Raw genomic sequence first — 69,524 nt, forward strand, 5'->3', positions numbered from 1 at the left:
ACCCAAAGCATCTTTCAGGAAATGCTTTCACAGTTGAGCTGCATGTTTTTTCCAGTTCATCCTTGGATACAAGATTTTGAGAAGTATCGAATATCCATACAAGCAGCTTCTCTCTTTGTCCTTGTGCCAGATGAGCAATACCCATCCCTGTGACACTCCACATGTCCACAGAGGGGCTGAGTCCATGAATGGCTTCTGACCAACACTGAAGGTCTCCAAGGAAAGTGTCTCAGGAGTGAGACTCTATGATGGTGAACTGACTTGAGCTTGTGTGCTGGCTTTTATGGAAAGATCTTGCAAGGCCTGGGATGGGATAAGTCCCCTGAAATAATATACTACTCTTCAAGAGCATGCCATCAGGTGTCTTCCTCCCTATAAACAACCTTTGCCCTCTCAAGAGCAGTTTCTAGTCTTTGTGATGCTTCAAAATGAGGAGACAACAGCATACCCAAACAATTTGAGCTGTTTTTGTGATTTCCAGGCTTAAAACTACTCATTCAATTATTATTATTATTATTATTATTATTATTATTATTATCGGTAGTTAATGGAACAAAGATACTCGTGGGCTTATGGTCAGGTCTCTAACCAAATTTGAAGCACTAAGCCAAAGAAATGTCATCTTCCACCTTCCTTGCAGGTCACCACTGATATGTTGGGAGAAATGAGTCGGCTGGTTTCTCTGGCCTCGTCCACGCCGACACTAGATGTCAGCCCAAACACGCGAGTGCTTCTGCTTTGAACTGCGAACAGGTTCATGCAAATTCATGGAGGAGCTGCCTGGGCGAGCCTTCGGCTATGCTGGCAGGCTTCACCCCTGAAGGAACGGGAGTTGTCGCATTGCAACGGCAAGAGGAAAAAGGAAGGGTAGGCTCTCGCATCTGCACAAAGTCCCTTTTATAATAAACATGTTTTTACGCAAGTCAAAAGAAGCCACGTTTTATGGGGTGAGAATTCCCACCTGAAGTTCCTGTCCTTGTCCCAGAATATGCTGGAAGGGGGTTAACATCTCACAAGGACCATTAGCAGTTGCGTCCCCGCTGCTCGCATGTGGTTGCAGCTCTTTGGGCAGGCTGAGGCTGTCCCTGTGGATCCTGCCAGGGAAGACTGACAGCCGCAGGGGTTTTATTGTTATGAAAAGAGAAATCAGCCATGACCATTACCTCCAAGAAGCTACAAGCTACAGGCTGTCCTGAGCTCAGACAACAAGGCAGAGCAGGAGCTTTCGGTTTTACGGTGAAGTGAAACCGGTGGCAGGGAAACAGGACTGACCCGGCTACATTTTACAAATAGTTAAAAGCTCTTCTAGCATGCTTTCTCCTTGCAGTGTTGTTGCCCCAATGCATTTAGCTCGCAAACACTAGTAACCAAGGCTTGTGTTGACCAAAACCTCTGCAAAGACAACAGAAACTGCTTGGGAGAAAATAGTGTTTCCTCTTATTTCCACTCTGGCTCGGGTCAAAGGCAATTTCCCCTTACCTTGTTTAGAAAACAGCCTTCCTTCCCCATTTCCTCCTCATTCTCTCAAACTCTCACTGTGGCAAGCCAGCCTGTCAAGGGCTCCAGGCTGCAGAGGCGAGATGTTTATCAATGATCTGGACGAGGGGATCAAGTGCACACTCAGTGAGTTTGCAGGTGACACCAAGTTGGGTGGGAGTGTTGATCTTCTCGAGGGTAGAAAGGCTCTACAGAGGGATCTGGACAGGCTGGATCAATGGGCCAGGGCCAACTGTATGAGGGTCAACAAGGCCAAGTGCTGGGTTCTCCGCTTGGGTCGCAACAACCCCGTGCAACGCTACAGGCTTGGGGAGGAGTGGCTGGAGAGCTGCCCGGCGGAAAGGGACCTGGGGGTGCTGGTTGACAGCCAGCTGAATATGAGGAATAATATTGGCCAAGAAGGCCAACAGCATCCTGGCCTGTATCTGAAATAGTGTGGCCAGCAGGAGTAGGGAAGTGATTGTGCCCCTGTACTTGGCACTGGTGAGGCTGCACCTTCAATCCTGTGTCCAGTTTTGGGCCCCTCACTACAAGAAAGACCTTGAGGTGCTGGAGCGTGTCCAGAGAAGGGCAATGAAGCTGGTGAAGTGTCCAGAGCAGAAGTCTTATGAAGACTGGCTGAGGGAACTGGGGTTGTTTAGTCTGGAGAAGAGGAGGCTGAGGGGAGACCTCATTGCTCTCTACAACCACCTGAAAGGAGGTTGTGGTGAGGTGGGTCTTGGTCTCTTCTTCCAAGTAACTAGCGATAGGACAGAGGAAATGGCCTCGAGTTGCACCAGGGGAGTCTTAGATTGGATATTAGGAAAAATTTCTTTACTGAGAGAGTGGTCAAGCATTGGAACAGGCTGCCCACAGAAGTGGTTGAGTCCCCATCCTGGAGATATTTAAAAGACGTGTAGATGTGGTGCTGAGGGACATGGCTTAGTGGTGGACTTGGCAGTGCTAGGTTAACAGTTGGACTTTATGATCTTAAAGGTCTTTTCCAACCTAAATGATTCTATGACCCTATGATTCTATGCCCTCATGGAAACCCGGAATTAAAGGTTAAAGGTTAGCAGTGAGTGCCTGCTCCGACACCTCTATCCCTGCATTCCCACTTTCTGATTTTTAAAAAATGAATGTATCAGTTTCCATGTCCAGACCCTGCCTTGTGCCTTGCTGTGCAACGAGACGCAGGCAGAGATCACCCAACCAAAAGCCAGCCAGGCTGCAGCTCCATCGGGCGCGGCGTATTTCCAGCACGCTTGCCTGAGACACCCCGGCCTGGCAAGGGCTCGCCGTGGTGGGCATGCGGTTGCTGGCTGGCACAGAAAGGACTCAGGCACCCCTGCACCCAGCCCTCCTGCTTCCTTGGTGAATTTGCCCTTCGTGGAGACTAACCTAGAGAGACCTGGAAGGTCTGGCATAAAAATACCTCTGTCTTTCAGTGAAGGGATTTTCAGTAAAGCAAATGCGAACAGTTCTGGCTCAAAATAACAATTATTTAAGCCGCTCCACCCTGGCATCCCGCAATATGTAGCCTGTTCTGTCAGCTTAGCTGCTTAGTGACATGTGTTTCATTGTCCGAGCCACTTCCTTAAAGAACAACGAGATGAGCAGTGGATGCAGTTTGTTGTTGTTTACCACGGGGGAGGAAGAAAACGGCAGCACAAACAAGCGCACGCGCTGCTCCGAGCAGCGACTCTTCCGCTGCTGGGACCGGGGTCAGCCGTGCCGAGGCTGGATTGCAAGGGGCCGGCGCTGAAAAGTGCCTGTGACACCAGGCGGGAGGGATTCTTGGATTTCAACGGCTTGGCATCATGCCTTTCCCTGGTTTGTTGTTGGTTTGGGGTTTGTTTTTTTTCTTTCTTTCTTTTACAAATCACTGCTTCCGGCCCAGATCCTGGCAGCGCATCATTACACAGTTGCCATGGCCGCTAACGGGATGCAGCAAACAGCGCTGCTGCAGCGCTGGCAGGAGCTGCTGCGGCTTCCCGGGTGCGCGGGTACGCGGGCGCACGGGTAGGTGGGTGCAGGGGTGCGCAGGTGCTTGGGTACACTGGTGCATCAGTGCATGGGTGTGAGAGTGCACGGGCACGCGGGCGCGCGGGCAGGCGTCCCACCGGGGGTCCAGCATCCCTCTGCTCACTTGCAGGCATGAGCATCCCACAAACTGCCAGCTGCCGTGAGCAAGCCCTGCGTCGCAGAAAAGCTCCGATGTGAATGTGGTAAAATATTTTGCACGGGCTCAGCGTGGGCATCTTGCAACTTTATGTCTGCTTTGGAAATGGGTTAGGAAGGGAGGGAGTGGGGCTGCAGGGATGGTGGGCATGCTGCCATCTCTCTGGGCACACGCACGTCACGGCGGTGACGAGCGCCCGGCAACTCAAGGAGGAGTGGGCTTCCCTGCAGAGGCAGCCCACCCTTCCTGCTGGTCATCTCTCCTGCTGTGCGCAGGGCTTGTGAAGGCGTGGGAGAGATGAGTCGAAGTTGCTGGGGCTCACGGGGGCTGTTGGCACGCTGCAGGTAACACGGCCGAAACGGGAAGCGACGCCCAGCGGCTGCCAGCCAGGCAGCCCTGGGGAGCAACTGGGGCTGTGCACAGTACGTACTGGAGCCAGCTGTGCCGAAAAGAGGGGTCGTAGCGTGGGACATCCTCCCGAGCAAGGTGCTTGCTCCTGTCACCTCACCTCCATATGCATTTATTGAGGCCGCCAGCAGAGAAGCTGCCGCTGGGGTTGCTCACAGCCACAGGAAGTTCTTGCTGGAAGTCTCTATTGCCACCCGCTGTTGCCCTTTTGTCCCTGCCCTGCTGGAGATAACTGGGGCAGGAGCAATGGTGGCAGGCCTGCACCGGCCACCTGAGCTCAGGGTTTGGCGTGCGCTTTCAGCCTGGAAGCAGCGAGGATTTAAATCCACCGCGCAGGGGGCTGCTGGCGGAGGGGAGGCTGCACTGCCTGCCTGGCTGCTGCCTCTGAGGTAGCGGAGGTGCAAGAAAAAGCACTGGTAACTAAAAGCGCAGCGAGACCAGCTAGTATTAATTTTCCAGAGCCCTTGGTTACTCATGGTACATTCATTTTGTTTACATTCTGCTCTGTAAAACTAAATAGTTCCCCTCTCTTGGTGGCTTTGTACTCTCTAGATAGCTCGAGCATATTGCCCATCCCTAATTTTACATTTGCTTGCTTTTTTCTCAAGCCGGTTCTTCCAGTGTCTCTTAAATCATGTCTACTGTTGTTTGAATCCCTTCCAGTTTCTTGCCAATTTTGCTCAACGCCAAAATGAACATAATATTCATGGTTCATAGTGATATCCACTATGACATAGAAACAGGAACCTTGTGCATCTGAAGTTTCGGGCCTCCCCAGTCAAGTAACATCAAGATTAATGCATTGGTCTTTGTGTCTCTAGTCACTGCACCTTTGCTCTTATGTTTTAACTTACAACAAGTACGTAAGATTTTCCATGTACAACAAGTACATAAGATTTCCAAGCTCACCTTCCCTTCCCTTCCCTTCTCTTCCTTTCCCTTCCCTTCCCTTCTCTTCCCTACTCTTCCCAGAATCCAGGGCTTGCACTTGCTTTGAGTTAAGGACCCACAGGTCATTGCCTTTTATGCCATTTCTGATCTCTGCAGCATGATCACTTATTTGGATAGTGGTGTTGTGCCCTGCGGTCTCATAATTGTAATAATTCTTCATGGCATCAGCCAAGAAGCGCCCTGAAATCGACTGTGGCTCAAAAAATCCAGGTGGGCTTCTCAGTAGGTCTGGACTCAGCTGGGGTCCTGGTTTGTTGCATCTGATCTTCATTTTATTTTCAGAGTCCCAAGAGAAGCTGTGCCCCTTCCAAAATCCTGAGCAAGCCACTCTTTTGATGGGTCTTCAATCATGTTTTGCTCTTCCCAGATGTTAATAATACAATGTTCACAAAAATCAAGCCAGCTGATCTTACCATACCATTAATTCCTGGAAATTGGGAAAATGACATGTTTTCCTTTGATCCAAGTGAGATAATTCTCCCCGGGCCTTCTGCCTAATCCGCCCGTTGCACGGTGAGGGACCCTCTTCACACCCAGGGGAACACAACCTGTTATCAGGCTCCTGATCCCTGAAGCGCCTTTTCTGGGAGGATGAAACACAAGCCTCCCGACGTCACTGCTTTTACCTCAGTCAGCTAGGTAATCTCCTCAGCTGTGGACGAAGCTCCTCAACCACAGCGACTCTCACAACGCGGAGTCAGCTTTCGTCACACCTTGTGGCAGGCAAGGCTGACCCATCAGCTTGGAGCAATCCCTTCAACACACACCAAGCAGAAGCTCCAGATTTTGCTTTTCTGACAGTCATGGGTTTCATACCTGTTGTAGGCACAGGCAGAATTCTCTGTAAACGCTATTTAACATTACATCGTATTTATCTGACAGCAAATGAAAGCCCGAATTATAGTCATCCCTTCCCTCAGAAGGCAATGTTCTTAAGCCTTTCCCTCACTTAGCTAAGACTTTTCCCCCTTTGCTGCGTGACATGTGACATTTTTCTGAGGTAGGTCACTTTACAGCTCTGTTGGCTAACCTCAGCGAAAACCTTTTCCCCGAAAAGTTTCATCATGATTCACTGGTATTATCCAGAGCACAGATTCCCCTGTTTAAGTAGCGCACACAATGCTGTCAGCAGCGTGTCTGGACACCAAAATTTGCCGAGTGATGACAAGCCCGAGAAGGGCTGGGGGGGTGCGTTGGCAGGGCAGAGGGTTTTCCTGTCTTGTTGAGGTTACAGATACTTTAGCATATCTGTTCTGGATGCACGGCTGTAGATCTCCTCATGAAACTGCTTTTCTCCCCAGTGAAGCCATATCAAAAAGAAGTATCAATCAGAATAATGGTGAAAAGGTTAAAGCAATATTGCAGAGCAGGGCATTGGAAGAAGCCTCAAGTGAACATCTGCACTTGCGTTCAGGTCCTGCAGTCTTCTGCTTTTGTTTCCTCCTGTCTTCAGCTCTATAAGTGGAAGTGAGGTTGATGAGGTTCAGTGCGAACATCAGATGCTTTGCTCCAGATATAGCTTTGCACGTAGGTGGGGAAGGGGCCAGGGCTGAACTTGCTCTCTCTGAGTCTCTATAAACAACCTGAACATCTTGCAGCTGTCAGGGCACGGACCATAGCATCTCATAAACCATCTGCAAACCTTTATGTGCGGGTGAATACGGAAGGTACAGGCTGTGTCTGCGAGTTGAGCTCACTAAACCATCTGATAGCCAAGGGCCGATTCAAACTGCTGAAAATTTTCTTGTTTTTCCAACTGTATACCCGTTTCGGTGTATGTCATTAGGTAGTCTCGCGCTCGTATGGCGAGAACAAGTACTGGAAGATTAGTTTCCCTTGAGGACGGGCAGTGTAAGGGTGTTCGTAACACTCCCAGCCACCTGTTAAAAGTGCAGCCTACCAGGTTACCGTAAGAAGTCCTTGGACTACGGGCTGGCAACTCGGGTTTTCTGCAAAAGCCGAGCATCGCAGCCCGAAATCTTAGAAATGGTAAAACCAAGTTGTTGTGGAGGGGGGAATGGAAGTGCCCCCATGGATGCCCAGTGGAAGAACCCCCTCTGGCAGCTATTTACCGATGGCTTACAGTGAAGCGGCGGGGGACGGAGGGGTGGGACCAGGGTGCCCTGCCACCCCCGTCCACCCGCCGTCCGCCCGGGGCTGCGGGGCAGCTCCATCGCCTCCGAGCTTTCACGGCGTGCTGCTAACGCCCAGGCTTTCAGGGCCTGCCAGAGCAGGATTTCGCTTTCTGAGGCACTCAAGGACTTTTCAGCAAGCTTTTCAGGGTGGTTTCTACTTTCTAAGACGTGAGCTGAAGCGAAGCCCAGCAGCCCACCAGCGAGCGACGCTGCTCGCCTGCCCCAGGGACACCGGGCACTACGTGTACACAGGGGAAAAATCCCTGCAGGTCAGGAGGAGATGTAAAAACCCTCCCAAATGACTAGAGAGAGGGAGTGAGAAGTTTGTCTTTACACGAACAACTAGGATGAGATCTCTTTTAAACTCCAGCTGAAATGAAAGGAGGGTGAGGGGGTTTTTTATTGCTACTAGAAGCATTTTTCAGTCTGACCTGACATGAAACTCCAACCTCCAAGTAGGTTTATTTATAGGCTTGGGTCTAAAGAAATCCCTGCGAGGAGGGAGAGGTTATTCCTCAGTCAGCAGGCAGAACTGGAGCCGGGGAAGGGGTTATGGATAGTGCTCCCAGCTCCATAGGTACAAAGTAGGTGGGATTGCTGTCGGTAACTAACTCATGATAAGCTGGGTCTGGACATCAGAAAATCCAAAACAGGAGAGATTTGGGGTCAATCTTCCCATGAGTTCCACAAGGGCATAATTTATAGCTGTTTTTTAGTACGATGCTTTATCAATTTATTAAAAAGATGAAGTGGAGGGGTCAGACAAGGTCTTATCCAGGCTTACAATGGGCGTGGAGTTCACTAGAAAGACAGAGGAGGGTGTGGGGGACAGGTTACCATAGACTTAGCTCTACCCTGGTCGTGGCTACATTCCTGCAGAGAGAGACCAGGTTATGGAGAAACGATAGTGGATAGCTAGAAACTTGAAGCAAGAAAAGAGGTCTATGGGTGTCTGTGGAGCAGCCAGCGACAGCCTGGCCGGTGCCCGTCCTCTCGGCCCTGGTCTTTGCCTAGGGAGCAGGTGTTGGGAGCGAAAGGTCCAACTTAGTGCCCTCGGTGGCTTCTGGAGCACGCTTCCACCAGAAGTCATCCTCTTTTCCAAGGTGGCATCAGCTACGCAAGGCAGAAGAGCCAGTCGCTTCTAGTTTAAGACTTTGACACGTCTTCATGGGCTGATGCCATGAAGCAAAGAGCTCTAACAGCACACAGAGCTGTGTTTCAGCCAACAGGCTTTCCTGAGCAGTCTAGCAATGGTGGCTCGACTGCTGACTTTCATCTGTGTTGCATCAGTATCTTCCCAATATTTTTTTTTTTTTATGTTTAGAGCTTGCTTGGGGTTTCATTTTTTTTTTTGTTTTAGTTTCTCTTTAAGCAGATGGGGTGAAAGAAGGTATGTCTGCATGGGAAAGGAAGCTCTTCCTCACCAGAAAGGGAAGAAAGATCGTGAGTTACTCTTGTCCAGCCTCAGCTTCTCACTTCTGTAGCTGGATGAAGCACTTTAATTTCTGCCATGTGCTTTGCCGTGCCATGGCACTGTGCTGAGACACGGCTATCTGCCGCTATCTTATCAGTCTAGCCGTGCTCAGAAAGCTACGCTCTGCAAAGGCTATCGGCGTTTCCCACTGCAAACTGAAGCACAGCTCCGAATCCAAAGCATCACAAATTATTTCCATAGGAAGAAGAAATCTATGAGGGAGGCTGGAGTGTCACAGTACAACCTTGTTGGTTGGTGTTTTTTTTTTTTAATGCTTCTTGTAAAACCTGTCACCCACAGGCAAGCAGTCATACTGATCTACAACGGCAGCCTTCGGAGTTAGATTTCCCCCTTCTGTCCAACGTGTTTCCCCAGCACCGCCGCTTTCCTTACAGAAAGGGTTTGGCAATGCCTCACCAGGTGCTGCCATGTTCTGAAATACAGCGGGACACAGGGTCCCCGTCCTTGCCAAAGTGAAAGAAATAGTTGTGATGGTGGTCAGAGAACTCATTCAAAAGGCAACCATGCCCTGCAAGGTTGCATCTCGCCCTGCAAGATAGTTACATATAGCGTTACATACCGTCCGGGGAGGTAAAGCCTGGACCCCCAGGCGGTCCTCCGGGCCCCTCTGTGCAGTTGCCCTCGGAGGCGGCTGTGGCCACGACTGCAGCGTGCTGTGACAGCCCTTCACCACTATTACTGGCCACAGAAACCGATGTGGTATGGCCGACGGACCGGTTCTCCAGTCTACTCCATCTCCAGTTGGGTAGAAACATCTGAATGTGAGCAACTGCGTTTCCAGCTAGGGTCCTGGAAGTAATTTCACCTTCAACAAGGTCAGTTAGTCCTCCTAATGAGGAAATTTCCAGAGCTGTATTACACGGCAAATCCTGTATTTTTTTCCCCCCGTACATACTCAGTATAATGCAAATATACGTAACGAGTTGGTTTACTATGATTTGCATGTCTGCCAATCCTTTATTCAGCACATAGTAACTCAGGGATTTTAGACCAAGTCGTGCGGGAACCTTTTACAGTGTATGACAAAACACAGTGCCTGGTAGGGAATTATACTTATAACGGTCTCAGGAAAAAGAACAGCGTGACATGGCCTCGTCTGAATCAGCAGCCTCCAAGTTCTGTATTGCTCGTTCATTAACACCAGTGCCACCAGCACCGGCCCACTTGCCATAGTGGTGCTTGTTCTGATAAGCCAATATCCGTCCAAGCACAAAGGTAAGTATTTAATGCTCAACACATGAGAGTTCCCATCAGTCTGAGGATGTGCTGAAGTGATTTGGTGGACTGGAAGGCATATAAAACGCTTTAGTTTATTATATGCACTTTTTTAACAGGCAGCTTGGCAATTATATATTATGGCATGATACCTCTTTCAGTAGCGGGTAGCTAATTTTAAAGCTTTGCTCTGTTTTTCAGTTTCTTTTTGTACATCAGACCACATAAATGAAGAGAAGATTTAAGTGGTTTTAGTTCTTGTACAAAGATGCTGTAGCTGACCTTGCTTAATATAGAACTAATCATAAATTAGAGGATTTGGACATACTCTAGTGTCTATATCAGCTGCGAAGGAAGAGCTCCAGGATAATATCTACTCCTGAAGAAAATACAACAGCACCATTTTCCACATACACTTTCATTTAAACTGTGAAAGAACAAGGCCCCAGGGCCATCACCTGAACACAGAGCATACAAAGGGGAGGCATCCTGTGAGGTGCTGCCCCAAAAGAGGGGAGCAGGACCGCCACCATGCTCGCAGAGGCACCATCATCCCTGCCACACTTGGCTGCCCCTGTGTTCATGTGTTTAAATTACCTGCAAGTCTGATTTTTCCAGAGTTTTAGCATGCTTGGTTTTGATGATAGATAATTGCTACAGTCTTATAATATGTTTTACTCAGAGTTTATTAATCTGTTCCCAGCAGTAATTCCATCTTAGCCTAGTTTTGTCCAAGGAATATGAAATGTTCTCTTATTCCCAGAGCAACAGAGGCAAATATCATCCTGAGGATGGGAAGCTTATCAAATACCCAGTACAATACTTTTCACTGATATTTCAACAATGCGTTGTCCTGCGTCTCTTTGAGAGGAGATGCTGCATTCTGACTTCTGCATCGCCAGTTTTACAGAAGCTGTGGGGGAGCATGTCATAGTTTTCATTTATTTTCCTAAAGAAATTGCAATTCAGTGCATCCTTTCATGGATCAGTTCTATACAGAATCACAGAATCATTAAGGTTGGAAAAGACCTTTATGATGATCAAGTCCAACCATCAACCCACCACCATCACACCCACTAAACCATGTCCCGAAGTGCCACGTCCACACGGTTTTTGAACACCTCCAGTGATGGTGACTCTACCACCTCCTTGGGCAGCATGTTCCAACGCCACAGCACAACGTTTGGGTTTATCCCAGTTTTATCCTTTCGCAACCTGCAAGCAGGGTTTCCTCTTTTGATCAAAATTGGTTTTGACCATACCCGGGCGATGTAGTGATGAAAGCAGAGGAAACCTCAGGGCCCTCTTCCCACTGGAGCAGGGTTGGCGAGTGCCTGGCCATACCCGAGAGACCACCTGCTAGCAGGTTCTCTTCCTAGAGCTTTAGTAAGGATTCCGGGCTGGCTTTGCATGACAGCTGGTGCCAAAAACTACTTGACTTGCCACTCAGTCTCTACCACCCACCCACGCCTGAAATCCCTGCCGGGTGCGAGTTCTCGCTGCGCTGCTATCAGCCTTCATCAGCGAAAATCATATGAACTGTTCATATGAAAATCAGGCCCACGTTGCTATTGTCTCAGGTGTTTTTGAGGGAAATTTCAGTTGCAAAGCGTGATTTCACAACCGTAAGTTTGGCATTTATTCTTTTTCCTCTTTCTTTCTCTTTCGATATCGTTTCTTTTTCTGACTTCTAATGCGGACAGAGAAAAATAGTTGAAGTGCTAGTTCTTTTTAGGCTAAGAGGAGTACGTGACTTGTCATACTAACCACAGTGGATGTACGAAGCTGCGCCTTCTTTCCTGTAATGTTTTGCTAATAACTGAGAAACTGAGGCTGAAGCAGTTTTCTTTGGCGAAGCTTCACTCCAGAGGCAGCCTGAGATTTCGCTGCGCATGGGAAGATGCCGAGGGAACGTTTCGTATGAGGATGTTTAACACGGATTAGTGACTGGAAATAAGGAGTTGAAACTGCTGCGCTCAGTCCAGCCATTTCTCCGCGGACCGCAGCACGGGAACTTTCTCGCTGCAAGGTTAGCAAGTTCACCACCCGTTACCAAAAACGGTCCTTTCTGTTTAAGCTTCGCTTCTTCTCTCAGTTCTGGGATGACGCCATTCTATAAAAGAAGTTCCCGTTTCGCTTCTTTCCTCCCTTCCGTTTGGCGGGCCCGGGGAAAGCGCCGCCGGGCGGGGGGGCCGAGGACGCCGTCCCCCTCCCTCGCTCGTGCCCGGGCAGCCCCCGCCTTGAGCGGCACCAGACGTCCGCAGGGGAGGGGAAGCGGCTGCCACCAGCAGCTTGACGCCACACGGCGGCAGTTTTAAAGGGAAAACCCTTCACACACCGGAACATTCCAGGTTGACGGCTTTCTGCTGGATGCAGGGGTGAGACGCAGGTTTTGCAGACCAAAAGAGATGCTTATTTCAGCATCTCCGGCCCGTCAACAGAGCAAGATGAGCCGGCACGAACAGGCAAGATGCTCAAGAGCTGGCGGGACTCTTCATTGCACGGGGCTTAAGGGAAGCGATAAACCCTCACGGGATGCAGTAACCCACTCCTGAAGCACAAAGAAAACGCATGCTTCTCCCTCAGATAGGTAAACCAGGCTTAAAGCAGCTGCTTGCACGTTCAGCGCGGATCGGCGACTGCTGTGCGCCGGACTCCTGTCTTAGCGCTGTCCCAGGAAAGCGGGGGTGGCCTCTGGTGTCTGCATCATACAGCATGTTCTGATGCCTTTGGAAATCACCTCGCTGCTGCTAGGGAAAAATAAATCAGTCCAGGTCTCAGCATAAGCTCACGCACTCTGGGTTCACGGCAAAGCAGAAATAAGGGAATAGGTCGGAGCGCGGAGACTCGATCCCCAGCAGGGCACGGAACTCGGTTCTCCCCCGGCTCGGCTTTAGGCGGGGGGCAGGCGCTCTCAGGTGGAGTACCAAGGGGCAGCCGGCCCCGGCTCCCCGACTCCCCGGCTCTGCCCCTCCTCACCAGGCAGCCTGTCCCCAGCGTGCTCCCTCTGGCTGCCGGACATCAAGGCCGCCCGGAGCATCCGTCCGGGCGTGGTTGCCGCGGCCGCAGGCGGGAACGGCACCCCGGCTCAGCACGCGCGCAACCCGCTGTCGGAGGAGGAACGCGAGGGCGGCTCGCGGGAACTCTCCCCGGGTTTGTAAGTCCTGCGTAGCGAAACGGCATTTCATCCTCAGCCCCTCCGAAATGGTCAAAGTTATCAGTGAAGCCATGAGATAAAATAAACCTCTGGTTAAAGCCGATTACCTGTGTTTATTTCTTTGAAAAGCTGGTGAATTGGCGGGGGGGAAAGACCTTGGGTTCAGCTTGGTTTCTGGAGAAGCAGCCATGCCAGCTGTTTCTCCAGCTAGTAAATAACTGCTCAAAAACGTCTCAGCCCGGCGGCCACTTGCATCCAAGCTGGAAGGAAAGGGTAGAAGTCTGCAGACAGAGAGAAGGAAGGAGAAACAGCCGGGATCACTTTTCTCTCCTCCCCCTTCCCTTCCCTTTCATCTCTAGGCTTTGTAGCTAAGTTCGCGAGGCTCCTGGAGGCACAGAGTACCGGGTACGGCCCCAGACCCACAGCGGCGCTTGTTCTCAGCTCCGCTTCGTCATGGTAGAAACTGGCCTTTTCTCTCTGCTTTTTACCAGGTAGAAAAAGTAAAGGCTCGCTTCGGGTCGCTCTTCACCCGCTAAGGGATAACAGCGGGGACGGCCCGCGTGTGCACGCCGGCGTGCGTGGGCGCAGGCGTGAGCGTGGCCGCCCCGCGGCTCGCCCCGGGGAGGTACGGCCGCTGCAGCGCCCCGCGGGCCGGGCTGCGGGGGGATGCTCGGCGCCAGCGGCTGCGCCGAGAGCGGGGCTTTCTGAACCGGGCGAAGTGGGGCCACGCTAAGGCAACGCGCCCTTGGACCAGTTAGGTGTCCCCAGGGAGTGTCACTGAAGACTCTCACTCCCTAATGCGTTTGTCCGGGCAACTGAGATTTAACATGTACCCCAACCGTGCGCGCGGTTTGGGGAAATCTTGAGCAGATACGGCACGTTTTCACTTTCCTAGCCTGTATATCTGATGAAATCAGGATGCTTTTTTCATGGCTACGTTATCAGGCAATTGCTCTGAAGCAACTAAGAGCGGTACTTCTTCACACAGGATGTAGCTGGATGGAGAATTTCATCGTCAGGGGACATTGGAGTGGCTAAAAACATGAACAGGGTCAAAAAGGAATTAGACAAATTTGCGCAAGGCGTGTCCATCAGGACTATTAAATATGGTCCTTCAGATGCAACCTCCAGCTCATAAACTCTCCAAGTTACTGGGAAGATTTACCAAGGAAAAATCACTCTACACTTGCCCTGGCTTCAATAACCTTCTCCAAAATACCTGTTCCAAGTCATTTCTGGAGACAGGATACTGGTCCAGTCGGGCCAGTGATCTGACGCACATCCCCAGCCTCCTGTTGTAAAAACGACTGTGCGGCTGTAATAATTAATCAGCTGGAAACAGCCCAAACCCAAAGAACAATGCCAGGGCACTCAGCACACAGTTACCCAGTCAGGGGAAGCAGTGAGAAAATGAGTTTTGCTCCAAGCAGCGCAGGAACACCTACCAGAGATACGCAAAAGCGGAGTGAGAGTGCAGTCCCTGTGGAAGGTACGGTCGGACTTCCCCAAAACTGCTGCCCAGCGTACCGACGAAAATGGAGCTGAGCCCTATGCTCTCGGGCAGTGCTGCCCATCTGATAGTAAATGCACCCATATTTGCAGGACACACTCGGTTTAGCAGGATTTTAAATAGAAATGGGGCCAGAGAGGAGTCATCTTTAATTCTTAAAAAGTTTATAAATTGTTTATACTCTTTTATTTGTAAGCATGAAGGCAGGCAGCCTGGGAACAACGGGGTCAGGCTCTTCTCCCCTGAATCCTGGAAAGCAGCGATGATGTGCGCTGTGGGGTTCCCGGTGGAGAAAGTATCAAGTGTGAGTTTCCAGGGCAGTGCTGCGGCAAAAACACCTACTGGTATTTTTTGATGCGTAAGGAGACTTGCAGAGTGTCAGGTGAAGGACAGGAGTGACCGAACAAATGACTCTCAGCTTTGTGAAGGGTGCTGCTTCTAGAATAAGGGGCATGTAAATGACCTTCAGACCAAGATGAAGGCCAGATGATACTCCTAAGAGTAAGGTCTTCACCAGCTTGGTTCCTGCCAATAATCCAGAAGAACTGGCCTCGGCCAATGCAGATAAATTTCATCATGTGGATGAAATTCTGGGCATAAATTGGGCACGGATTTTTACCCAAGAGCATGGTTTACCCTTCCAAGAATGAGAGTCTCTGTTCTTTTCAAACCAAGACATAGAATTCAGGAAGGCAACCCAGGCTTGGGCCAAACACAGCTGGTTTGCCACAGGGAGAGGTGTCTGGGCAAAAGGCAACTGGCTTGTTAGCTACAGCGATTCCCGCCAGCCTGAGCCCCAGGGTGCGGCCATACAGACCCCGCACTCCTGATGCAGAGGTACCCCGGGCAGCAGCGTCCGAGGGGGTGTGGGTAGCGGTCCTGGAGGATAGTGTTGATAACCAGCTCTGTCCTAATGAGGAGACTTCGGCGTTGCTTAGCACAGGCGTTAGGGATATACCATGAGAGCTGTTGTGGCTCTAAGGGATGAGCCCCGTTCTTCTTCAGATCAACCAAAGCCACCCAAAAAAGCACAGGCGGTGCTGGGCGGGACATCCTTCCCCAGACCTCATGGCAGCATTTCTCTAGAAACCCTCCACCCCACTTCCCTCCATCCTTGATCTCAAGCAGTGTCCAGGTCCACTGTTGGGCTTCGGAGCCCAACCCCATCCCCGACGGCCTTCCCCCTTCCACTGGAGGCAGCCGCCTCGGGGCGGGCGGCTTGCTTTTCCTCATGCCACTCTTTAAAACCGAAATCTGCCTTTGTAACAACTTCCTTGAAGTCAGCACCCGAAGAAACATCCATAGGATGACAAAAATAAACCAGGCAGCTGCAGCCCCGCCGAGCCCAGGCTTTCCTTTGTGAGGCAGCCGGGCGGCCCGGCATCGCCGTCATTGAGCAGGGGTGGGGGGAAGAAAAAAAAGACTCTTGTTCCGAGGGTGGCAGCCACTGCCGCTGAGGGACAGCGGGCATCGGGCGGTGGGCACCGGCTCCCGGCGGGGCGCTGGGGCTGTTCGCGCTGCCGCCGCCGCCGCCGAGGGAAGGGAAGCCACCGCGCATCCTGTTGGCTTTACCTGAGGTGACCCAGCGGGGACATTGTTTCGGCTTGGCTGGCTCACACCATTTACGTGCACAGAGAGCGAGAGGGGTAACGATCCTAACGAAGCGGTCACGGATACGGACATCCGGCGCCTGAACGCCCTCCGTCCCCCGGAGCAGCAAGAAGCTGCTTACACAAGGACACCGTGTTTGGTTAATTAAAGCATCTAAATAAAAATACCACCCCCCTGACCCCTGGGATGGATACTCCTTTAGCTAATTCCCTTTTTTTTTTTCCTTTCATCAAGGCTACGTTACCTCAAATTAGCATTTGCTGCAGAGTCAGAGCGGTTCAGGGGGATGGGGTAACTTGTTCCCGCCGCTAAGCCCGCTGCGAACTTGATTTGGTATCATCTGTCTGCTTTCAAAGACCTTATTGCGACAGAAACTTAAGAGATTTAGGTAAAACCATTTAGAATCTGGTCAACCAGATTTCCACGAACAAACGTGGACTTGCCTTACATGTAACCCCTCGCTACCTATCGCGCTGCTCTGGTTTCACTTCTCTTCCATCCCATCCGCGCCCTGAAACTGTGCAAAACCGTAAAATGAACGAGCTGTGGTGATGGCGGCTTCAGCAGAGGTGGGCACACGGGCCGCGCAAAGGCAGGCCTGCGGTTACAGTGCCCTCAACCCCACATGTGTGGGTGCCCGGGCGGCCTCCCCAGGGGAGCGGAGGGGGCCGGGCATGGCAGAGCAGTCACTGACCTCTAGGTAACTGATCCTAAAGGGATCTTCTGGGTTTTCTGCAGGATGTTCACACTGAAATTTCATATATTTTAGAAGAGCCCTCTGAAACACTCATGAGGAGGTCTTGTATCAGCTTTGCTCACGCTTGTCATTTACATTTTCCCCGTAATTTTTCCTCCACCAACCAACCAAAAATGCTCATAAAGGCTCTCTGTAGGAGGAAGAAACTTGCGTTTCCGAATGACAGTCACCAGTGACATAGCAATGTTCACCCAAAATGCGCTGTGTCATGGCGTTGTAAGCTGTATTGGGTTTGCGTGGCACAGTTTTGGTAGCGGGGGGCTGCAGGGACGGCTTCTGTGAGAAGCTGCTAGAAGCTTCCCCTGTGTCCGACAGAGCCAGTGCCAGCCGGCTACAAGACGGACCCACCGCTGGCCAAGGCTGAGCCCATCAGCGACGGTCGCAGCGCCTCTGGGGTGACAGGGTTAAGAAGGGGGAAAAAACCAAACTGTGTAACTGCAGCCAGAGAGAGGAGTGGGAATGTGAGAGGAACAGCTCTGCAGACCCCCAGGTCAGAGCAGCAGGCGGGGCAGGAGGGGCTCCAGGCACCGGAGCAGAGATTCCCCGGCAGCCCCTGGGGAAGCCCATGGTGAGGCCGGCTGTGCCCCTGCAGCCATGGAGCTCCACGCTGGAGCAGATCTCCACCTGCACCCGGGGAGGGCCCCACGCCGGAGCAGGAGGATGCCCGAAGGAGGCTGTGACCCCGTGGGAAGCCACACTGGAGCCGGCTCCTGGCAGGACCTGTGGCCCCATGGAGAGAGGAGCCCCGGCTGGAGCAGGTTTGCTGGCAGGGCTTGTGACCCCGTGGGGGACCCAGGCTGGAGCAGTCTATTCCTGAAGGACGGCACCCCATGGAAGGGACCCAGGCTGGAGTGATTTGTGAAGCCTGTGGGAAGGACTCACGTTGGCGAAGTTCGTGGAGGACTGTCTGCCGTGGGAGGGACCCCACGCTGGAGCAGGGCAGAGTGTGAGGAGTCCTCCCCCTGAGGAGGAAGGAGCGGCAGAGACTACATGTGATGAACTGACCGCAACCCCCATTCCCCGTCCCTGTGCTGCTGGCAGGGAGGAGGTAGAGAATCAGGAGTGAAGTTGAATCCAGGAAGAAGGGAAGGTTGGGGGGAAAGGTGGTTTTAAGATTTGGTTTTATTTCTCACTACCCTACTCTGATTTGATTGGTAATAAACTAAACTGATTTCCCCAAGCTGAGTCCGTTTTGCCCGTGTCAGTCACAGGCGAGTGATCTCTCCCTGCCCTTATCCAGACCCACGAGGCTTTCCTTGTATCTTCTCTCCCCTGCCCAGCTGAGGAGGGGAGTGACAGAGCAGCTTTGGTGGGCACCCGGCCTCCAGCCAGGGTCAGCCCAGCACACCAGAGAAACAGGAATCACCTCATTTTCTCCAGCAAAGTATGGCAAATGCAAAAGGAAGCTGCGAAATGTGAGCACCCTTACAAACGCAGGGATGAGTCACGCCACACGTGCTGGGGCAGCGGAAACCCTCGGGCAAACAGCTTCTAGGGAAAGGCGCCTTGAAGAACGCGGGTCCTCCGCCCTCGTGCCGGCAGTGAAGTGGCTGCGCGGAGCGGGGTACCGCAGCACCCCGCGGGAAGGCGCAGCCTCCCGTGAAGGCATCCGGGCTGCGCGGGTGCGTGGGTGCACGCGTGCCCCCACCGGCACAGGGGTGCCCAAGCCGTGCCCCCCGCGTCGTGGCGGGAGGAGCGAGGCAGTGCTTTGGGTCAGGGGAAAGCCCCACACTGCTGACTCGGGGCTGCTCTGTGCCGTGCTTTATATAATCCGTGTGAATGGGTTTATCCTCTTCCATCACCTGGCTGTCCGCTGGAGGCAAAAGGCTTGGGCAGCGCTGGTGTCTGCCCCAGGGATGGGGCAGCATCAGTGTGTTCCCTACAGACGCCCAGAGCACTGCTGGAGGCTACTTATGAGAAGGTGAAAGCACTGAGCCACACAGCTCCTCTTTCATTTACTAATTGGAGAAAATTGGGTGCTGGGGCAGAGGGGGTCGGTGGCACCGTGCAAACTGATGGGGGAGCGTGCAGGGGAAGGTGACCAGGGATAAAGGAGGACCAGACTGAAAGGGGTACAAAGCAGGCTCCAGCTGTTGGAATCACACCGTGAACGCGTGGAGTGGTTAAAACCCAGCCAAAGCAAGCAAGAAGCGAGGGGAAGTGAAATGGAAAACAAACACGGCTGCGGGAGGAGCCGGGGCCAGCGCTGCAGCGGCCCTGCGGACGCCCGGGCGGCCGAAGGTGCACGCCGCTATCTCCCGCAAGCTTGGACGGTCGCTCCCGCCTGCGTTTGTCCCCAAGGTTGGGCAAAGCAGCCGAGAAGGGAGCTCACGTGGCCTGCCCCAGGAGGCCAGCATCACCCCACCGCCATGGGCATTAAGCAGGTTCTAACATCCGTTAGCTCTTGGGGGCTTGCGCCAGAAACAGGTGCCCAAACAAATACATGTCCACATTTTCTCGCCTTGAAGAGAACTGCATTCAGAAAGGTATCCCGGCTGCTGCACCGGACAGACCTGCGCTTCGTTGCATGCAACAGGAATAGAAAGTAGCCTTTAAAATGTTACAGTGGGTTGGGAGGCTTTTTTTTTTTTAACTTCTTTGAAAAAAGAAAAGAAAAAAAAAAATTGCCCGAGAATAAAAATACTACCAAAACCTGAAACTTGACAACATCAACTGTGAGAGAGAACATCTTTAAATGGGCACATGCAAAAGCAAGTGCTACAGCCTACGTCCTCAGCACCCGCCTGGTTTCCTGCTGCTCCCCCCGTTTCGGGGCAGAAGCTGCAAGAGGTTAATAATGCAGCACCCCAGCAAATCCCCAGCCTGCTGCCTGGGTTTGGACGCCTTAGAAGTCCACCTTCTAAGAAGCAGTCTGCAAAAACAAATGCAAAAGTACTAAGTTTAAAGGGCAGGATGAGGTGCATGAACCAGCTGAGAAACTGCACACCAAAGGAGCGGAGGGAAGGAAGCCAGCGCCAGCGGCCGTGCTCCGGAGAGGAGCTACCCCACTAGGGCCTGGAAGCGGCAGTTCTTACCAAATTGAAATAAAACAAGTAACTCGGATTCTTCGCCGCCATCCCTACACCAGCATTAGCCTGTGTAAAATAAAGGATCTGTTTCCACTGGCGTTTCACGTCCTGATGCTAGTCCAAAATGCGCTCCGCGCAAAATTCATCAAGGAGGCTGAGCAGCGGTGGGAGCCGCAGCTGTGGGCAGCCCGACAGCACACCTCTCAGCTGCCGCCGAGTTATTTAGTCTACAGGCGTGTGATTGAGAGCAGAACTGGCCCAAAGGAGCTACCCGTCATCAGCTTCTCATCAAAAAATAACACGCTGAACTCGGGCCGGGCTGCCTCCACCTTTGCCGATTTATTTAAAGCTGCCGCGCGCAGAGAAAAGCTCATTCAAGGAGCTGTGATGTCCGCTAGCTGAACTGCACACAGACCAAGCCTTGCTGCGGCCACCTTCACCTCCGCCAAAAGGCCGGGGTGCTGGACAAAGCACCGTCTGTGGCAGCAGTCGCTGTTGGCCCCCAGGGTTTCCTTCCTCCCCACCACCATTTTCCTTATTGTTGACAGAAAAACCCTGCACCTGCTGCTCTTACCGCAGACGAGGAAACCCTCCTCCAAGCCCTCGCCGAAAAGGTCCTCAAGATGTTTCTTCTGCCGCGGCATCGGCAGGGACGCAGCGCGGCCTCTCTGGCAGGAGGAACACCCGCACGCGTGCCACCACGTCCCGGCCACCGGCCCCTCCTCACGAAATCCCGCCAGGAACAATAATTAACAGACAGAACGGCAAGAACACCCAGCGCGAGACAGCGGGGGCAAAGCCGCCTGCGTCACCGGGCGGGATGCTGCCGTAAGGGGCGCAGGGGCAGGGAGCGCTTCCCCCCGGCGTCCGAGGACGCAAGCGGGGGTCCCAGCCCTTCTGCGGCCACCACCGCACAGCCCCGCGCCATGGCCACCTACCAGCTCCCCTCCCTTGCCAGGTGGAGCCAGCGGCCCAGTGGGAGAAGCCGGAGCAAAGGGTGCGTGGTAGCACCCGTTCTCCCTCTCCGGGGGAAGCCGCAGCCGCAAGCATGGTGGGAGAGAAAGAAAAAGAGAAAGAGACGCATCTTGGGCGAGAGGGAAAGGATTTAAAGGTGAAGCTGGGTTCTGCTGGCCTGGGAAGAAGCCCTGCCGCAAATTCGGTGACTCCGAGGAGCCCAGAGTGATTGCGCTTCGTCGTCCTGTGACAAACAGGCGTGCAGGCTATGTACAGCCACTGCCTTGCAGGTACTTCCAGCAGAGGTGCATCGGGACGTGAACCAAGCTTCGCTGCCCGCCCCGATGCCGACACAGGCAGGCAAGGGAGGGAGAGGGACGGCCAGGAGGTTACATGCAACCGGGAACCGAGGCCATCGCTGCCCGCTGTGGGAAAAATATTAAGGGCTTGGTCCTGGGGAATTCTGAGCTGACTCATCTATCGTCATTTTGAACGGGATTTGAATTTCTTTGTGCACGAGGATCTTGCCGGGCTCCAGGAGGACGTCAGGAGTGGCAGCCCCAGATGCCAGCGGAAACCTGGGTTGTAACATTATGTGACTCATAAGCACACCTGAACAAATTTATGCTTGGGGCCATTCTTTCATTTTTTTAATGTACTCCCTCATTTTTTCCATTATTTCAGCTGAGTTACAGAAAGGCTGATCCTGCCTTCACAGGAGTCCTGCAGACGCTCTCTTGGCCCCTTCCAAACCCAAGAAAAAAACAGTTTCTGCTCATTTAGTAAGAAAAAAACAGTTTATGCTCATTTAGTAACTCTCCTGCAAAACTGGGTAAGAAATGGACATGTCTGGGCTTAGCTTTCCTGGGCACGGGAACAGGTCCCTCTCCAAACAGATCTAACCCAGCTTCCCTGAACTGCTTAGTCTGTAAATTTATCTCCTACACACAGGTATATTATTCCCCCTATGGAAACGCCATCTGCCTTGACACACCGCCTGCTCAATAAACTCGTGTTTGGCATGGGAGTGGGAGAGCATGTAAAACCACCCTCACGGCACGTGTCAGACTTGCACCTTTCAAACCCCCAAGATACCTGTACTTGACCTCTTTTTCTTCTTGCCAAATACAGAAATATTTAGTGATTTCTCTGAGCAAGGGTAGGCTGACTCCAGCTGTTTTTGAAAAACCCAAGAAACACACACCCAGGCGATGGATGTCCGCAATAGCCTGGGGCAAAGGCATTCACAGTAAAAGGAGGGTGATTGCGCTCATGGTAGACTGGCAAATACAGCAGGAGTGTGTGCTCTATAACGTCCTTTTCATTAAATACCGCCACTCCTCGCTACGGACTTCAAAGCAACTCTCTCCACAGCTGCAGCGTCTCGTGCAGCCTGATCCCCGGCAGATACCACAGGAGCTCCATGGACTAAACCCCCGATTTCCCAAAGATCCAAGACGTGTGTCGCCATGCTGAACCCCATCAGCCTGGGCCCCCACCCCAACCTTCAGACTGAAACCACCAAGCAGGGGCCCAGAGAGGCAGCAGTCTCCATCCACGAGGATACTCAAAATTTGACGGAACAAGGCTCTGAGCAACCCATCCTATCTTTGAAGTTTTGGAGCAGGGGTTGGGCCAGAGGTCCCTTCCAACTCGAATTCTTCTGCAACTCTGCAGTTACTGTCAATCAGCTCTGAAAGAAGGGACGTGTCCTACAGATTAGAAGTTTCTACAAGTTTGAGAAAATGAGTGCCTGGAGAGAAGAGACAGCTCTCACTAGGTCCTCACAGAGGAAGAGGCTGCTGTGTAGGTTAACCCTCTGCTAGAAAGTTCCTAAGGAGACCAGGTGGTGGGCGGGAGAGCGGGAGGCTGAATGAGTGCCCTAATTGACAGGAGAACTTCCACAACATACCCTACGCCAGGAAACACCTCTGAAGATAACCCAGATCCCAAGCAAATCAGTCTCCCCCAGTTCTGCTACTCCCCAGACAACTTTTCTCCTACCTGAGCCCTTTTGAGGCGACCAGACTTTGCCAGAGACCTCGGTATCACGGCTCCTTGTTAGCTAAGCTCCCCTGACGAGAATTGCCCAACCTGGCAGAGTTCCTGGGGCGGCACAGGCAGTGCCCCGACTGCAAGCCATGTGGCTGCTGCATGGGGAGAGCCTGGCCCTTATCTCCCTCCCGGCCTCCGCTCAGAGAGATTCTGCAGGCTCATCCGCTGACCATTTCGCAAAATTGCGTAACAAGATTAAATTGATATTATTTGTAGTGTTAATGGACAAGCATCTGATTTCCAGTGTTTCAGGACCAAACTGGCGGTTGCACTATGAAAGGTGGGGTGGTTTTTTATGACTGCATAGTTTTGCAAGCGGGGATAACACAAGGAATTGAACATCACGTTTCAGAATACATGTCTCATGTCCCAGCCCAAAGAAATCCTCCTTTGCATTTACATCACCCTGCAGTTGGCCAACTGCTTTTGGTCCGAGCACGTTGCAGAGGCATCAGCGCCTTTGCGCGGTGGATATTCTCTTTGATGGAGCAGTGTTATGGATACGTACAGTAACTGCCGTGCTTGGATACCTCTTGGAAGAGCTTCAAACATATAAGCCCTGGGAAGAGGGGAATTTACCAAGTATGCACGCCGTTCCCAGAGGTATGCATATGCGTCTCCTATTGCGCAGCTACCGGAGCAGCGTGGGGGTTTGTGGTTTTGCAGCTCAGCTGCCCTCCTTGCAGCACCAAGGGGAGAGCAAGCTGACCTACCCAGCCATCAGCACGCTGGCACTGGCCATCAGCGTGCTGGCAACTCTCACATGGAACGACCAGCAGCGAGATGTGACCACGTAACTTGCTTTAGCTACTTAATGGTTAATGCTCACGTTAAACTGGAGGTGCCTGCCTTTCCCTGTTGACTACTCCTAAGTTTCAGATGGCTGATGCTAGCAGTAGCCAATCCTTCTCAGCTATGAATGAGGAGAGTCCACTGCCTCTTACAGTACACAGCACACGGGACATGGCCGCTTGCCTGGAGACTTGTGGAGACGTGTCAACAACTGACACTGCCAGTCTGAACAAGTGAGGAGAGTGCAGGCCATGGTGAAGATAAACGGCAGCCCTGCTTTTGGAAAAGCAAAAGTGCTGAGTCAGCTCCGTTTACTTTGGAAGATGCTTTCCAGCCCCCACACAACCCTACCTCTGGCCTTCTCTCAACCTTAACTCTTAATGCTAAACCCCAGCTGAGCCATAGGCAAAAGTCTCGCTCCATCCACAGACTAGATACTCCTTGGAGGAGGAGATGAGCACCAGCGCTTAGTTTACATTGTGCGATGCTTTCCAGCCCCACGCGACCAGGCTTTCTCTTTCCCTCAGCCCTGACCCTCACCCTCGGCTCAGCCTCAGCTCTGGCACTGCAGCCCTTCCTTTCCAAAAACCTTCCCAAGAGGAGGGTTCGAGCATCAGCCCTCCGATGAGTTCGGCAGCCCCTTCCTAGCCCCAGCACAACTGCAGCTCTGGGCTTTCTCCTCTACCTAACCCAACTCTTCCTTCCCTACAATAAAAATACTTACTACTTCTCCCAGCCCCAAGTGTCCCCGAACAGCCCCTTTCCAGTCACTCTCCACTTGCAGCTCCCAGCCCGAACCACACCACTACCCTGAGGGCCAGCTGCAGGCCAGGGAACTTGCCGCACGAGAAAGGCTGGATGCTGGAGACTCACTGGAACACCCCTGCACACACAAGCGTGTGTAGACACAACCTCCTCAAAGAAGACCAAACCTTGAGCCTCTGGACCCAGAGGGCCACTGGAAAAGTAGGCACAACCAAACGAAAGCGACAGACCAGGAAGTTTATGTACATTGATTTTAAACATTACGAGTTTTCAGCCTCACTTCAAATACTGCTCTGGGCTTCCTCCTCCTCCCAAACCTTGCTCTAACCTTGTCTTCCCAGGCCATGGGGCAGTGGGTTGGCAAGACAAAATTGCAAGTTTCACACAGACTTGTGATGAAATTTGAAATTGTGGCATCAGCTTAAGTACACAGCAAAATCCTACTGTTTTCTTTCCCTTTTCAACAGCCAGCTAGCACATCTCCGAGTGATACAGCCATTTTTGTGTATGTTACTGCTCAATATACACGGCACTCGGCTCAGCCATCTGTCAGGTCGGTATCAGAATGGTATTCATACCTGAAGGACACTCTGTATATTTTACATACTTGAATCAATCCATTTAACTTCCAACAGCTTGAAAAACTGCAAAAGGGCAAGTGCTCTCAACTTCTGCCCATGCCAGTGACAGCCCGAAGCGTACAGCACTTCACAGAGTCAACGGCATGGCTTGTCGTCCACCATCACCATGCAACCCTGCAAGCCACTGCACACCCTTAATTAGATATTCAGCAGCTTCCCTCAAAGAACTAGGGGAATCAGAACTTGCCATCATGTGGTAGATGTTGAAAGCCTTGGGGAATGTTTATTTGACACCTGATTCATTTCACTAATAAGGAGTTATTGCTTGAAACTGCAGAAAAGAGATTTTTCCAGACAAGGAAACTGTGGGCAAGCTAAACAGAGATCTACCAGAAATGGGGCAAGCAAGCTGAGCCTGCATTGGGTGGGGGATGGATTTTCACAAGATCCCTTCCATGAGGTGACTTGCTCAAAGTCCAACCACGGAACAACAGCAGAAGAGGTGCCCCAACTCCCAACCTCTGCACGTGAGGCCAAACTCAAGTATGCCACCTTTAAGCTCTAGCTCCTCTTCCCGCCTCAAGCTGTCTCAAGCACAGTACTTCCCATCCTGTTAGATGGGTACTCCAGAAATTGTAAAGGCGGCTCATGCCAATTGCTCACTCCGAGAGGTCACATTCACCTATCAAACCCATGCCATCTGGGGCTTCTGAAAGATTAAAAAAGAGAGACAAACAGGAGGATTATTAAAAATTTAACGATATACCATATTTATTATCAATCCACAGGATAATCTGATTGCTACATGAGCTCATAAAAGCTATTTCACCTTTACAAAATTAAAAAAAAAAATGTGCCACAAGGATGTAATAACTGCTGATAACCAAGGACTGAATTTTAAAATTATAAATTTGCTGTAGAAAAGATTAAAAAAAATTATATTCACTTTAGAATTTTACTTTGAATAAAATATTCCCCTGTATAAAAAATAAAAAAGCTTGCTCTGGTTAGAATTAGAGTATTTTTCTTCTTTTTTAAATCTGGGAATTTGCATAATATCTCTGTAATAGGTTTTTTTTTTCTTCCTATTGTACCACGCGGCATTCAAGCATAGCAGATTAGAAACAAACATGAGAAAAGCAGTCTTAAAACATACGAAATCCACATGGGAAGTTTTAACTTCCTTTCCTTTCCTCTATTCTTTAAAGACACTTTAGCAAGAATAGCCTTTGAAAAGAATACAGGTGGGGAGGGACCTTCAATGTGCCATTAAGTAGAGCAAGGTAATAAAAGGCCTTTCGTAAGTGCTTTCTTAATAAGGTGCAGAAGCAGACTGCAACGTTGCTAGTACTGCACTATGTACAATATTCACAATAGATTTTTCTTTATTTAAAAATATTCCAGCTAGTTCACATTTTCTCTTCCATTCTGAGGCTTTCAGTTCCATCACAGCCTTGACAGCAAGAAGCGCAGCAGCACCACTTCCCTTGTGGTTGGTTGGTCCTCTTATGAAACACTGGAACCTGCGAGTGGGCCAAAGTTCTTGGGTTGTTTTCCTATGTAGCAACCTTGGAAATCCTCCTGGGTTCAGGTGTACATACTGACAGCTGGAGTCCTGAGTTAAAAACACTCCGGCACTGGAGTCGGACACAGCAATGTTTTATATTGCCAAGGCTTCACCTTAGATTTGTCTCATGTGCGTCAAGGGATGAACCTCTCCTACAGAAACGTAAAATACAAAACCAAACAAAACAAAGCTATAAAAACACACCATCAAAGGCTTAGCAGCTCTTGACTCTTGACTGAGTGATGTCTGACGTCTTCTTGATGACGCTGGCCCGTGTCTCGCGGTCTGGCCGGCTGCTGCTCGTGGAGGCTGTGGACACTACTTGTGGCAGAGGGATGTCTGGGAAAGGGGGCCAGGAGCTGTTGTAAGGCAGTGGGCAACTTTCTTCTTTGATGGTGACTTGGAGGTCAGGCTTATTGGCTACAAAAGTTGCCATGCTGGGAAGCATATGAGAAGTGTTCCTCATTCCCAGATTGCTGAGATACTGTTTGCCTTCAATGTTTTTCTTCTGCCAATGAAGTCGTCCCTAAAAAAGAAGGAAAGACTGTATGAGTGAATGCAACTTTGGAAAGTGCTCCGAGTAACAAGATGAAGGCAGAAAAATCCACAAATTGCACAGGAGTTACTCTGTCTCTAAAAGCCTGAGCCTCTAGCTGCTGGCTTTGAATGTCTTTACTCTCAGCCACTTCTCCCTTTCTGAAGTCATGTGTCTAATCCATGGTGGTTCTCCAGCACTCAAGAGGCTCTGCCCACTCTTCTGATGGAAAATAAAGGCCTTATTCCCAGTATGCTGGAGCCAAAAATGGGCAGAAAGGAACAAATACTTAGAGCTTCAAATAGAAGTGTCTCCTCCATTACCATCGTCCTCCTACACAAAGGCAGGCACAGAGACCCAACACATCTCAAACAGCACCCCCAAACTGTCAACACAGGAGAGGGTGCCAGGAAAACCACTGTCACTTGATGGTGTGTCCCCCATCACAGCGAGGAGGTTCGCCAAGGAAAGATGACCATCCAGTCCTTTCCCCATCACTCATGCTGCAATGGCGTGTTCTGTCAAAGGAGATTTGGGGAGTCGTTATTGGCAGTCTACATAGGGGCTCCACCCTAACCACGGCATGAGAGACTAAGTCAAGAGGGTTAGTCATGCCGTTATACAGCTGAACAACCTGCAGTTCTCCAAGAAGAAGGATTCAGACGGCTTTCTGGGGGACACAGCAGGAGAGAGATTTGCAAGAAGCCGCCTGCAAAAATGCAGTTGGAGCACAGGGCATCTAAGTGCCCTCAGTGAGCTTCCCCTGGCCTCATGGCGATCAGTAGGTCTGGTCACTTCATGGCAGCCCCAAAAGAAAAGACAAGTGCTGGTTTTGCATAGGCGCAGCTCAGGAAATGTTCATGGAGTGGGTATTTTCTCCACGGATTCCATTCACCCAGCAATACCCAACTGACCGCTCGGGAAAGCTTTTTGCTTCACATACCTCAAACGTTCAAGCTGCATTTCTATCATACATGTAAGCTTTTCCTCCAATTGTGTGAGTTCAGGTGCCATTTAAGGAAAACAAAGCGAGCATGCTTTCAACAAAGATAAAATACTGCCTACCCAGAAATGTCAATGCATCATTTTAACAAAATAGCTGGCACTGTTGATGGCTCTCCAGAACATCTTATTGTGCAATTTAATCTCACTGTAGTTTGGACAGATGAGGAGGGAAGAACTTGTAGAGATATCCATTCTGCCAGACAATCACCCAAATGTCTGTCTCCCTTGAACCTTCCTGGTTTATTTTTCTCCCCCAGCTATTATTAAAATGAATACTCCACTGATAGAGAGAGTTGCAAATGGAGAAGGGGCAAGAATACCTCAGGACATTGTTCTTGAGGCCTTGTTCCAAAGTGCTAAAAATCCAGGAAAACACTTACCTCTGCATTTTCTTCATCGCTTGGAACGCTGTCAGTCGTTTCACTTTCTGTCAAACAAAACAGAAACAAAAATGAAACTCATGCTAATCTATCTACAGTAGCAAAATCCAGCTCAAGAGGCCTGATCTACTTCCAATAAGTGGAAGCAAACAAAAGTCAAGCCAAACAACCAGAAAACTACAGAGAAGCATGGACCCCCTGCCACAGCAATAGCAATCCAAGGGCTAGACAGCACAGCTGCATTGAACTGGGGTAAATTCACATGGTTATCACAGTTAACATGGCTATATCCTGGAAAAGACAGCAACAGAGAGGGAAGAAGTAGATTTGTGCTTTCTGAGCAGAGGGAAGAGCTTCCCACAAGCGGGGGATGCCCCTTCTCCCTCACCTTCTCTTGGCAGCTCCAAGCCTGGCAAAGCGCAAAGTTCTGTCCAAATCCTTATTTTTATCTCCCTGAAAACCAGCAACAACTCCACCCCAGAGGAGATTACTGTGTTTTTGTTTCATGAACTGTTATCTCAGCGGGCTGCCTCAAGGGCTTGTTGTCACTTCTGACGCTTTATTACTCTTGTTATACTCTGTTCTCGTTTCACTTTTGCCACCCGTGCCCACATTATTTCTCAACCCTTCACCCACCACTTGAACATGTAGAAATACTACTATCCCCAGTCCCATCACCCCCTCCCGCTGCACACGGCCTCCCTCACGCTCATCACTTCAACCAGCGCGCAAACACAGAGGTGCAGCTCCAGCAGGATGTCCGTCCTCTTGCAACTGCAACCCCCTCTTGCAGAAGAAACTGAAATCCAGGAATTTTGCTTATATTTTCAAGCAAGAGTGTTGGAATGCAGGTCTCCCAGCACCTGAAAGTCAGGCTTCTGGTCCATGGGCTGGTTGATAGTGCTGTGCTCAGATACATCCGAGATGGGGCACAAGCCCCTCTTTCAGGACTGGTCTGTGCCTTCCTGTTTCCTGGGCGGATAACACTAGGCATCCATCTGGCTACCAACAGGAAGAGGTCTTTCTCCAACCCCCCCACCAGGGCTGAGCAGGTAGGGCTCATGCACTCCCTGGGCCAATGGGAGCCCAGAAATGGCAAGGTTGAAGGAACAACGCGATGAATAACTGCAGCAGGCAAGGGAGCCCTCAAAGTCCCAGTTTCCACTCTCCGCTCTCTTACCCCTTTTAGCCCATGCAGACTGCTCTGCACGTCCCCTGCGCCCCTGTGACCATAAACCACAATCCTGCCTTCCCAGAGAGCAACCTCGTGCTCTGCACTGGACATAACACGAGTGCTAAGGCTGCATGGACCGTGCCTCACCCCAGTGCACCCAAAGTCCTTCTGAAGCAAGGAAGCGGGCAGCTACTCCAGACGACTACTTCCAAAGCCAGCACCTCCCCTACTCCAGAGTCTCCGCGGCAGCTTGCAGTAAGCAGAGGAGCAGTACGAAAGGTTAAATCTTACTGCAAAGCCCTGTGAAATTAACACTCTGCAGGGCTTCTCATTCACTGGCCCAGGTAAAGAGAGATGTGCCAACGTGATTAAGCTGGCTAATTAAGCCATACTGCAGAGAGGAGAGGCAGAAATTAATCCGTGCAAAGGAGAAATGGCCCTGGAGATAGAATCAATAGGAGGAATCCACACAGAGACAAGAAACAGGTATTCCTTGACATGAAGAAACATGTGGCAACAAAAAAAGAGTGATGCAGCTGAAAAGGAATCCATCCTTGGTGTTTATACATAACAAAATGCTGAGCAAGAGATAGCACTATAGTTAGCAAAGCCAGGGAAGCTAGCCGCTCGGGCATGGAAAGTTAGAGAGGTTATTTCAATCCAGAGGTTATTTGAATCGGTGTCAAACACAAGAGGAGGTTGACAACAGCCTCAGTACTAAAAAAAGTGAATTTCATAGACGTCAGTGGAAATATGAGAAAACTCACAAAGGCCACTCATATCATTTGCCTGAGTAACCTCAGAAAGGAACTAGAGGTGTTTTTGAAATAAAACAGATTTATGCAGGACAGCTGATACCTCAGGCTACTTTGTTGTTGTTTCAGAAGAGCTAAACTAACTGTTCCTGCACAGCTGTTATGTTATACTCTTTCCTGCCATTCAGCGGTAGCACCTGACAGAGCAGGCAGCTCTACCCAGCACACCCATGAGCACTGGGCCTGGGCTCCCATGGTTCTGCTGTACACGTTTGTGTGGAGCAAGACAAAGCCAGAAATAGTCACAGGACTGTCCTCCAAGTTTCAGGGTTCTAACAAACCACAGACCCATGTCCTCACTCCTGCCTCAAGGGCAAATGCATACTTTAAAAAAACAGAGGTTCATACAACAATTAGGGCTGAAAGGGACCTCAGGAGGTCTATAGCCCAACCTCTTGCTCAAGGCAGGGCCAGTTACAGGACTGGATCAGGTTGCTTGGGGCCTTATCCAAGTCAGGTCTTGAAAACCTCCCAGGACAGAGGCAGCAAAACTTTTCTGGGCATCCTGCTCCACTGTCTGACTGTCCTTGTGGTGAGAAAGGTGACATTTTTTCTTATATCCAGCTGCACCAAGATCTCGTTTCAATTTATGCCTGCTGTTTCTCATCCTCCCACCACACACTGCTGTGAAAAAGCCTGGCCTTCTCAGTAACATCCCTGCAGGTAGGGGCAGGCTGCTACGAGGTCCCCAAAACCATCTCTTCTCCAGGCTGAACAAGCCCCAGTCCCTCAGGATCTCCTCACAGTGACTGCTCCAGCCCTTAACCATGCTAGTAGTAGCCCTTCCCTACACTTGCTCCTGTTTGTATCTTTCTGGGACTGGGGGTCTGAAGACTGGACCCAAGACTCCAGAAGTAGTGTAACTAGTGCTGAGTAGAGAGGAATAATCATTTCCCTAGATATACTCGCCACACTCCTGAAAGCTGGTGGCCAGGGTGCTCTGCTGTCTCACATTCAGCTCACTGACCACCCGCCTTTCTGCAGAGCTTCTCCCCATCCCATCAGCCCCAGCCTCTATTGCTGCAAAGGGCTCTTCCTTCCCAGCCACAGGACTTGGCACCTGCCCTTGCTGAATTTTGTAAGGTTTCTGCTGGCCCATTCCTGCATCTTTCCAGGTCTCTCTGGATGGTGGCCCTGCCCTCAAGCATATCAACTGGTGTCCCCTATCTGGCGTCACCTGTAAACTTTGCAAGTGTGTATTCCAAAACCTCTTCTGCTCATTGATACATTAAATAGGACTTGTCCCAGGACAGACCCTTGCAGTACTGCACTTCTTACTGGCCTCTAGCTAGAGTAACCAGGATCATCAAAAGCTGCCTTGAGATGCATTCAAAAGCATGTCAGTGGCATGAAATCACCTCTGTGTTATCTTAGTTATAGGCTAGCAGGTCCTGGTGTAAGTTAGGACAGCTGAAGGCTACCAGGATACTAAGACAACGTAAGGGGACAGCAGAAGTACTTCACTCATGCCTCATTTTCCTTATGCAGGCTTGTTGCATTGACTTTAGGGGAGGTAGCTCATGACTTGCTCATGTCAGGGTGGTTCTCCAGTCACCAGACCTATCTCTATCATCCCGGCCCAAGCAACCACCATGACATCCAGACCAAGACAGTGATTTCGTTTGCGTTCCAAGAGCTTAGATCCTGTAGCTGAAGTTAAAAGAAAGCATTTTCTTCTTGTTATGTTCACATAGATAGGAAAAGTTTTGCAAGAAGCATATGGAAAGAGGACAAATGTTTCAAAGGCCCCATCTCCCAGCTGCTAATAAGTTGAAGCACCCTCATCCCCTCTGCCTTATGGTTTGCAAAGCCCTTCCAGATGCTTTGGCCATTACAGACTAAACACATTGGGAAGCACAATCATTTATCAACACATGTAAGACTAACGTTGGAGGCTATTCAAAAGAACATCATACTATTCACTCGGACCCAAAGACAAAAATTACTAAATACACATTTTATAAAAATGTGTGAAGTAATTTCAGCCTAGTAAGTCAAAGGCAAAACCATGTGTAAAATGATAAATTGCATGGGGAACAATTAATACTTAAGTTTGCCTAAAAAGATGACATTTGTTTCTATCCAATCTCCTGAGGCTTGCAAGTTAGCAACACATCACAACAGGAAGGTCAGGTTGGATCTGAAACTTCTACTTTCAAATGTAGCTTTGCCTTGCTTTCTATGGAAGTAAGGTTTATATGATTGCAGGGAATCTATGTAGTGTGCCCACGTGTGCATTTGCGTCTGTTCTCCCCCAGCAACCTCTGAACACACTGTCAGACTTGGATAAGGGATAAATGAGTGCCAAAGACTCCTGACTTCCTACCAGTTTTATGAAAATAAGGGGCCAGACAAAAAAGAGAAACCATTAGCACCCTGACTCAGGGAGAAGCTTGTTATCTCACCCCTTTTTAGGTATCGGAGCATCCAGATGGGAGGCAGACGTTGGAAGCCAGCCATCCAGCGCAATGCTGCTTGCAGGGCCACTTGTTATCAGTCGCTACATGGCTGTTCTGGTCTGCAGGCTATTTGTAACAAGACAGATCCACTCCCCCAGGGCCCTCAGCTCTATGTTTGCATTACACACCATCAGCGCAGCCCTCAGCACTTTGTGCCCACTGTGCTAAGCATGGAGGAAAGATACAGCAGAGAAGACCTTTAATCTTTAGTAAGTCAGGGGGCAAGGGAAACACGCTATATTTGCACCACGTCATATCTACCACTGAAAATTCCCCTCTAATAAAAGAAGATAAGACCTTTCTGCATTACATCTAAAAAGGTTCTTTTTCCATTAGTCACAGGCTAAAATCTGCAGCTCACATTTCTGATCTCAGATCTCCTGAGTTGTTTCCCAAGGTGAAATGAGTAGAGGACTGTAAGTTTTTGAGTTTCATTAAAAATGCAGAAGGCAGCCAAACAGGCATTTCTGGATCTTTGCCAGCTACCCTGGAAGAGCCCACTTTCCGCCAGTGTCTTCCAAACATTTCCAAAGAAAGAGTGTAAAATGCCAGGATGCTTACCTGCATAGGATGAGACAGGGGAGATCTGTAGGGGGTACAGCTGGCTCATGCTGAGGGGCTGTTCGTCGCTTTCTGTTGTCACCTCTACTACCTGGCAAACATCAGGAGGGTTGGCAACTATCACCTGCTCCTCGCTGCTGCCATCAAGGTGAGGCTGTCCTACAACTTGGGGTTACAAATAAAAAACTGGTTACTCATAACACCTCCTTGGAGCCTGCTTGGTTTTGAATGAATCTTCAATACCATCTCAGCATTTTCTTCCATGCCCACCACCTGCTTTCAGTGGGACTTCTAAAGGAAACCTGTGTGATTTATTTAATTTCCACCACCTTTTTTCCCCACTTGCGAAGACTGAAAACGCCTAATTCTCCCCTGGCTCGCACACATAACATCCTTGAACCCTCCTTGACATACCAGCTGTCCAGAGCCTTTCCCAGGGAAGACCACAGCCACACTCCTCCTCCACCCAGAAACACAGTCCCACCAGGACATCCAGACCACAGCGATCTCTCCTAAGCTGGGAAAGCATCCTCACCCTGCAAGCTGCCAACATCCCATGGCTTCCAGATGCTCTCATGTAAATTACGCACCAGAAGACCAGAACTGGCATGCAAAAAACTGCCCACATGATCATGTAAAACATGGTAGAACTCCGATTTATACATGGCATGAATCTGTGGAAAATTTCTCCTCCAATTAGATGCTTTATTCTCACTGATCCTTGCAATGCCAATGATGGTATGTAGAAAAGCACAGGTGTACCTGTAGTCTGTAATCCCCAGGGTCTGTGACTGAAAGCTACGGTCTGGTTAGTTATTAACAGAGGGTTTTCCTATTCCCCCCCCAGGCAGTTGATATTTAATACCAAAGGAAAATTATTTATTTCTACAAAGTGAAGGCACACAGATGTTTTGCAAGTGTCCTGAAATGCTTTGCAGACATTAACTGTGCTACACAACACCCTTTTGAAACAGGGGAATAAACTGAGGTACCAAGATGTTACCGAGCAAAGCAAAACTACAGTGAAAGCCAGAATCTCACTTCTGTGGAGATGCTTGAGACAATTCCCTCTGTCCTGTACAACTGCCCCATCGATCCCAGCAGTATGAACATGTGACAACTGCATTAATCCAGCACAGAGCTGAAAGCCACTAGCTAGATTTGAAGAGCACACGGAGATGGAGCTGTGTCAGAGGATGATCTGAATCCACAGCTGTCCAAGAGAAAGGGATAGGACTATAGAAGTTCTTTCACTGGAACATAAAGCTTCAAAAGGAACAACCTTTATACAGAAAAATTCTGTACAAAGATGGTGGTGTGTTGTTAGAAATTCAGACAGTACAATTTTTTCTAGACCCGTGATGGCAAAAAAATGTAGGCAATGAAACCTAGTCAATCTTGAGACTCTTCTGTGAAGTGACCTAAGTACTCTAATTATTAATTTTTAAAAAGGCAAAAGATAGCATCTATTCCTGGATGAACCAAGATAAACATACATGAATGCACATGTGTATACACACAATCCATTCCTGCCTTCTGTCTTTAGACAAAACTAGAACAAGACTTTCTGAAAAAGAAAAGTGACATGTTTTTCTCCCAGAGAAATGCTGCTATCATTTTGCTTTGTGAAGTGCCAGGCAACCACTGGAAAGTCTTGCAAAGCGGGATGTGTATTTTATGAGACAATTCTAGAATAAAGAAAATTACATAAATACTGGATAGTGGTTTTCTTAGAAGCTGAATCACTACAGTTACTACAATTTTGTTCCAGATATTTCCTTCCCACTGTATTTCCACCTTTCCTGCTTCTGAAACAACCTGCTTTTTATTGAGTGGGGTGTGGGGGGCAAGAGCACACACACACAGAGTTAATTTTTATCTGGGAGAAACCAATATTGTGCAACCCCATCAGGGTATGAGCAGGCCATCTGTACTGTTTTATCTTTCTCCTCAGTACCTGATGAATTCTAACCCACCCTGGGAGATAACCTGCACAGCAAAGTTACTACTCACTTGGGCAATATGCCATCACTTTCCCATGAACTGCACGTGTGTCAGAAACACTACAGGTGCTGTGTGACTTTCCTCCCCTACAGCTGACTTCCCTCTTTTCTACAGAACAGCTCTATTTTACCCTTTCCCCCCTGTTTACATTAAAATCCTGCTTGCAGTCCTAAATAAGGACTTCTCTTTCCAGTCTGGATAAGCAGCACACTTCACATTTTTAAACAACACTGGACAACAGTTACCCACCCGAGCCTTGCTGTCCTACCCCTGAAAATGGATTCTGTTGAGTCCAGAGAAAAATGAAAGCCCTTAAGGTGCAAATTCAGTTCTGTTCCTCTGAACCTCTTGCTTCGTTTCTACAACAGACCTTTGACCATTCTTAGATATTGATGTTGCCACTATGGGTCCTGTCCTGTAAATTACTGAGAACTTCTAATGTGCACCATGCATTCATCTCAGCATAAAATCAAACTGGAGTTCAGAATACACTGTACTGTAGAAAACTGAGATGTTTTGCAGCAAAATGACTCTCTCTGACGTTAGTGGATTTTGGGGAACAACAGGTATGTTCCAAAGGCTGCTGTTAATGGATCTTTGTTTTACTTTAAGACTGTAAAATAAAGCAAAAGTGTATGAAGTTCCCCCCTGGGACTGCATATTGGCCTTGGCGTGTTTCAGATTTGTTTATGAGTCAGTCATTAAATGGGAAGCACTAACAGCACTACAGTGCTATTTCTTCACGTTACAAAACCCTCTGCAGGAGCAACAATCATGTCCTAATGCTCTTACAAAGCAACAGCTGATTAAATGAACTGCTATAAAGAGAGGAAAACTATTCACAAATTCCTCAGCCACAGAAGTACTTGAGGCGAATGACTATGCAAAGCCCTGCGATCTAAGACATGGGCATCAAAAATAGTCCCTGCACATAATTTCTGCCATCTCTCCAAACAGAAGACTAACACATTTTTCAAATACTTTCCTGACATATATAAAAGTGGCATTCTAGAGAAAATTGTATATGGGTCACATTTCCAGGAGCCCTAGCTGCAGTGACAACCTCAGCCAAAAAAATCTGTCAAAAACGAGACTAATTATTCTACTGAGAACCAATTATTCACATGCTGAGATGACAGCTAATTCCTAATGTACCAGTTTCTAAATGCAGTCTTCGCTGATCCTTGTTGTTAGCTCAATTATGTTAAGAACTCTGTAACTGAGGTGCCGTAAAAAGAACCAAGTTCCTCCATTTCGTCTGCAGGTTTAAACTCCCAAATAAAACGGTACGCTATACAAACCTCTGCTTTGAGCAATGGGAAACATCCATCCAACTGCAGTTTAATTCCCATGTGACACTGGTTACGGTCTCCTCATAGCTGAGGACTACCCTGTGGAGTAAGCTGATGCCAGGAAAAGCCACCTGAGCATGTCTGCAAGTGGTTTGCTCTCAGGGGAACTACTACGCTGCTCAGTGCTCCTCACTGTCTCTGCCAGGTGGTGGGGCTGACCTACAACTAGGACCTCGTGTGGCTTGGGCTAGTGAAAAATGTGTTGACCCGACTGCAACCGCGGTGTTGTCCAAACTGCAAAATGCTGATGGAAAGCTGAGTTTGGCAGAGTCAAAGGAGTTCCTGAAGTCACCTGTATGCTTAGCATATAATAAAAGCATAGGAGTACTTACCTACAAAGTTCACTGTACTGTCAACTTCATTTTTTATACTGGAGGACAGGAAATAGTCAGAAGTGACATCATTTAGCCCATTAATCCCAAAAGATGATTCAACTGGCTCTTGCTAGAATGAAAACAGTACAGTTGGGTCAGGTTTGATTTATTTTAGGAGCCTGGACTCTGTTCATCTTTTTGTTCTGAGATGGCAATAACTCATATCGCTTCTGCCTGCCATATACCCCCTGCTCTCTGCTAGACACAGTCTTAGAACGAGTATTTCAGTTCTTTGAGAAGAAGCCAAAGTCTACTCCATTTCCAAATCTTCTGCTTTAAAACTAAAGCTATTATTAAGTTTCAGATTTAGAGTGAGCTTTCAGAGAGCAAGAAATTAGTGTGTTATTTACTACAAAAGATTAGCATTTGGAACAAACAAGAAAGAAACATTTCTTTAAAATGTTACTCCATTTAATATTCATCCTCATGTCCTTCCAAACATGCTGTATCTCTCAGCACCTTAGCTTCTGTACAGCAATTACTAAATTCTAGCCTTAATTTTTCTCTGCAGCAAGCCTGAAAGCAAACCAAAGTGTTTAGACTAAATACAGCCTTTTAGATCACATCATAAACATTACCACAGGGCAACAGCGTTGGGAAAACACCACCTGTTCTACATACACTGAGCTTTCCACAAGATGCATCTCTGTAGGTCTGGTACACTTGAGTGGGAAATCTAAAAAACTCCCTTCAGAACAGACACCAAAAAGTTTAATTCCATAAACTCATGATAAAGCTATAAACACGTTTAAAAGGATTCTCTACAGGTCCAACCTCCTCCCTGGTATTGGCTCCCTTAGGGGGTTATTGGTTAAAGTCTAAAGGCTTCTGTTCTTACTCAGGGCTGGCACTGGAGTCCTGCAAGGGAAGTTATGCCTCACTGCTGACCCAGAGACACCCGCAGAGAGCTGCAGAGCTGCCAGCTGCATATGACGCCATGCCATGCCCATTTTCACCGCTCTGAAGCATTTCAGCGAGGGCATGGTAAAGGTGAACCTCAAGACTTGTGGTGCCAGCCCTTTCACAGTGCTAACCATGCAAAAAACTGGGGACAGTGTAACAGGTCTTTCCTGGATGCCACATGCTGTGATTGTGATCCATTCAAAAAGAGCTGGCACTTCAACTCAAGTCTGCATCTTCCCAACCATTAAGCAAGGCAAACACAAACCCTGTCCCATGGCCCCTCTGCACATCAGAAGAGTGCAAAGTTAGTGCTAATGGCAACTAGGTCTTTGATGAGCTGCATCGGTTGTGTCGACCCGCAGGTCAAAGAATTGGAGAGCCGGAAAAGATAAAATTAGCTGCTATGGACCCACCAAGAATCACTGCCCGCAGAGACAGGTTAGGGCTGCACACTGAAGCCTCTGGTATTGTGCAACGTGCCAGCAAACACAGCAGCCCCCACGGGAACATTGCACACGCAGGACCTTGCTCAGCTTTACTGAGGCTTGGTTACAGGGACGTTTACTTAATAGCACCTTTCCAGCTGCAGAAAAAAATACACAGCCTGGAACTCAGGTGATGGTGCCAGATCGATGATGGGACTTGAGCATTGGCACAGTTGGTGTTACATCACCTAAATTTTCAGTAATCAGATGCCTGCTGGAAGCCTAAGCTAAATGCACGGGGAAAGGTGTCACATTTTAAAAAATGTCTCAACGGGGAGTTGCATGCATAGTCAAAAGGATACATCTAGTACAAGGTAGAAATTAAGCCTCAGGCAGGCAGTTCAGCCCTTAATTTTGTTTCAAAGGAAAGAGTCTATTTTTATCTAGGCTACTCAGACACTTATGCCCTCCTCCTATTGCCGAGAATTCAAGTTTTAATGGAAAGACCCCATGTGCCCCAAAGCCCAGTGGTCAGAGATCTACTCGTGACATGGGAGACCTGCTCGCAGCCCCCTGCCGCAGCCTAACGCGGAGCAGGGATTTGGTAAAGCCCAGGTCTCTCACACCCATGGGGACAGGCAGGAAGTGCCCTGAGCACCCCGGTCAAGCTCAGCAAGGCCCAGCAGGGCTCTTCACCCCCACCAGCGCTTGCTGTGGGAGCCCACAGGGTCTGGCAGTGGCAACAGGGCGGAGCTCAATGAGAGACTCTTGCTACGCTGAAGTCCCTTCGCAGGTCTGCACTCGGATCCTCAGCTTCGCCCTCTCTGGTATTACACCATTGCAGTTATCAGGCAGACCATGGAACAGCCTCCCACTCACCTCCACTTAAAGAGAGGTTTTCAGGGTAACTGCAAGGCGTTCAGTGCAAAACACGCAACTTGGATCTCAGGAATTCACATCACTGAGCCAAGCAATTACAAGCAGCTTTCAATGCTCAGAAACGTTCATTTGCATTAATTCATCCACCACCCTTCTCTGCTATTATAGCCTTCAACATTCAATAGTCAGTCTAACAGTAGCACATCTATTTTAAAATCCAGGCATATCTGGAGGCCAGCTTGTATAAACATTTGTCAGAATAAGAGGGAATAGCCAGGAGTGAGGTGGGTGTTGGTCTCTTCTCCCAAGTAACTAGCATAGGACAAGAGGAAATGGCCTCAAGTTGCGCCCAGGGAGGTTTAGACTGGGTATTAGGAACAATTTCTTTACGGAGAGAGTGGCCAAGCATTGGAACAGGCTGCCCAGGGAGGTGGTGGAGTCACCATCACTGGAGGTGTTAAAAAAACGTGTACATGTGCCACTTTGGGATGTGGTTTAGTGGGCATGGTGGTGTTGGGTTGACAGTTGGACTTGATAACCTTAGATGTCCTTTCCAACCTTAATAATTCTATGATTCTGTAAGAGCTAAGTGGCCATACCACAGTTGGTGGCTGGTGAGCAGCATGCTTACTAGGTATCGCTGGGAGATGTACGTGCTGGAGGCACAGCCAGCTCAGCTCAATGCTCCTGCGTTGCCTGGACTGTGCTTCTGTGCAGCTCAGGGCAAGTGAGCTGCAGGAAAGCGCTCCCAAAAGCTGTGAGCATCGCTCCATTGGCACCTACTCCCAGGCCTAACACCACATGTACTAATCTCACAGGCATCACCGGGACTCCCTCAGCAACGACTATCGGTGAGATTAATCTTAATGGAGAGGACGAGGTTGTTCAAGCACCTCTACAGCTTTTCAGGCATTTAACATTTTGACTAAAAGAAAGATTATGAAGGAGGGGAACAGCAAAGTGCTGCTGCCAGCTTTGGCAGGCATCACACACTGCTCTGCTCTGACTACTGGCTTCCTCTGAACGCAGGCTACCATCAGAGTCACGCTGTAACAGGCACAGGTGGGTTGTGTGATTCAGACAGGGTGGTTTGTCCTTTAAGACAATTTAAAAATCACAGTATTCTGACAGGTAACTCCACAAGACACAACCGCCACGATAGTGTCTGCCTTCCAAACCCTATTTCAGTGGAGGAGTTTTCCCAGGACTCTGGGTTCACCTGGCCCAGAGCATCTCCTGGCCAGCGGGTGCAGGACCTGTGCCCAGGTGTGGGTGGTACAGCCTTTCACAAGCGAGCTGCAGGGGACCCAGCTGCCCTTCTGCTGCAGACACGGCTGCTACATGCAACCCAGGAACACCAACTTTACTGAAGGCTGAAAGTCTGAAACGTTTGCAGTTTGCTTTTTGAAAAAATAAAAGGTAAACCAAATCCTGCCAGTGTGTAATACTGACCACCTCATAGCAGTGCTCGGCAGAAGTGTGAAAGCTGGGAAACACCATGCTTTGTAGGGAAAGCTAACGTCAGTCTGGGTCCGTGCTCTGAACAACCACAAATCTCGGGCAGTGAATGAGGAGCTTTACAACGGAGGTCTTCTAACTGACAGAACATGAGCAGAAGGTGCAGCTCTGACAGAACTTCTCCCCCTCGCCTAAACGAAAATGAATTTCCAATGCCTTACGCACAGAAATTAATTGCTCTAAAAGGTAGCTCTATTGTTCAGAAGCATTCCTTCCGTAATTACTCTATCTGTACTTACACAGACAAACAAATGGCAAATGTATTGCCAAGGCTGCCAGTTTTCCAACCTCCAGGCATTGTAACACAAGGGCTGTGTCAACTGATGACGTCCGTCATGGCTCTAACAGCCTTCACGTTTTTAAAAAAAAAAACCAACAACATCCCATGCCCATGTAACTGTAGCTATTTAACCAAACCACAAGCGTGAGAGATTTGCAAATATCCACCACAATATACTATTGGGGCTATTAAAAAAATTTGCAACTGATGGTTTTCACAAGCTCTTGCACTACTAAACATCCACTTCTTACCTTAATTTGTTTGAATTTGTCATCCTTCTCGGACTTTGTTTTTTTTCCTGCAACAACAGAAGGAAGATTTCTTAAAGTCCTGTATGCCATGAGTTAGCCTTCATACTTTCTATATTCACCAACACATAGTCCCAAAACATGCCTCAAAATGGCAGCACCTCCTAGGAAAGGGAGAACACATTTTACTTAACTTTAAACCCCCCCCTTAAGGCCTGGGCAGTCAAAAATTCACCTTGAACACTCTGGTTTTGTGTTTTGTTTTTAAAGGGCTACAAAAAAGAACCATGATGGGACTGAGGAAAGCAACTGCAGTCAAAAAATCAAGGTGAAAAATATGGAAGGGTAACAAACTAATCACCAAGGCCTGTTAAGAAAAGAAGGAAAGGGGAGAAAAATACTCTTAAAGGGGGAAAAAAAAAATCTAAATATATGTCTCATCACATTTGTGACCCTCTCACTGTAGCTATAGGAAAAGGGAGATCGTTGATTTAACATGAAGAGAAATCGCAATAAACTTCAACAAATATTTTTGCAAATAATTGCAACCTGAGGGGGGGAAATATGTATTATAATTCGTGCAAAAGTGGTTTATGCAATCATGCTGGACTTTTGAATCTAGAAAACCACACAGCATATGACACTCACAAAATGTCGTGTGCCTCGGCAGACCCCAGCGTTGCTGCCCCTGCTCTGACCTGATGAGACCCTGATGTGGAAACTCAAACCTGCTGGTGAAAGCTCAGCTCTACCCCACTGTTTGCACAGACGTGTCCCAGAAATTTCTCCCATCTCTCCTACAAGATAGCACTGAGAATTAGCAATGTTTGCAGCCAAATTCTTTTGCTCTCACTCACACATAAATTTAGCCATGTGCCATGTAGAAAGGGCATGTGAGAATATATACATGGCCCAAAATATGTCAGAGTTTTATAGTAACTGGACTTGCTGCAGAATCGTCTCCTGCTACAGCCCCCATCTCCAGAATCTCAGCTTTCATGATGTTCTTACAGCTATAAGAGAAATCTACCACAATGGGACAGGTTATAGTTCAGGGAAATATGCCTGAACATACAAAATACATCATCGACAAGAGACTGGAAAGAGTTTCAAAGCAAATGTTCTACCTTCTGCAGATTGATTTCCCTTTCAGAGTGTGATTCCGTCTCAAAAAAACCAGAGTTCATCACTTCCAATCACACCGACCTTAAACTGAAGATGTGCCTTTTATTTCTCAGTTTAAGAAAACAGCCACAGTTGAACTGAATGGGATTTGCGGAACACCATGCGTTTGATTTGCAGGTTATCTTTTCTTCCAAAAATCCTAGACACCAGAGGATACCAGAGGACTAAAGAAGCCACCGTTCTACTCCACAAACCAGTAACAAAGACATAAAGAAACCAATGTTTCTACTCCTTAAGAAACGAAATACTCATGAGATTGACCTGGTGGTTAGGTCCTCTGCTGGCAGGTGGGAGACCTAATCCCTAAATCTGGAGATTCAAACATAGTTTCCCACTTCACCATTATCATGCTGTGGGGGCTGTTTTTTCGTGGCCTGGTGTAGCTATGTAACTAACAATGGGGTTTCATGGTTTAATGTGCTGAGCAGAGAGCATACTGCTCCTACTCAGCTCAATCAAGCGCCAGTTTATTTCTACCCTTGCTTGAAAAAAGATAAGAAAATGTCTGCCACCGTATTCTGAATGAGCCGAACCGAGTTAAATGCACTGATCTCTAATATCCCCCTAATCATCCTCCTTGACTGAAGGAGACCTGGGACTAGCATCTGAACACTGAACAGTCTATCGGCTTTAACAGAACTAACACAATTTACACACATGACCAGCTTGGGGGTATCATATCATGTTGGTTCTCTCTCCAAGCAGCTTGTTCTCTTAACTGAATGTAGCCCATTTTTCATACAGCTGTTCCTAAGTTCGGGGGGGGATCTGGATAAAAACATCCAGCTTCACAGCAGAAGTAGAACCGGCACATTTTGCAGGTCCCAAAATAGTAACAATGCCCCCAACACCATTTTCATGTTGACAAGCTCTCCCCTCTACCTTTTTTGGAAGGTCTTTCAGATAATGGCAGCATCCGGTACACCCTGAAGGCATTGTTTCCTTTCTTTATACTTTTGTCCTTCACTTCTTCTATGTCAGGCAGAGAGTTCATAGCACAACGGAAGTTTGCCTTCCATGTCTTTGGATCAGGTTTATCTACTCCTGACTGGTATTTTCCTAAGCAAGGAAAGAAAGTTAGGCACACACGATGTGCAATTGAAAACCTAGCGCACATTAGTAACAGCGTAGGTTAACTTCAAGGCATCAGCCTTCAGTTCCCATGACAAACATTCAAACAATAGCTGAGGTTGCAAGAGAGTGTTGTGATCTCATTCCCATGCACATTTCTAGAACACATGATGAACAGTTTCTGCGCAAGAAAGACCCAAGGCACTGCAGATCAGATGTGATTCCATAACAATGTGGAAAAGCTTGCACAGCACCTACCTTTATTATGTCTGGCTCAAATCCATAGAAAGGCATAAAAAGCCTAAGGGCCCAAGTCTACAAAGTGCTGAGTGTGCTCTACTCCCAAAAATTTTGAACCCAATCTTGTTAACGTTTAAATCAATTAAGTTTTACTGTGTTCCTCAATGCAAATGACCTATGGCACTTCAGTGAAGCTGGAGAGTATCGCGGGCTTTGAAAAAAGTACTTAGCCTCCCACAAATGTAGAAACTTAAAATTCACTCTCTGTGTTAGTAGAAGCAAAGTCAAGAAAGAAGGAAAACGTAACTTTAAAAGGGAAAACAATGTGACAATCTGTCCTGCAGAAAGAGAGTTCCAATACCTGTATGAATTGCCCAGTTTCTAAATAAGGGAGCATCTTTTTCAACATCCCACCCATGTCTTGCGGCATGCATCCAGGGAATCTGAAAAATCTTCTTCTCCTGGAAGGAAAAACAAACAGGAAATGCCAACACTGACTGACTTAAGGGATCTTCTGATGACTTTATGTCACTTATTTAAAAGCACAGTTCCAGCATCTGCAAGTGTTTTGCTTCCTTCTAACCCAGTGCCACTGCCACTGAACTCAATAGGAAAATATCCACTGGCGTCACCGAAAGCAGAATACAGCCTTAAGTATACGAACTACTCAGAAGACCCTTCACAGATGATGAGCCTGGCAACTTTCCAAGCTGACACATGGATAAAACACGCAGTGCTTCACATTTCTAAACATTCAAACGAAGGCTAGCATTGGCAGCATAGACACTTTTATGATTAGAAAAATTAGAGATGAAACTAAACAACCGTAGGAACAGAGCAAATTCAAGGGATTTAGAATTCAGATAGTAAAATAATAGCACGGTGAAAGAAAAGGATCTCTCAAATTTATACACCAAGCAAATGGACATATGAATATACCAACTGTAGACATCTCTCCAGTGGCGATAAAAACTACAAGACACCCATGTGAAAGCATGGCATTGAAGATAGTTGAATGTATTTTAGTTTAGAAACTTCAGGCCAAAGAGAACTACATTTAAAGTGATTCAAAGGAAGGTGTTTTTATTATTTTTTCTTTAACACACAACATGTAGTTAAACCAGGGCATGCCTTATGTGGTGGAAGTATCAACTAATTCCCAGAAGAATCAGAAAAACTCAGGGAAGATAGTACACTGGCAGCTATTAAAGATGATAGTCTTGGGATGCAGCTCCAGCTCTGGGAGCCCAATGGCTTTCAGAGCCTGGACAGCATGTTTCCCATAATCCTTCCACAAGCACTTAGCACACAGGATACTCGGCCAGACGGATGCTGGGTCAGATGTGCTTTTATGTCATACAACATGGGAACAAATTCCTATGTGCTGACCTACAGGGCTGCTTCAGAACTCTTCACGCTCATTTCTGCAAAGCCATACAAAAGGAGTTTGTTCCACAATACATGTTTTTTCTCCCCTGTTGGGGGGAATACATCTTATCTGGCCTCACATGCAGACATCTTGCGCTATAAACACTGCCACTACAGGTTTAGACCTACTTCTGAGTCTTTGAAGAGAAAAGCACTTCCCAGCAAAATGCACTCTCCTCTTGAGGTGGTCACCTAAGCTACGCCAGCTGCACCCCAAAAGAGCCTATTTCTCTCTGCTGACTACAAACAACTCTAGACAGGCAGTGCTCATTCAAAGGACTGCATTGTAGATGTCTGTGGTTGGGTGAGATGAATCCTTTGCCCTTTCCCCTTCCTCCAACAACCACTTTTCTTCCTTGTCTATCTGGTTAATATTCCACTAGTGTCAAGGTTAGGTTTATTTCCCTTCCTTTCCATGTGATCTTTGCCTTTTTGAGCCTGCATTTTGTACCATCCTTCAACTCTTGCCTTCAGTCCTTTCTCTCATTTACATTCCCTTGTTCAGAACTGCATTCTTCCCTTCTCGCTTGGCTTCATCTTTTCTTTAATTTGGTAAAAGCACAGATTTAACACGTTCCTCATTATCCTTCACACCCTCACACTCTCATTCTTCCTCTTGATCTATTCCCATCACTTCTCTCACATGCCTTTTGCCTCCTTATTCTTCCCCCTCTACATAGTTAAATCATCCTACAGAGATGCCCTCCTCTTTCCCCAAGTAGAATTGGTCTAAAGAAAGCTTCAATCCCACTATCCTGTGGTCCACAGCACTACTGTATTCGTCAGAGCTAGAATAAGCTTCCTTGCCTTTACTCTCCCATAGACTATAATGTGCATGGAAAAAAATTCATACTTCCATAGAAAACAATTTCTATCAACAAGAACTTTAAGAATTGACCAAATTAAAAAGTATTCTCATGGTTAGTGATGGGGAGAGGTCTGAACAATGCTACACAATGCTATGGAGGTTATACCATGGATTTCATACTCCGTATGATAATTCAAAATATTCTATAGGAACTAGCAGATTGAACAAGACTCCAGACATAGCATCCTGTCATCATGAACCGTAGTCACTGCTTCAAAGGAAGGTGCCAGGACACTCTCAACAGCAGTCTCAGTGTTGATTACAGTGCTTCTGTTTATTACAGAAAGTTCTTCCCAATCCCAGATGTCTCAAAGCACATGGACTTAGAGCAAATTATAATGTAAGTAACAAAATCACAGAATCCATGTGTATTGTAATTTTATAATACACATACAATTTTACATACCTATATAGAAACTACAGATTTTCTCATCAGCTATCAAATATATAATCTTCTCTGAAATCCCACAAGACTGCTGATTACAGCAACACCATGCGGTTGTGTGTTCCGCTCTAACTTAGCTAGATGCTTTCTATTTAAATACTAATTTTTTATTTCACACACTATCAAACATTTACCTATATCCTTCTCCAATTGATGCTTCCTAACAACAACCTTAATAGGAAAAGGCTCACTAGTGCTTTCTCTTAAGACTTGGAAAACCATGTGCTGCCTGGTAGAGCGCTCCATCACTGGACATTTGTGTAGGTGTCTTGTGTTTCTATTAAAAAATTAGCCCCACCTAACGTCAAAAGCACAACCCACGAAACTTTTGCAGCTTAACAGGGATTGCTACCTCACTCCAGTGGGGACATCAAAAGGGAAAAGGGGTCACATTCTTAGAAATAAGCAGGAAGAGGAAAATAGTATTCACTGCTTGCAACCCTAATGTTGCAAAATGCTCCAAGCAGGTGAATGAGCATGAGATCACATACCAGCTAGAAAGCCATAGGACAAATTTTAAACAACAGCATCCGTCTGGAGGGTAATACTCCAAGCATCCATCAAAGCAGCAGGTTGCCTCTCGACTCCTGTTACAGCTGCTCTGAATGTTTCCACTCTAATTTCCTTTTCCACATCCATGAGGGACACTGACTTCTCATTAGCCCCCTCCTCACACCACCTGAACTATGCAATTTCCTTCACACCTCCCAGTTTTGTCTCACTGGGAAGGTAAAGAAATTCCCCTCCTCCCTCATGCCATTCGGCAGGATTTTCACCAAGGGAGGTAGGTACACAGTATTTATTTTTTAAGCCCTATAGAGAGGGGTCTGTTATGGAGGGCAACACAAAGCAGGAGCTATAATGTGATCAACTGACAGTAGGGGAGGAATAAGGTAAGTCAGCTGTACCCGATCCATTTTTAACTGAGAGAGGTTTAATTCCTTTCTCAGTCTGGAAAAATTCCCCAAGAAGAGACAGCCAATGACCAGCCCAGAATGTTTCTTTAGTATTTAAATCTTGTTTCCTTAAAAGCTGTGCACACACACAAGTGCCATTCTCTTGCTAATCTGACCCACCTTCTTTTCTGTACTGTGAAATGTCCTTTGCCAAACTCCGAATAAAATATAGAAATCCTCAAATCCTACAGCCTCCAGAGTCGATTCTGTGGGTACAGAATGGGCTGTAATACACATGACACTGTATCATTGATTCCATGCATGGCTTTGTTTACGGTCAGGATTTACAGTAAAAATAGAAATATTTTTGGTTTAATGATTCATTGTTGGAATGAATGTTTAAACATTTTTAAACAGAAATGCTCAGAAGTGCAATTAGCTTGTTGAGCACAATAAAGGCAACCTAGAGTGATGCCAAATCAGAGGTGGGGAATCAGAGTTTAATAAACCTCAAGGCAGGCCACTTAGCCTGATATCCTCTTTCTGGTAGGAGCCAGGGCTTTGTTTTAGGAAAAAAGAATCCAACATTTCAAAATACTTTATTTGTGAGACAAGCCTTGGTCAATACAGAATATGCTAACTAAAGACCAAGTCTCCTACCGGCTCTTGCATGCAAACATTTTATGCCAGGAGCACAAGGCAAAAACCACTGTACCACCACCATCAGAGGGCTGCAGACATTAAACAACATGACATGCCTTGCAAACTGCTTTTATGGGCTGGTGGGCTGAACTTGGAAAATTGAAGCCCTTAGCACAGGGGCAGCATTTTCACACTGCAGAGCAGAGGAGGCAAATACATTCCTGGGGTGTATCGAAAAAGGTTACGTGAACATAACCTACAGATGACAACTTTGTATTTAAGAGTAATATGCTCAAATCTGAAATACTGTGCCCTACTAAGTGCAGAGAAATTATTTCAGGATTGGGCAGGAATGCCCAGCAAAGGATAGGAGGGATGGACTGTCAGCAGGAGAGACCTGACACCGAAACAGAGATACTCAAAGAGAAGAATCCAGAGGGACCTGAATGTGGGACTCAAATTACAAAGACAACAGTAAAAACTGGTCTCTTCCTCCTCTTCAGCTGTGACCCCATTATGCAAGAACAAGAACCTACTCAAATTCACAGGGCAGCTAACTAGGGAAAGGATAAAGCAATATTTATTTACCCAGCCACAGCATGTGAGACTCACTGATGCAGGAAGTTCCTGAGAAACAAAATTCATAGCTGAAATTTAAAGGGATCCTGGCATTTTTATAGTCATGAGGATTTGAAAGCTGAAACAGAAGAATGGTAATCTTAATTGCCATTCTTGAACTCTAAAAATGAACACCTGAGCACCACAACTACTACTATAGGGAGGATACCAGACTAACTGGGTTAGTGTCTTAACCAGAGAGGCAGGTCCTACATTTCTGCACACAATTTTCTGCATTTCCACCCATTTTGATAACAAAGTAGCCTCTGCAGCTAAAACTGCTTCAAGCTTTTCAGCGTGGTGAATTACTCTCCTGCACACCACAAAACACATGCAATTATTTCCAGGGTTTATTACTGTTCAAAGTCTCAAATACACTCCTTGGTTTTATTGAGCCAATTAAAAAAAATTCAAATTGGGCACTGACATTTTTGAGCCCATGTTGGGGCTCTCAAAGTGTCTACAGCTCTCAGTAAGAGCTCAAGACCAGGAATATTAGGTTTGGGTCTGGCAGGGGAAAAGTCACCCTGTTTTATCCCAGGTTGAGAAGTATCAGAAAAGTCACATAAGTCTGAAACAGGAGATTGTTGCTTCAACCGGAGTCTAACACAGAATATAGACTTCCACCTCAGGAGAGCATTTTGTTCACTTGGTGAGCCATCTGTTCCCAGCTTAAAAGAAAAACCTAGCAGAGTCTCCAGAATCATTCACTCCAGCAACAAAGAGTTGGAAAATGCTTTCAAAGGAGCCACAGATCCACCAGGCCATAGCAGGGTGCCTCAGATCTGGCAGGCGAGGCTGGAGGAACAGGTTCAGCAGGAAGCATTCAGCTTTGCCCTTCCTCCCCATGTCACCCCTTTGAAAACCAGGAATGAGCTGATTTACCTACCCAAAACTCAGGCACTGCTATGAAGTCCCTCTTCAGCACAAGTACACATGTGCATGCACGTAACCCCCTCACCTTATTTAGCCATTTCAGCCCCGGTATCGTGTTAGAGTTGATTTGCTCTTCCAGCCAGGGGCGCATCCGCATCCTTTCGACAGGCATTGTCACCCACCCAGGAAGGAGCTGCAGGGAACAAGGGACAAGGTTACTTCTTTTCCAGGCAGAACTCACAGGCAGCTCCCCCATCTCTGCACAATACAGACTTATCAAAGCTTTGCAGGCATCGAACAATTATAAATAATAGTGACTTTGGATCTGTGCAGGAGTCTCCACTAAGCGCAACTGAGATGATAAAGCCTTCTCCATGGCAGAAAACACTCTTCTGGTACACCTGTATTAGAAAAACCTTCACCTGAAGAAGACACATCATATCGGCAAAAGCTTGTCTGCTGATACAGGCAGGATATCAGAGGCCACAAAGAAAAACAGTTACGTTCCTGAGGAGACCTCTTTTTGGCCCACGTACCTGCACAAGACCTTTTTTTGCTGAGAAAAAAAATGTAACCAAAAAATTCACATGCAGGAAACATCACTGTGCTAGCTAAAATGATGTACCTGCTAACAGGAGTGTTTTCAAATGTCTGTTTCTGTCCCATAATCTTGACTAAAATGATGAAAAATACGTTTTACATCACTGCAATTTATCAGACCACTTTGGTCCTGGCTGAGTAGTTTGATCCCCTCCCTCCAGCTTTCTCTGATCAACCCAGTCACTGATTTTTTAGCTGCTATTTTACATTTTGACATTGCTTGGCTAGGAAGTGAGTGCTTTACAGGACCCTCAGCTGCACCACCCCACATTACATTATTCAGTTAAGACTCAAAAGGACTTTTTTTCTCTCTCTCTCACACACACACGTGACCCTGATGCCACTTCCCTGTTTAGAGCTGTAAATTATTGACATAAGAGTCCAAAGTCTTGAACTCAAGGCAGAAAATTTTAACATTAACCTATCTTAGGCACCGCTCTGAAAGTGTCAACCAGCACTAGATGCAGATTAAAACACTGCATTAAACTCCTCTTAAGCAGCCTGCAACCCATCATTTCCATGTTCAAGTACTTGCATTTAGGCTGCTGCTTCTCCTCTCCCCCTCTGCACCAGGCTCAGCTCCTTCCTCTCTCCTTTGTTCTTCACATCTGTGTTCTCTGCATCATTCTTAACTTCTCTGCTCTGCTATTCTTGTCACCTTTGATCTTAAAAAAAAAAAAAAAAGAGAGAAAAAAATTAGTAGGCCCCATATTTGAAAGCACACAGCAATGACACAAATGTAAATGGGTTTGTTCTTGCTTCCTATGGGAGTGCAGGCATCAGACAGACTAACAATTAGGCAGTAGCAAGCCCACACCCAGCACAAGAGGAAGAAAAACGTTCAAAGTTTCCTCTCATTGCTCTGAGGACATGTATTTCCTGAAACTAATAAGGAATTAAAACCTGAGTGCAACAATAAGGCTCTTTGATGTGTTCAGAGAATTTACCAGCAGCCGTGCTCACACTAATCTCTTAGCAAACATTATGGCATTTTATTTACTACTGTGTGGAGCTAGTCACTCGTGCTTCAGCCGCAGCCTTTTCCAGTGACTACAAATTTCTAAAATATCTCAGAAAATGGTTGCAACTGCTCAGCTCCCTTTCAAGTTCATGTCAGACATGAAAAAACAGCCAACCCCAGAACCTGACAGCAGCTGAGCCCTTGTGCAAATCTCCTCTCTGTGCAAGAGGGAAGCTGTTGTCTGGGCAAGGGCGATGTGGGTGCAGCTTTTTCAGCCCCCATGATGGCAGCGAGCAGCCGTCCGTGCTGCTACAGCCCCCTCCACTTCACCCTGATGATTCCCAACCAGGTATAGAGTGTTTATGGGAGATCTGCACCATCTTCTCCTACTACATGATGGGTCAAAGCTGAAAAATGCAAATGGAAATGTACTAAAAATGCAAGCAAATTTCAATTCGTCCATCAGTGAAGAAACAAGTAGATGCAACGATCATCTTCAATGCATTTCTTTGTAAGATTTCTCTTAAGTATCTGTGCAGTTTGAGACAATTCCTGGAAATATTCTGCCTCATCTTCAGCATTCCGTATATGAGGGTTCCCATTCAGCGGTGGGACTCACCTTGTCTTCTGGGTTATGAGCCCCTAAGACAATTTTCAAGCCTGTCTGAATGAATAAATCAGACAGAAGGCAGAAAAGTCATCTTGTAGGCAGCAGCAACAAACCCCACTTGGGACAGGCAACATGGAAGAAACAGAAGCTGCCTTTGTGCAAAAGCAACGCATTTCAGGAGACGAGAAAGCTGTCAACATCGCTACTACAAGGAAGCCAGTCTTGCCCAAAACAGCACGGTAGAGCCAGTCGCCTCTTCCCTCCCGTGTCCCCAGGGGCTTCCCCACCTGCTCCCCTAGAGACGCTGTGGTGCTCATCTCCTTGTCAGCACCCTGGGACTCCTCTGGGATTAGCACCTGCAACTGTCAGCACACACCTTCACATCCACCACCCACGCCAAGGCAAATTAATCCAGGGTGATCAGAAAAGAGGTTGGGCTTGCGAGAAGGGAGGAGTGGCTTCCAAGATCTGTTTATTTGAAAGTAAAACCCAGCTAAAAATATCCTGCAATGATGTCCAGCTGGAGGGAACACTGGGCATCTTCTGGGGGAATGTCTTTCACAGGGGGGCAAGCACAGCATGCTTCTGCTCATCAAAACACACCCCATGCTCCTCTAAGAGGAAAATAAAGCTGCAGAAAATAAAGCCTGACATCTTCAGAAGACACCCCCAGACCTGTCTGCTTCAGGACAGCACTGACCACAATGGTGCTAAAATGTAGTGGGTTTTTTGGCAGTTGCACATCAATGACACCCTTGTGATGAAAATACCAAGTCAACTCTACCTCTTTCCATAAGGCTTCTTTTGTCTGTTTGAATGCAGATCATGGCTCTCATCCTGCTCAAATGCATGCATGACAGCACAACTGAGTGAAGAGGGCACTCCGGCATGGGAGTGGGAACAAGCAGCCTGGGAGGACAGGGAGGAACCCCTTAATCCAAAACCGCTAATGAAGCCTCTGTGCTTTTAAACCACAGCTTCAAAGTTGGACTCTACTGAACCCCAGCAACTCTTTGGGGAGAGCAGCAGAAAATGCTTAACACTCCCAGAGACCCATGTTGGAGTCAAATTTTCTGGCATTACATTGAAAATAATTGTTTGTTTTTCCTTCTGGTTTAGCACTGTCCCATGGTGGGGGAAGGGAAGAATAACTGCCAAGAAACACACTCAACTGCTACTGCAGATGGGACCCAAGAAAGCAGTTTTCTACTCTACAAGAAAAGGGGAGCTCATTTAGACATGGAAGTAGGGCTACCTGCCAGGAATTCATTTTATGAATGCTTGCCATTCTTAACAAGACAGCCAGCCTTCACAAGCCCCAATTGTTAACAATACCTCCTACAAATGTATTAAGGCTGGTAGACCTGTGAATATAATTTCCCTTTTTTTGCCCCATTTTTATTACCTGCCTCTTCAAGAGAGAGAGGCATAGTCAGGGGCACGCAACTGCCCCTTTTCAGTGGTGGGAGCTTAAATGTATGGACGGACATTAAGACATCAATAAAATTACTCCCAAACAGGCACCAAGCATGTGAGACACTAACCCCAACTCAATGGCATTTGCCTGGAAGGGGAGGCCACCAGGAGCCTATGAGGAGCCAAGACCCACGCAAGACGCACGGCCCACAAATGTGCTTGATGCCACGGTTCATGGAGGGATTATTTTGACCTTTTTCAAAGGTTTATTTACTGTACTATTCGTGCTAGTCCTGCAGTCAGTTCAGCTTTTTTTTCACAACTACATACAGCAAAAACACAGTGGAGGCTACCCCCCAACAAGCTATAAACTCTCTAATCCTGCAGACATGACTAGGAGGAAGAGTGTGCGGAGGGCAGAGAGCACAGGATCTGCTCAAGCCAGACCAGCATAACCCAGTTACGAACACGGAGGCTGGGAGGAGGCCAGTCAATAACACCGTTTCTGCTACCACACGTTGCCCTTGAAAATGAGCTTTCTACAGGCAAATCACACCAGCAGGCTGGGGTGAAGCATGCAAGCTAGCTTCCTAGGATAGCCATGGCTGAAAGAAGGGAGTCACAACAGCTAAGAGAGGGAAGCATGGGTATAGCAACATTTTTGCAAGTCATCACACAACGGGCATTGAGCAGGTAGCCATCACCACATCATGACTGAGACATAGTAAACCATACTGAATTTCAGCTTTGTACTTCTTTGCAAGATGTATTTTTCTAAGATTCTTTATGCCAGACTCTTCAGAAGGAAACTCACAGCACTTGTTTACTTTTAAAGAGATATTAGAAAAATATTAGTTCTTTTCAAGAGCTATTCATCTTTAAAGAGACATTAGAAAATATGGAAGTGATGGTTAGGTTACAATCTACATATACATATAAATATTTTCACTCCATAACATTCAATAAAGAGCTAATAGTCCTCCCTACTCTCTGCTAAAACTAGTTCTAGTAAGTTTTACAAGGATATCTACCATCTCCCTGATGGTAGATAACACTCCTGCCACACAGAAAGTGTAACCTTTGAGAATGAAAAACTCTTCACTAGGATTACAGCAGCTGTAGACAGAAAGTGAAAGCAACGGCATGGCAGGCATTAAATCTGAGCAGTACGAGATGTTCTCTTCCCTTCAGTTTCACTCCCTCTGACAGCATCTGGATAACTTAAAAGGCATAAAGGTTACCTCAAAACCACAAACTACTCTATGCCTACATCACAGATTTTTTTTTAAAAATATATTTCTATGGTATTAAAAAAAATTTAAAAAGCAATTCTTTCTGCATCACAAAGTACCCAGTTCAAAGATTTGCCAGTATATGGAAATGTTGTAACTGGTTGTGGGAAGGTTACAGCAAGGTAAGATACTTGGAGGTGCATTTGTGAGGTAGGTCATAGCCTTTCCCCAGAGCTGTGAAGAAACATCTGCTCCCCAGAGGACTTGTGCAAAATATTGCATGGTATCTATTTCTCTTTTCTCTGCAAATACAGAACTGAAATATTTAAAAAAAAAAAGTTATCTTGTACTTGTACTTTGTTGATAATCTTTTTAAGTATTCCCTTTGTTTGCTAATGCTGATGCAGTTCAGAAAAGCATCAGTCACCCTGTGTGACCAAACAGATATGCTGAAATGACACCATATGCTAATTCTGGGATTCAGAGAACTGGGTTCTGTATTTGTCCATGTGCCAAGACTGTTCCAGGATAGAAGGAAACATGATCTTATTTTAAGGAACAGTACTTGGAGCAAAATTCTGTCCCTCAGTCACAGCTCGGGCTCTGCCTTCACATACCATTTTGCATATAGGGCCACCTTTTCCAACTGTTCTACTGCGGATGCTTGTTACAAAGTACATGTTTAACTATAGGGACTCTGAGCAAAGCCCTGCTTGGAAGTCAACCTAGTCAGAAGGGTAGAGACTTTTCCTGGCTAAGAAAACCTGCTAGCCTCACCTGGCTCAGAAACACTTGAGAAATATGAGATTGACATTAAACAACTGAACTGCGCCTTACTCAGCTGCTGGGACTGCAGACACCCGAAATCCTCCTGCTCACAGCCCACAGGGAGACAGACCTCTGCCCGGTGCACTTCCCATCTCCCACGAGGAGGAGAATCTCGCTATTGATGCTGCAGAAGCAGAAGTAACATGCCTTCTTTCTGACAACACCAAATTATGCAAGCATCTTTTTTGGAACCAACAGCAAAACACGTAATTAAAGTAGCATTAGTAAATGAGGAAAAGTGGGCATTGCCATTCTCAGAGGTTAAGGTAACCCTGCAAGGGTTAAAAGTTCGAAATAAAATCCTGAAGCTCTTGGCGTTGAAAAACAAGAGATATGAAGCAAGAAAACACATAAAACCCTATAAAAGACTTTCTGGATTCATGGGTAGATAGACAGTAAAACCTACCTTCTCTGGATCTTTTAACTGCATTTATTTACAGTGCCTCTTTCGTCCCCTGAGAAGTCTGACAGCAATGCCCTAACTAACAGGGAGGGATGAGGGAAACATCACGACTCCACTGGCAGATTTGCTTATTGCTAAGCACCCCTTGCCTTGCGCTCCCTTAAAGCACATCCCATGGCCGACTGCTTCACAGATCCAGCTCCCCTGCCGGCTATACTCCCGATCCACACTGTAACTATGACAGTATTTTTCCTGCTCTTTCCTAATGCGCTAGTGGCAGCAGCAAAGACGCCGTAAGCATGCTACATCCTTCCTGTCCATCACCAAGAAAAATAATTCACCGCGGGCAGGAAAGGTGGTATCTTATTTGCTCAGGTGCTTGCAGGAAGGAGGAGACTCCATCAAAACAGGTTGGAAAGCCAAGAATTGGAGAGTAGGCACGGAGGGAGGGCACAGGTCCTGGGCACACTGGCGTAAGGCATGGCTTGGCCATGAGGAAGGACCTGCATGGGCAACCAACGAGCAGTATTTCACCTGCTTCCCTAGACATCCAAACCAAACGTGGCAGGGCTACAATACGACCATGGCTGGTAAGGGGAAAGCTCTGTGGGGCGGTGAAACACCTGGGAAACACCAGGCTGCTGCGCGACGGAATCAAGCTAGCAACAACTACCCAACTTCCCAAGCCCCTGCTTTGCAGGGGGAGGTTGTGCCCACGTCAAGCTGTAGGGAGGTGCAAGGTAGATGGAGGAGGAAGGAGGCACTCAGCACGCCCTCCTCTCATGCTGCTGTACCCAGCAGCATTTGTATCTTTACACAGAAGTAGAAGGAATAAAAACCCTTGCGTCCTCAAGGGACAGAGGGCTAAAAACACCCCAAGCAACCCAACATTCCCTGACAAAAAAAACCAAACAAAACAAAGGCAGCAAATACCTCAAACGTGTATTGAAATCAGCATTACAGACTGCATGATAAACATGCCCAGGAAAACGTACAATGGGAACTCATGCTGTATATGGAGTGTGTTTCATCAGCCCTATAGCATTTCTGTTCCACCCAAAGGGTGTTAACATGCCCTGGCTGGGATTCAGACATTACACATAAAAACAGACTCTTTCCTTTGGTTTCCATGCAAAGCTTATTCTCCCTCAGCAGCAAAGACATGAGTTGTTATTTTGCAGTGATCTCAGGCATCATTAAAGGTAGTCCTCTGATTTACAGACTAGAAGTGCACTGACAAAAAGCCATCTTATTTTAATACAGCAGAACCAGAAGGCTGGTTTTTTGCTTCTGGACTTAGCCATGATGAACAAACACTTCAACCTCTCAATACCCACAATAAAATTTCTTTTGCACTGGCTCCTATGTTGAACATTATCATGACACTTGAACAACACCATGTCTGTGGCTGAGCCCATTCAATTCTCTGGCATCGCAGCGACTTACATCAGCTGGGAACTTGGCCCAGGCTTCTAATAAATAGATCGTTAAAAGCTTATCTCCACTGTATCCTTGCCACGACAATCATCTGCACACACATCAACGTCTGCAAGTCTGATGACAACACAAAATGATCACTTTACTTTCAGCTTTAAAAGAATACTGTGTTTCCTGGGGGTTTCTTTCACTTGTTTCGCAGGTCTTGCCTGGAGTGAAGATGGAGATGCCAGATTCTGGTGGCATCACAATGACAATGGGTCTATGCAAGTGATAGTCAACAGCATGTGATTACAGAAAACTCTCCCCCTGCCACCTCCTCCAGGAGTTGCAAAAGTAGCCGTAACTTTTACCTGACTTATTTCCTTCTTAAGCTTTGTATAACATCTGATGATTGATCAAGATTTGTCTTCAGTATCTGGGACATCTAACTATTTTTCCCCCAAAAGTTGCCTAGAAGAGAGGTGGTGACTTTTCAGTAGTAGAGCAGTGTTTCACTCAGAGAAGTTTGGGAAGGGCTTGTTTACAACAAGAAAATTGCTGGCATGGTTGTCAGGGAATAATTAATTCCTTGCACTGGGGAGCAGTTATCCCCCAATAAATCAATTTTATTTCGGAATTAAGTGCTCACACATTAATCCACTCCCAAATACCCACACGTAATAGCTGCTGCTGCTTAGCTGTGTCAGTTGGTATCCACACAAGCCAAACTCTATGTATTCTTGAAAGCTGTCAGGAAAACTCAGCCTTGGACACCTGACTCATAAAGAATTTTCCAGCCTGGTGAAAACTAGAAGGCTATCAAGGCTCCAACAATCACTTCTTTTATCATACTGATGCAACTGAACAGCATTTTTTAAAGTCTCTCCACAGCTCTGTTAGACCAATGCACTCTTACATGCTCTGTGACCAGGTTTACAGGAGACATCCCTAAAACTTTTAACAAGCACGTTTCCTACATGTGTCCCTCCGAAAGCAGTGGAAAATCACACACACAAGTATCTGCAAGATCAGGATATTAAATTGTAAAAATACTTTTTAAAGCCTGGGCAGACTTCATCTCCATGTCCTGTCTAGCATTCTTCTGCCTAAGTAAAGGGTCAGTGCTTTATAGGCTGCTATATATAAGAAAAGCAGCCATCGTAAAACAAAAATCCTTAATCTCAGTGTTCCCACACCGGTGGCTTGTGAGGCTCAGGCACGATTGCAGAGAAGACAATGACATTTTAGAGGCACTCAGAGAGGCAGAAAAATTATTCCAGATAGCTAACACTGAGAAATGCATTCAAGGAAGAGTTTTCACATTCACCGGCCATGACCTGCACCTGATGTAATCCACCTTGCTCGGATTGGGCTTGTTTCTCACAGCTACCTTTGTTTGTATAACACGCTGTTCTGCAACACACAGCAAAAACTATTTGCACACTACACTAAAGTGTGATTTAATATTTGCTTAAAGCTTTCTTTTTATTGTCTGGGCAAGGGCAGTTTCTACCACTGAAGTTAATAGCTAACCCACACCTACACTTTTGCTACCCAAACTTCTGATCGCCAGCGCAGTACCCAGAACCAAGAGCAAAAGACATGAACTACCTCTGCTTAACCTCACAGCAAGCACCAAAACCAGCCCTTTCAAGAAAGCAGTTTCTCCTTTACTTCCAAGAGAAGGCATTAAAGAAAAGTATATGCTATTTTGGATTTGTAAAAATCACTCTCCCGCTTACTTAGATGCTTGCTTTGCAGACAGACCACAGCAGGCACAAACTCGGGGGCTGGGATCCTCTGAATCATCCACACTGCGAGCTGGAAACATGTCTGTCACATGCACTTATTTACGGTTACAAAAATAGAACCATGAAAGAAGCAGATGTGTTGAGCACAAAAAGTAAATTGAATTAGTTATTACAGAGATATTGCTTGACATTGGAGAATTTAAGAAAGAAATGTCTTTCTTTTGTACATACACTTTAAATGTTTGCATTTAAAGAGTGCTAAGTATTAAATGCTTAATACTGACGCTTGTTGAAACGGTATGATGTAATTCTCCTTCTTATAAAAATGCTATTCTTTCCACTGCCACAGGACATACAGGAACTTCTTAACTCATTTTCATGTTGAGATATGAATAGCTAATAGGATCAGTTACAAAATGTGCTCTTAATTTAAAGTTTTTGTGTTTACCACAGACCAACAGCCATGAGACAGCCTCAATTTCTGATCTGCAGCAGCTATTTCTGTCTTGGAAGTTTCCTAAAATACTACTGAGCTAGAGTGAGACCACTGAACTCATCTTAAATTCTTATCTAAGCCAGATAAATATTATTAAACTAAACAAAGCTAGTCTTCATCACCTTCCCTCATCAATCTCAAATCTACAGAAAGGTTTTGGCATCCAAAGAATTTAGTTTTGATATGCTTTTAGTGTTTGCAAATGTGTGAGAATGAGACCTCTGGAGTCAAAGTCTTTCATTTCACCCTAGTACAGTTTCAGCAGAGCAGCAACTGTCCACGTTTTTCCTCAACACCCAACCTTTTTGTCAATATAGCCCAGGAGCATGTGTCTCTACATGTCAGAAAGATACTCATTTGAGCTTCCATGGCCACCCAATGTTTGGCCATCTTTTCACTAATTCACCAGCTAGTTCTCAAGGTCAAAAAGGACCTTCTAGCTGCTGACTGATCTGTGGAAATGGAGTGAAACAATTCACAGTCATTTCATGTCATCAGCAAAGCTGGTATCAGATAACATCTTTTGGTTACTGTTGATCTGACCCAGATCTAAGTGGATGATCCCAAAGGTGGGGGGCAAAAAAAACCCACCACATATTTTATACCGGATCCTATTAGCAATTCACATCTCAACATGAATAAATTTCAAGTGCATCTACCAAGCTGAATGACTTGCTTCCGTCATACTGGATGTCATCACCTCCACCATACTTTCTGTACGCATTTGTCACAGCACTTCAAAATGTTACTTCCGTGACCAAAGACGCCACTTCCCACACTGCGGGGCTGTCGCCCAGACCACTGGGTGGAAAAAGTGGTAGCCAGATAAACCAGGCAGAGCAACTCCTACTCCCTACAGTGTCGTCTGCTAAAGGACTGTTGTCATGCAGAACTCAAATTTCCCCGCAGATGAAATAAATAAGAAAATGTAAATAATTTTTCAACTTCAGCTCTCATGCTTCTTTGCTCTGTGTTTATTCTTTCATTTTTGCCAACTGGGAAATGAAAACCAATGGAGTCGGTTTCACTTTTGTTTATATTTGGTTTCAATTTTATCCTCAAGTTTTGCTTTCACCTTTTTCATGTTACACTGTTGGGGATTTGAGATCCTGCAGGAAAGCTTTTGGTAATTTAAAAGTATTTGTCTCCTATCCCACCTTTTTTCCTACTGTGGAATTATTTTTATTTTAGATAAACTTTGTAAGATGCTGCCACAATTTTGGAATGCTTTTGGTGGGGGGATTGTTTGGTTTTGATTTTACAAATTTATACAACACATCCAATTAAATTCAGTAGTTCAGTATTTTCCACTGGATTCATCTCTCACTTGCATATAAAGCACCTTTACACAATTCAACAGAACACCTTAGCAGAGCAAAAAGTGCACCAAACACCCACATCACACACCAAATGCATGTTATATATATGCATGAAGTACAAATAAGGACCTAAACTTACTGCTACTTGAACTTATTAAAGAACGATGGCACTATCTTGCTTAGATAAAAAGTAAAAGGTTTACCTGTAATGCTGTCAAGCAATGCCCAATACCAATAGAAGTATTACAGTATAGACTTTGTGCAGTCATCAAGCCCCTCAAGTCACATATATCCCTCCATACACATCAAAAAGCAGAACTTAACCACACTTTCAGACTTTCCTAAAACAAACTGTAAGCAACACTTCCTTCTTTTGTGCTATATCAATATCAAGCATGTAAGTCAGTCATTAAATTAAAAGTACTTAAAATAATTTTACAGCAAAAGGGAAATGGTTAGACAACATCCACTGTCCCATGCAGTTCAAACTAGAGGACAAATGTAAATCCTTTTGCCTTTGCTGTAGCTTAACTCCATTCTTAACATCAGTTATGCTAGGAGCTACAAACCAAACCCGTAAAGGTTAGCTGAAAAACTATCAAACCGTAATCTGCTCTACTCTTTAAGGGGCAAGAATATGGAAATTACTACTTCCAAGCTCACCTTGGAAGCTAGCAACCTATATAGCAACAACTGAATGTTAAAATAATTTAAAAGTTAGAATTTAGTTCTGTACCTTGGGTGAAACAACATGCCACATGCAGGCAGATTTGCTCCTGGATGCGTGTGTCCAAGCTGCAACAAGATAAAACGTCTGCCTTGTACTAAAGACTGCTGTACATTTGTCGTAATCTACCCCCAAGCAAACAAAGGGGTCAGAAGATTTCCAATATACACAAAGCTAGGCTTGCAGTATAATACACATTAAGAAACCAAACATGACTTTACCACTTACCACTTCTTTCTCTTCTCCTCTATCTCATTCAAAAAAAAAAAAAAAAAAAAAAAGAGTAATTTTTCATCAACTTCAAAGAAATTGAAAACATAGCCGGCACTAACTGGAAGACTAAGTTTTAAAACTGTTTTACAGTCTACCAAGAAGCGTGTGCTGTACAGTGTATTAATTATGCTATATATAAAATATCTAATTTTATATTTTTATGTATCTGTAGATATGTATGTGTGCACATATATACATGCACACATTAAACTCTTAACTGTTAACATGCATTCCCTTCCACTAACTGTTAATAACTGGCAACTGCTGAATCCAGTTTTTCTTACTGGCTTTTTTAATCTATTTTGATCTCAACACAAGAGTTCACACATAGTCAATACAAGGAAGAACCCTCATACAGTTCCAACAAAATTTATGAAAAAAAGAAGGGGAAATTATTTAATTACACTGAGTGATTTTTTCCATAATGTTACTCATACATGAGGAATATGCAACTTAATAAATCTGTTCCTCTTATTCACTGTACCCAGAATTTTTGGGGCTTGATTATTTGTTGTTTTGCTTTTGCACCTGTGATCTCAAAGGACAGACCAGAAAAATGTTTTACACAGTTTATAGCACCATAAGCTATAATAAAACTTCTGTAAACACAACCTTATGGTTTATGCCCTCAATATCATAATCTTTGTAAGCCTTTGAAGAATTGACTTTCAAAAGGGCAATCTTCACAACAGAGCCACAGAGATAAGTAAGAGCAACACGCGATTAGTTTAACTTCTTTACCTACAAATGGACCATGGCTTTCAATATAAGATCCACAAAATATAAGTTGAAGTTCTAATCCTGCAAACATCAGAGGACTTTTGCTGAGGCACCACTCCTATGTGATGTTACATGCACACAGGATGCACTTAACCTGACTGTAACTTGTGTCAGGTTAACAAATCCCAGAGGTAACAAGCACAGATTAAACAGGCTCATCAGAGAAACTTTTTTTTTGCTCTAAGTTTCCTTAAGATCTTATGCCACAAGATTCACATAACAAAGGGCAATACATGGCCTTGCTTCTCTACGTTACCTGCATATGGGCCGTAGCTTATGGTTCTCAGTGGAGAAGGTTTCTATTTGCAGTTTTCAGAAATAATTTCTAGATCAGCATCCGCAGTAATTCTTTGTGGGCAGTCAGTGCCCAAAATTTGATACTGAACTGTTCTGACTGCCAAGTTGCACAGCAAGTTTCTCTCCCACAGACTGCCTAATCACTCGTGAATCCACATAAACTCCTGACATACACGCAGTGGTCATGAGCACCACAATTTATGTATTGCAGGACAAACACCTCCTGTTGTTTTGAAGCTGCCTCCCAATTGTTTTGTTTGGGTCGTGTTTATCTGTACTGCTACCTATTCACTTTCTTCATAACACTAATGATTTTAAAGAACATCCCCACACCCTCTTCAGTCACAAGCTACTTACTCTTTCACAAAAGCAGTTTCACACCCCTGATCATCTCTGATGCCCTTCCCTGTAGCTCATCAACTTTGACTACATTCTTTTTAAGGTGGGTGAAGAAAAATAGTTAAGACCATTCAGGATAGGGGAGCAGTATGGATTTATAGTGGCATGACAGTGTTTTCTATTTCTTTTTTCACTCCTCCCTAATAATTCCTATCCTGCCCTCTCCTTTCTTAGCTACTTCTGGGCACAGAGCTTATTTTTTCCTAGGATTACCTGTGTTGTATGACCTTTTCCCGAGTAAAAAGTCAGTTCAAATTTCATCCTTGTGTACAGAAAGTTAAAATTGCATTTCCCTTCCATGTGCATTGCACTTACATTGGTCTGTAGTGAATTTCATTTGCAAACTTGCATCTGGACTTTCAATATGAGATCCTTCTGCAGTCTTTGCGGTTCAGCCTTCGGGATTTTAGTGTTCTGAACGAGTTAATACAACCAACAAACTTGTCACATCACTACCTGTCCCTTCCTGCATCCGCTGAATGGCACAAGCCCTGGGCAGACTCTGGGCAGGGGACAACTGGCAACATCCTTTCATTAGGCTAACTGACCATGACCATACGACCCGAAGCAATCTCATCCCACTTTGGCCCAGCTTGTGTCAGGTTAACAAGTCCCAGGGTAACAAGCACAGATTAAACAGCATCATCAGAGAAACACTTTTTTTGCTGGAAGTTTCTTTAAGATCTTATGCCAACAAGATTCACATAACAAAGGGCAATACATGGCCTTGATGAAGAAGGACTTCATCAACCAGATCTCAACAACAGCTCAGCAATGCCTTTAAGAGAAGTCCAGAAGACTCGTGACGTACAACTCCTCCTCAACAAAAGTCAGGCCTATTCTTTGTCAATATATCACATTTATACCCGTGTTCACCAATGCCATTCACTAATCCCTGGCAAAGAACCAAACAAAAATGACCACCCTGGAGTTCTCAGTCTCCCCAGAAACCTTGAAAAACCTACAGCTCATTTGTCACCTTCGATTCCCAGAGCACCAAGGCAGGCCTACACACCAAGTTACACACAACAGGAAATGTATCAGCAATTAAGTTCCTTCAAAACTCGTTAACAAGTACCACCTCCTGCCATCTTCATCCTTCTCCTCAATGGTCCATTCTGACACCCTCTCTTACAAACACTTCGATTTGGGAGAAATCCTCCAACATGGTCACTCCTTAAAAAAAGAAAAAGCCTCTAGCAAGGGAATCTCCTTAAACTCTTACTCATTTAAACAAGGCTTAAAGAACTTATTTCACTCTTCTGCTATGACTTTATCTTCCTTGGGCACTCCTTCTATACATGGATCACTTATCAGCAGGCTTCCTGCTTTTGATGCATTTCAAAGGGGATCTACTAATTGCTTTCATGCCTTTAGCAACTTGTTCCATGACTCTTTTTGGCCTACCTTATTGTGTTTAACACAGATTTTGTGATCTTTTCCACTTTGCCCATTTGGAGACAAAGCTTTAACTTTTTGAGAGATGTCTTTTTACTTCGGTTGAGCTCCTTTACTTTGGTTGTCAGCCTGCCCAACTATTTTTGGTATTTCTGACAGATGCCATGCAACTGCTTTGAACCTTTATTTCAGTGTCTTGAAGAATTACATGCCACCCGCAGGTATTTTTCACTTTTGGTTGCCTCTCAACATTTTATTCATTGTTTTCCTTGTTTTACAAAGATTTGCTTTGGAAAATTAAACAATGCCACAACAGTCCTTGGCTTTACTGCTCCTGAAGCAACACTGAGTCTAAGTACATTATGATCACTGTCACGTCATAGCTGGCTGGCATTTTTAACATAAAATTCTGAACTTAGCTCTTGCTGGACAGGACCTTGTCCAGAGTTGCTACCCACAGAGCACCCTTACAAGCTACACCTACAAAGCAGGTTTTTTTGGCATCTAAAAGCTTAATACGCAGGCAAATTTCTTGTTGGAGCATGATATAATCTAAGTGAGGGCAACTGAAGCCTCCCATTATCACTGTATTTCCTACTTCTGCAGCTTCTCCATACCCTTAATATAAGACAGTCATCAACATCTTGGTTGGGCAGTCATACAGCCATAACCTCCACTCTTCCTATTTAGGCCTGGAACATCAATTAATGAGATCCCGTGTTATTTCCCGAAACAGTTATTCGCTCTTTACCAAAAGGTATCCCACTTCATACACGTGCAAGCTACTCTCTCCTGTCTGTGCCATCTGTTGTCTGTCACAACAACATCTGAGCTTCCACAAAGTTTCTGATACTCCAAGTATTACATCATGGAGATGGTTTAATAACAGTTTTAATAGCATGGGGATGATGCTCCTCTCCAACAGAGCATGTGTCATGGCAAATTTTATGTTTTCACTTGTCAGCTTTTCCCCACTGTTTTGTTTTAAAACTTATAACCTTATACATAAATTATATAGCTAAATAAATACATGTTTTAATTTAAGGCATACATAGCCTGGCTGCAAATTTATTTACATTAAGTCCATTTTTCTAATGTAGACCCTTTCTATTGCAAAAATATTTCCAGTTCCTCAGCTCCTTTTTTCTGCATCATTTTCTCAACCCTGCATTAAGACTCTGTCTCTCCCTCACTCGACCTGGTATCACATATCAGTGTAAAGACCTCCATGGAATGGAGGCTGGAGTCCTTAACCCCCGCTTCCTAACAGCCTGTACGTTACTTCTCAAACCTCTTAGTTACCCCTTGCCTTGTAATGCGGCCTGCGACAAACAGCTCAAGAGACTAACGTCTTCTGAAATCTGCCACTTTTGTAATCAGCAAGTAACCAGGTGGCACCACAAAGATACAGATGTCAAATATAATGGTTGACCACTCTAACTACCTCTGCCAACAAGCTGGGACCCCCAGCCTCAGAGGGCTACCATCGGTGTCAGCGGATTGACACCTCGCCATGCCTGTACCTAGTGACTGATACCATGCCATACCTGTGAAGAACTGTGGTGTGGCATATGACTGTGACAAAGCAATACTGTGTCAAAGGGATTCGGCGCGCTCAGACCTTCCACCACCATCTACCAGTGACAAGGAACCGCTACATGCAAGGGGCACGTGAAGTAATTCCCCTGTGGGACATTACCAACAGAGGCCACAGAAGGACAGTGATGTCTCTGAAGGGGCTGGTGGCATGGAAAAATTGCCATTCAGATGGAAACCATCTGCCTCACAAATCAGTTCTACTACTTTTAAAATTACGTCACCATTTCCATATTAGGGTGAATTTAAACGTTGCTGCTCCACTCAACTACCTTTTTATGGTACTAACGCAGGCGTTCTGCAAAGGTTATTACATGCAAACCCTTTAAGACTTAAATAAAATAACTATAATCTTAATCATACAGTTCATCTCCAGAAACTGAGGCTGTAGTTTACAACTGCTCCTACGTTCAAGAGAGTGCTGTCTGCAAGATCTTAGCGTGTTAAGCTGGGCTACAAATTATAACCATACACGAACTGGGAACATGGTTCTGCACTCTGAAATTCTTTTATCTGAGCTCTGTGTCTAAATAAATAAGCCTCAAATACTCTGCTGCTTAGGTGCTCACACTAATCAGAAGGGGAATTAAAGACCTAAAATCTCTGGGAACCTGGGTTGAGGGCTGCGATTCTTCAAGCGCTTGCAACTTTGACCACGGACATTGCGAGAGGCTTGGAATTTGACCCTCTGTGCTACACACAAACCAACCCCCTGCTCATGAATTTCCTCCAGGGGAAGACTTCCAGGGCTTGGCCCTCCATTTGCTGGCGTGGAGCAGGACGGCACTCCACAAACTGCCACGCAACGAGCCACAACGCGGCAGCGCTGGCCGTACTCACAAGAAAAGAGTCTATTCCTGAAAAAAAAAAAACAGAATGGAGAGCACGATTCAAGGCTGTTATGTGTCCAAATGGTGCACCTGTTAACGCTGGATTCATTCAGATCATATGGGGGGGGGGGGAAGCAACCAGAAATATTTGCTTTCTAGAGGCGTGTTTACTTTAAGATACAGATACGGAGGCGGAAAGGCCTGCTGCACAGGAGCGAGGAAACACCACCGCCCATCAGCGGCCTGCCCCGTGCAGCACTTCACAGGACTTCCTCCTTCCGCTGGTCCCACAGGACCCACTCGCGGCGGCCCAACGGCCCCTTCGGACCCCGCTCCATCTTGTCGCGACAACCCCTCCTCCCTCCGCACTACTGGTACCGTCTTCTCACAGGGGCAGGACACCCCCCGCCCCGCCACAGTAACCTCAGCCGCCATCGGGGGGGCCGTTAACCCGAGTGAAGAAGGGGACGGGGAAAGGCGGAGGCCGCGGCGGGCGAGACGGGAAGGCGCCGCCCCGCCGCTTGTGTAACGGACCGTCCGCCGCGCGGGGCGGGGGAGGGGCGGGCACGGAGGGGGGCGGGGGCTCCAGAGGCCCCGCCCCCTCCGTGCCCGCCCCTCCCCCGCCCCGCGCGGCCGTAGGCACCCGCGGGGGCAGCGCCCCCACCCCCACGGCGCGACCCCCGCCCGCAGCCCCTCCGGCCGCCTGCGCTGCGCCGCTGCCGCTGCCGCTCCCCCCCCCCCGAACCCGTTCCTCACCGGGGTTACCGGCAGCCTCCAAGCCCGCAACAAGTGCGGGGGGCCCCCTGGCCCGGCCCGCGCCGCGCCGCGCCCTGGCCCTTCAAATCCAACGCCCCCGCCTTTGTCTCCGCGCCGGAGCTCCCCAACCGAGAAGCGGCGGGTACCCCCCCCACACACCACCCCTTCATCTCCGCCGCAACCCGCCGCCCGTTCCCAAATGCGACGCCGGAACCGGGCTCGGCCCCGGCCGCTGCAGCCCGACCTTTTGTTTTTAAACCGATGCGCATCCCCCCGGGAGCCCCACCGCCCCGCACGCCCAAACAGCGGCAATGCGGGGGAAAAAAAAAATAAAATTTTAAAAATAAAAATTAAACAAATCTAAAATATTTTTAAAATGGAAAGGGAAAAAAAATTTTTTAATTACCTTGCCGGCCCGTTTTCGTGGCCCTTATATAATTCCTCAAGGTTACCGCTGTTGCCAGGGGACGCGAAATGGAAATGAAAACAGGCGCTGAATAATCGCGGGAGCAAAACTAAAAGTTAACTGCCTCCGCCCGGGCGCAGAAAGCTCCAGATCGAAAGCAAAACAAGGAGAGGAAGCGCCGAGGCCGCCGGCGCTTGGAAATCCCCCCGCCTCTCCGCCGGGCCGGGCCGGCCGCGCAGGCGGCGGGGGCAGGGCTGCGGCGGCGGCGGCGGCAGGCGCGGAAGCGCGCTGCGCCCGTCACCGCCGCGGCACGGCGCGGCACGGCGCTCCCCGCCACACACACACACACTCCCTCCACGCCCCGGCCCCGGTTATCCCAGTTACCCTCCCAGAACCCCCCCGCGCCCCGTTCATCCCGGGGAACCGGTCGATCGTTTCGATGGTGGGTGATTTTGGTGCTGCTATAGGACCCTCGGCTCCTACAGCATCTTTCAGAGGTTTTAGTTCAAGGCCTGGCTTGGCTTGGGGAAACCTGACGTTTTAGTCGTAGCTTGACTTGTGACTGAAATAACTCCCACGCCCAGCCCTAAATAAGGCGGCGGGGGGGAGATGTCATCCCCACGCAGGGCTGGACTGGGAGCTGGAGCTGCCAGCCCCGGGCAGCACGGGGTGAGGGCACACCCTCTCGGGATGCAGAAGCCCATGGCTCAGGGCAGGCTCTCCCGGAGGCCTGGAGGAGTCCCGGCAGCTCAGCTCTGCCAGCCCTGAGAGCCACTGCTCCGTCTCTTCCACCTCTGGTGAGGTGGGAGTCGTGGTCTCGGTCTGGTACATGCACATGCTGGCATTGTCGTTGCCCTTAAAGAAGGGCTATGTCATAGTCCTACAACGAGGACAGTTTCACACTGGGTCCTTGGAACCCCGTGAAGTCTCCAGCAGCTGGGTTACTTCAAGAGAACTCTTCGATTTCAACAGAGTTTGCAAACTGCTGTTGCTCTAGGAGTCTATGTAGAGACTAAGGGTATTCTGCAGAAATTAGGTAATCCCGATGCAAACTACACCATATAAAACTGACCAAGGAGAGGCTGCAGTACGTCATTCCTAGCCTTACCCATAGATGATGAAGGAAAGGCCCCAAGTTTTCTCTGGGGGACATATGAAATGTAGTCATGACAAAAGGTGGTGTACGGAGACACACGCATATCTATA

The 69,524-nt window shown here is 47.1% G+C and overlaps 1 protein-coding gene across 1 annotated transcript; it reads right to left on the bottom strand.

Annotated features, from left to right (window-relative positions):
* Positions 1-26,854: 26,854 nt before the first annotated feature.
* On the bottom strand, positions 26,855-49,993 carry IRF2 (interferon regulatory factor 2; the record flags this gene model as incomplete). The annotated part of the gene is made up of 8 exons (XM_081998765.1): positions 26,855-27,166; positions 28,561-28,607; positions 33,570-33,734; positions 37,258-37,369; positions 41,556-41,602; positions 43,620-43,796; positions 44,410-44,509; positions 49,907-49,993. 8 exons carry the CDS (start codon positions 49,991-49,993, stop codon positions 26,855-26,857), a joined length of 1,047 nt encoding a protein of 348 aa, XP_081854891.1.
* Between the last annotated feature and the right edge of the window lie 19,531 nt (positions 49,994-69,524).

The sequence above is a fragment of the Phaethon aethereus genome (assembly GCF_964289735.1).
Source record: "Phaethon aethereus genome assembly, chromosome: 4".
Classification (NCBI taxonomy): Eukaryota; Metazoa; Chordata; class Aves; order Phaethontiformes; family Phaethontidae; genus Phaethon; species Phaethon aethereus.